The following is a 65,375-nucleotide window of genomic DNA, read 5'->3' as shown; positions in this document are numbered from 1 at the left end:
ACAGCGGGGTATGGCCCTAAAATACATAATAACAGTAATAATGATAATAATGGGGTCGGAGCAGTGGCACAGGGCGAAAGGCATCTGCCTTGCACGCACTAGCCTAAGACGGACCGGGCCCGGAGAGATAGCACAGCGGTGTTTGCCTTGCAAGCAGCCAATCCAGGACCAAAGGTAGTTGGTTCGAATCCTGGTGTCCCATAGGGTCCCCTGTGCCTGCCAGGAGCTATTTCTGAGCAGACAGCCAGGAGTAACCCCTGAGCACCGCCAGGTGTGGCCCAAAAACAAAAACAAAAAGACGGACCACAGTTTGATTCCCCCAGTGTCTCATATGGTCCCCAAGCCAAGAGCGATTCTGGTGGTGGTGGTGGGGGTTTTGGGCCACTCCCAGCGGCTCTCAAGGATTACTCCTGGCTCTGTGCTCAGAATTCACTCCTGGCTGGCACGGGGGCACTATATGGGATTCCGGGATTCAAACCAGCGCCAGTCCTGGGCTGGCCGCTTGCAAGGCAAACGCCCTACCCGTGTGCTATCTGTCCGGCCCCAACCAGGAACAATTCCTGAACGTATAGCCAGGAGTGATCCCTGAGCGTCACTGGGTGCAGCCTAAAAACCAAAAACAAGATGATAATAACAATAAAGGGGGTGAGGCAGAGCCTCTGTGAGGCACTGTGTGGTCAGTTGCTGAGAAAAAGGTGATGGCCAGTTCCTGAGGAAAAGTGGGGTGTGGGCTGCCTGGGGGAAGGGGAGAGGATGAGCTGGGTTTCTCACATAGGCAGTTTTGCAAGATAAGTAAGTTGTGGAATGAATTGCACAACAGATGCACTGAATTGTCAAACAATCGGGGACTCAGAAACGGGTGAGAAAGGGGCTGGAAACAGGACAGCAGGGAGGGTGTCTGCATTGCACAGGCAGATCTGGTTTTGATATCCCCCACCCCCAGCCCCTCGAGCACCGCCAGGAGTGGTTCTCAAGTGCAGAGCCAGGAATAACTCCTGAGCACTGCCCCAGGTGTGGTGCAAATACCAAAGGAAAAAGAAAAGAAAGAAATGGTGGGGCCGGGCGGTGGCGCTAAAGGTAAGGTGCCTGCCTTGCCTGCGCTAGCCTTGGATGGACCGCGGTTCGATCCCCCGGTGTCCTATATGGTCCCCCAAGCCAGGAGCAACTTCTGAGCACATAGCCAGGAGTAACCCCTGAGCGTTACCGGGTGTGGCCCAAAAACCAAAAAAAAAAAAAAAAAAAGAAAGAAATGGTGAGAAGCGTTAGATCAGGGGCAGAATGAGGACTAGAGCATGTGCCTTACCAGCCCCCCCCAAAATAAGACTGGCACATTAGTGCCAGGGAGATTTCAGGGAGCCTGAAAGAACTAGAGCACAATGTCCCTGAATATCACCCGCGGCTATCCCCGCAGAACTAAGCTGGGATGTCACCCCACCACCACCACCACCACCTGCTGGTGTGGACCAAATAAAGGAAGGGAGGGGAATAAACTCCCAAAAGATAGTTAACTTGATGTTGTGAGTATAGTACCTCAAAGTCAAGAACATGGAGTCATCAAAGCAACAAGAAAGCCTGGGAGCAGTGTCTTCCCCCAGGCTGACAAGTTTCCTCCTCCGCATGAGCCGTGGTGTCCTGAGGAGATAAAGAAACTGGCACAGGGCTCAGTATCCTCTAAGTTCCTTTTTTTTGGGGGGGGTTGTCACACCCGGCAGCACTCTGGGGTTCCTCCTGGCTCTGCGCTCAGAAATCGCTCCTGGCAGGCTCGGGGGACCCTATGGGATGCTGGGATTCGAACCACCATCCTGCATGCAAGGCAAACGCCTTACCACTATACTATCTCTCCGGCCCCAAAGTTCCTTTTTATTAATTCTTTGTTGGACGGGGGATGTGTATGTGTGTTCAAAGCAGATAGTTTATTCAGCCTCTTCCTTCACCCAGTGAAGATTCCAATGCTTCTGGACCCAGAGATGACTTTGATTCGATTATGCTTCAGGCTTTTAAAATCAAAAAGCAGTTCGAGTGGGATCCATAATGCCATGCACAATTATCAACTGATGACCATTTCTCTACTGACCAGCTTTTTCAGAGCTGTACCAACCCCCGCCGCCTAAGCCGCTCCACTCCGGGACGTCCCCAGCCTAGGGAAGGGGTCCAAAGGTCAAGCAACAGAGAGAAAGAGAGAGACAGGGCTTCAGTTGCAAAGCCCCTAAACCCGAGGAGGTGTGTTGCAAGACTGTCTCGGATCGGATCAGGAGGATCAAGGGTCCCATTCCTCCCCGGCTACGTTAGCAATTCAGCGCGCTGGGCAAACGGCAGGCAATCCGCAGGCTTCCCACGTCCTGCAGGGACCCCAAGCGAAGATACTCCCCAAAACGCCTGGGTTGCAGAATTATAAATACCTCCCCGCACATGCGCACTGCGATCGACCCCTGGCCAGACGCACACGGGCGCGCCCACTGCGCATGCGCGCTCGCTCGCCTCGCGCTCCGGGACAGTGGATGAGACAGCGGGCGGGGAGTCAGTCCCGGGGTCCAGCGAGAGAACTAAAACTGGGTTTTTTTTTTTTAATTATTTTTTTAGGGGTTTTCCCCCCATTTCTTCGTTCCTTACCTCATAGTGCTTCATGGTTCCCTCAGCAGGCGATGGGCTACGATGCTGACTGACCCCGATGCTGCCCGCGATCGACTCCCCACAGGCTCGCCGCCGCCGCCGCGCGAGACTATCCCGGGCCCCGCGTCGGCTCCGCCCCCCCGGGGCGCGCGCTCTACCAACCAATCAGATTCCTGGACACCCACTCGCCCCCGCCCTGCCCAACCGGTCTGAGCGAGGACTAGCCAGTCTCGCCACGAGGTCAGCCAATCAGTTCTCGAGGCCAACCGAGGGGGTGGGTCTGAAGGGCGGGGAAATTAGAATAAAGGGGTGGGGCGGTCCGGACTTTTCCACTAATCAAAAAGAGGCACAGAGTCACGTGACTCCCTCTGGACACGCCCCTTAGCGTCGCTATGGAAACCGAGGGAAGCAAAGGAAACCGCGACACGGAGGCGGGGGCAAGAAGTTGAATGACAGGGAGAGCCGCCAGAGTAGGACTGATGGCATGCTGCGGTGAATTCCATAGTGGGCAGCCCTGAGGTTACCCAACAAGGTAACCTGGATGGAAAGACCTCGCGGGCGAGGGGTCCCCACTACTGTATGGAATGGAGGGAAGGAAAAAGTTTGAAACAGGAACTCCCCTGAGTCTGCACCCCATCTCAGACCAGGTGTCATGGTCCTCCATTGGGACCAACGCTCGCCTCTTGCAGTGGGCCGAGTTGGGGACCCCATTCGCCTCCACCTGCGTGGTCCAATAGAACCGTCCACTGTGCAAAGCAGCTGTTGGTCCCTTGGGATGTTTCAGGTCCAAGTTGAGATGGATGCGTGTGACCCACAAATGTGCACGCCCCCACACATTCGCACAGAGGGCAAAGACACCGTTGGAGCCTCAGGACATAGTGGTGGAGAAAGGAAGGGGGAAAGGAAATAAAACTAAATAAGGTTTTCTAAGTTACAGACACAGTTTGGATAGCTGATATTTTAAGTTTTTCTTTTTTCTTTTACATGTGCCTATTGGAACTTTCGAGGGCCAGAGAGATGGTACAGGGGTGAAGGCACCTGCTTTGCATGCTGCTTACCCTGTTTTCATCCCCAGCATTGTACAGGATTTGAGCTGGGAGTGAGGGATTCCTGAGCACCACCAGGTGTGGCCCCAAAACCAACATAAATAAATAAATGAATAAATGAATAAATGAATAAATAATAAACTGCACAGAGTGACAGTACCAAAGGAAGGGCTCTTTTTTTTTTTTTTTTTTTTTTTTTTTTGGTTTTTGGGTCACACCTGGCAGTGCTCAGGGGTTATTCCTGGCTCCAGGCTCAGAAATTGCTCCTGGCAGGCACAGGGGACCATATGGGGCGCCGGGATTCGAACCGATGACCTCCTGCATGAAAGGCAAACGCCTTACCTCCATGCTATCTCTCCGGCCCCAAAGGAAGGGCTCTTGCCTTGGAAACGGTTGGCCCAGATTCAACTGAGTCACCATGTAGGGTTCCCCAAGACTCATGAGGAGGGATCCCTGAGCACAGTAAAGAGTAAAACCCTGTGCACTGCTGGGTGTGGTTCTAAAACAAACCAGAAAAACTATATTATTAGAAAAACCTGTATAGTCAGAATTTGTGGTCACAGTTTGGCCCCCCCCACCATGGCTCACTTCATTACTTGTGATGGACCCTGGGGGGACAGCCTTGATACCCAGAAGTATCTGTAAATTCTTGAGGTGTCAGGCTGGGGCAGGGGTGGCCCTGGCAGCCTCCCTCACCTCCTCTCCTTTCTTTTTCCAGGTCTGGCCCCAGCCCAGTCCTGAGCCTCTTTAATGCTCTTTTGGCATCTCAGAGGCAGATCTTTGGGGAGCAGCAACAGACCCACCAAGGTTCAATCCTGATCCACAACACAGTGGGGCAGCGCCCAGCTGAGTCAGTGCTTGGCACCAAGTTGTTGAATTCTGGAAACTTATCAAGTTGCTGCTCCAGGGGAGTCCCAGTCTCCCAGGAAGGGGGCCCAAAGCAGCTGTGTCAGGGCTGGCTTCTGGGTCTGTGTTTGGGGACCACTCCTGGTAGGGCTTGGGAGACCCTATGCAGGGCTGGGACCGAACCCCAGCATGCAGCCTGCCCACTGAATGTATTATCTCTTCAGCCTGGCAAAACCACTTTTATGATTATTATTTTGATTTTGTTATATGAACCATACTCAGCAATGCTCAGGGTTTACTTTTTCTTGTTTTTGGTTTTTGGGTCACACCCGGCAGCGCTTAGGGGTTACTCCTGGTTCTATGCTCAGAAATCGCTCCTGGCAGGCTCAGGGGACCATATGGGACGCCGGATTCAAACCACTGACCTTCTGCATGCAAGGCAAACACCTTACCTCCCTGCTATCTCTCTGGCCGGGGTTTACTTCTGGTTCTACTCTCATGGATCACTCCTGACTGGCTAGGGGGCTCATATGGGGTGCTGGGGATCAAACTCAGGTTGACCTCATGGAAGGCAAATACCTGAACTTCACTATACTCCCAAACTGCATTTTTGAGATTCACACTCCAGCTCCTATTGTTGTCTGTGAGCTCACAGTATTAGGGGCCGTGGCATCTTCTGGGGGTGCCTGGGGAGACTGGAGCTCTGTCTTAGCATGGCTGAGGCTCACCAGGGCTACAGTGGATAGTGTCAGGAGGGATCAGGCAGCACTGACTTTCGAACTCTGGACCCTGAATGTGCCAGGCATGTTCTTGCACCCCTGAGTTGTGCCTCTGGCCCCAGACCTGTAGCAATCATGTCTCACTTCCTGGCTCTGCTGAGCAAGAGGAGGCGGACATCCCCCTATGCTGAATCCCCCTGAGGGCCCCCCCTGCCCGTGATGGGACAAGACCCAAGGCCGGACCGTGACCAAGTGTCATTGCATCTGTCCGTTTCCACCTCCTCACTTGATTTGCTACTAGTCCGTGCATGTTCCTTCTGCTTTGGAACCTTCTGGAATTCTACTTGGAAGGCTGCTTTCTTGTCACAGCTCCACATTTCCATAGTACCCCATCCTGCATTGAGCTGTTTCTGTATGCAGTCTGGAGACCCCAGAGCACAAAGGCCCCACTTGACCATATAGGACATTCATCTTGGGGTGCCATGGTGCACAATCCGGCAGGCCACCAACTTGATCACGGGTTGGCGATGGTGGAGGGGGGCAACTGGGCTCACGCTCTGTCCTTGTGTCCCTGTGCATTGACTGACCAGTGACTGTCACCAGCTGTGGCCTAAGAGATAAACAAACCATTTCTGGCCATGCCAGAGGGAAAATTCCATAAAGGCCTTGAAGGACAGAGGGAATAACCCTACACAGGGGCTCAGATTGAGAAGGTGGTTATATGCCGTTGGAACTGGCAAGAAATGGGATGTCAGTGTCCATTTCAACACGCCCCCAGCTCTCCCACAGATGGTGAGGTAAGAGCTAACCCCCCCCCACAGAATCTGGCTCTGCTGGTTTTGGGGTGTGGGTGGAGCTGTCAGGGGTGTGAGGCTGGGAAAGGCAGAGCCCAGACAAGCCAGAGCTGGTTTGCAGGCTCTGCTCAGTCACAGGCCTCTCTCGAAAAGAAGATTCCCAACCTGATTTGCCTTTTTTAGTGGATGGGTTAGGTCTTTTTCCTTTTTCATCATTATCATTTATTCAGTAAAAGTGACTTTTCGGTGTCCACAGTGATATAAACCACATGACTCCAAGGAAGCCCAGTCCCCGCCAACCCCTGCCCAACAACCCTCTGCCCTTTGTAGCCAATGCAAGTTGCTGGTGCCCTTCGAACTTCTGTGCCTGCCTGTGTGCCCTTTCCAGAATGTCCTGTAAAGTGGAACATCATGGTACCAGCTCATACAGCCTCAGGACTTTGCCTCCAGCTGTTAATAATGATGCATTTGATTTGTAGGGGGTGGCATGAGTGGGTGGGGCTGTGCAGTGCCGGGATCAAAGTCAGATCATTGCATGAGAAAGTTAAGCGCATGGGCCGTTGGGCTGCCTTTTCCAGCCTTGCGCCTGGTGTCTGTCCATCTGTCAGTCCATCTGTGCTTCCTTGCTGTGAGAGACTCTGGTCTGAATGGCTGCTGGCGATTGTGATAAACTTCCGCTCACAGGCGTTTTTGTGGACGCAGGTTTCCTGCACTCATGGTGGTACTGGATGCGGAGTCCTTGACTCAGGAGAGTTTGGTGCCTGCCTTGCTGGTTGGTGTGCTGCACCCCAAAACATGCTCTGCTCAGAGCTTTTCCCACATCCTGCACACAGGTTTGTTGTGCTTCTGAAGATCTTATTGGTGTCACACACACACACACACACACACACACACACACATACACACACACACACACACACACGCTAGAGGGAGCAGAAATACAGTTGTCTTATTGTTGCTGCTGTTTTGGGGACACATCCAACTTTGTGCTCAGGAATCTCTTTTTTTGTTTTTGTTTTTGTTTTTGGGCCACACCCGGCGGTGCTTCAGGGGTTACTCCTGGCTGTCTGCTCAGAAATAGCTCCTGGCAGGCACGGGGGACCATATGGGACACCGGGATTTGAACCAACCACATTTTGGTCCTGGATTGGCTGCTTGCAAGGCAAACACCGCTGTGCTATCTCTCCGGGCCCAGGAATCTCATTTTTTGAAGTTGTTGTTTTTGGGGCCATACCCGACGGTGCTCAGGGGTTACTCCTGGCTCTGTGCTCAGAAATTGCTCCTGGCAGGCACGGGGTGGGGGGACCATATGGGATGCTGGGATTCGAACCACTGTCTGTCCTGGATTGATTGCATGCAAGGCAAATGCCCTACCACTGTGCTATCTCTCTGGCCCCATCAGGGATCACTCTTACTGGGGCTCAGAGGATAAAATCCAACTCAGCTGCAAGCAAGGTAAGTGCCTTCCCCTCTTATCTCCCAGCCATTAAAAAAATTTTATGAGTACTTTATCGTCCTAAGTTATCTGTTATGCAGCCAAGTACTTGCCCGAAATGCTCAGGGAAACAAAACACACATTTCTCCTAGGCGAACTCCAGCAAAGGGCCTCAGTTTCCCGTCCTGTGAAAGGTTTCTCTGTCTGCAATTCAGACATTGAGTGCCCGGGAGTTGCTGGCGCCTGGCAGAGCCCTGGCACCCACTTAGCTGCTGTCCATTCATGGCATTACATTCATTTCAAGAAAAGGGTCATTTCCAGTTTGAGTGGCAGGTGGGCAGAAGGCAATGAAGGGGGTGCAGAGAGGCGGGCAATGGGAGCCGGGGTTGAGGGCCCCCAAACTGCATTCTCCTCACAGCCCAGAAAAGGGGGCACCTGAGTATACATTTATTCCAGTTACCAAAGGAAAACCTGAATTGGGACAGAGACTGCATGACGGTCCCCGAGTCTCCAGCCAGGGGAGCTCTACTGCAGGAGGACCACGTCGCGCCTGCAGCGAGCCAGCCTAGATCCCCTAGAAAGGGGGCGTGGCCTAGAGAAACGGGGCGTGTCTATTTGAGATCCCGCCCCGCAGACCTTGTTGCCCTTATGGAGGGGCGGGGCGTCACTAGATCCGCCCCCGAGCGACCTATTGCCCCCTGGGAAGGAGCGTGGCTCTCCGGGCGGAAGCCTTTCGCGATTGGCTCTCCGTCGACGAGAGGCGTTTGCCGAAGTTTCCGGGGCGGGCGGAAAGGGGCGTGGCCACGCGGGCGGCCGTTGGCGGGCAGGCCCCGCCCCGGACGTTGTAGTCACGGGCCTAGAAGGCAGTGATTGGCCAGCGCGGTGCCGGGGGCGGGGCGGAAGGTTCTGGAGGGGGCTGGCGGGCTCTGGAAGCTTCCGCCGGGCGGGTATATAGAGGCCCCGAGCGGGCGGCGGCGGCGAAGGAGCCGGGCGGGGACGGGACGGGGGTGCACGGGCGCGATGGGGAAAGACTACTACCAGACGCTGGGCCTGGCCCGCGGCGCGTCGGACGAGGAGATCAAGCGGGCGTACCGGCGCCAGGCGCTGCGCTACCACCCGGACAAGAACAAGGAGCCGGGCGCGGAGGAGAAGTTCAAGGAGATCGCCGAGGCCTACGACGTGCTCAGCGACCCCCGCAAGCGCGAGATCTTCGACCGCTACGGCGAGGAAGGTCCGACGCGAGGTCGCCCCGGGCCGGGGGGAACTGAGGCCGGGCCCCAAAAAGCCCCTTGGGGTGCGCGCGGCCTCCGATTGGCAGCCGGCCCCGACCCAAGGGAGGAGGCGCAGAAGCTTCTAGCATAGCGCGGCGGCAGCGGCGGCGGGAATTGGGGTGGGGTGAGGTGGCCCGGAGAAAGCGCTGAGCCAGCCGGGCCTCCTCCCCCTCACCACCGCCACCCGGCACGTCCTCGGGGCGCCCAGTTTTTTGGGGCGCAGGGAGGAGGCGTGGAGGTGGGGGACCCCGCCCCGGGAATGACTCAGGCCCGCCGCGCCCCTGCAGCCAGTCCCCGCCGCACCCGGCCCTCGGGGGCGCCCCGAATTCCTCCCCTCCTTCCCTCCCCGTGCAATGTGCAATGTGCAATGAATGGAGGCCCAGTGGGGTTGCCAGGCTGGGGGTCTGGCCGCCAGCACCCCCAGATCGACCCCCCTTGGGGGAGCCCCGAGGTCCTCGGGAAGGTGCAGCCTCCCCTTCTGACCGCGCCCCATTTCTTCTTCTTCTCCCCTTTGCAGGCCTCAAGGGCGGCGGCCCCAGCGGTGGCGCCGGCGCCGGCCCCAACGGCACCTCCTTCAGCTACACCTTCCACGGGGACCCCCACGCCATGTTCGCCGAGTTCTTCGGGGGCCGCAACCCCTTCGACACGTTCTTCGGGCAGCGCAACGGCGAGGAGGGCATGGACGTGGACGACCCCTTCCCCGGCTTCCCGCTGGGCATGGGCGGCTTCACGTCCAACATGAACTTCGTCGGGGGCCGCGGCCGGCCGGCCCAGGAGCCGGCGCGCAGGAAGCAGGACCCGCCGGTCACCCACGACCTCCGGGTGTCGCTGGAAGAGGTGTACAAGGGCTGCACCAAGAAGATGAAGATCTCCCACAAGCGCCTCAACCCCGACGGCAAGAGCACCCGCAACGAGGACAAGATCCTCACCATCGAGGTGAAGCGCGGCTGGAAGGAAGGCACCAAGATCACCTTCCCCAAGGAGGGCGACCAGACCTCCAGCAACATTCCCGCGGACATCGTCTTCGTCCTCAAGGACAAGCCCCACAGCGTCTTCAAGAGAGACGGCTCCGATGTTATCTACCCGGCCCGGATCAGCCTTCGGGAGGTGAGGTGGGGCGGGGTGTTGATGGGGACGGGGACTAGGGAGACCGGACCCCGGGGTGGTCCCTCTGGGCCCTGTGCGCTTTCCTCACTGCACCCCTTCTCTCCCAAGGCTCTCTGTGGTTGCAACGTGAACACTCCCACCCTGGACGGCAGGACCATCACCGTCAAGTTGCAAGAGGTAATCAGGCCAGGCTTTCGCCACAGGATTCCCGGAGAAGGCCTGCCCCTGCCCAAGACACCAGAGAAGCGCGGCGACCTGGTCATTGAGTTCGAAGTGATCTTCCCCGACAGGATCTCGTCCGCATCCAGGACTGTCCTGGAGCAGGTGCTCCCCAAATAGCCACAGTCTTCCCAGCACATAGCACAAGGACTTCTGGAACGTTCCATAGCGGGAGGGCCCAGGGCGGGCGTCAGTCACACTGCTGAGTGTTTTCCAGAGAATATATTACAATCTCTCGAAGCCGTGCCCTCCACTGCAGTGATTTGTCGAGCGCTGGGGCATGTGGTGGGCACTACAGAGAGGGCACGGCCGCCTGGAGACCCCTTGCTGGCCGTGCCACGTTCCTGAGCATCACTGTGTCTCCACAAAGACCCCGTTTCTCTTTGCTGTCTTGAACCGAGAACAGAGCACTGCCGGCTGGCCGGCGCCACAGCAATACCTCCTGTCCCGACCTGGGAAGAGAACAGGGCTGGGCCCTTCACCTCCCGGCCTGGAGCCCTTTGTGCCCGCCCGAGTCCCTCCCCGGAGACGATGTTTTGGGCACCCAGAGGCCCGCCAGTGGCCCTCATTCCATTTCCTGGACTCTGGACTCTTCAAAAGGATGTGATCCTTTTGAATTTGCAAATGCAGTTTTACTCCCTTTTGATAAAAGGGTCTTTGCTTCTGATTTCAGGGGCACTGTGGGACGCTGTAAATGCTTTCTAAGGAGGCGATATGTGGGTCCAGTTCATGGCAAAGTAGCCAGGGTGGACTCACAAGGACCCTTGGATGTGGGCCGTGCCGAGTCTGCTCGCACAGGCCAGTCGGGTGCGAGACCTTTAGACTTGATGTCAGGGGCCACTGCCAACCCGGGACCAAAGCCTGTGACTTGTCTGTGCAGCACGAGGCATTAAAGACTCAAATGAAACTTCGGAGCAATTATTGACTCTGTTCGGGGTGCGGGCTGGTGTTGAGGGAGAGCTGGGGCTCTGAGAGCAGTGTCCCCCCTAGCATCCCCATTGCTTTCCAGGGGGGGAAGCTTGGTCATGTCCCTTCTAAGGTTCCCGAGTCCTTGAGCTGCTTCATCTCTAGGAACGGCCAAGGGGACAGTTAGAGGGATGGGAAGTGTCGCTGCTCCTTTCTATGACTTCCAGGAAACCCTACACCTACTCCAGCCACTCTAGGTGCAGTTTCCCAGCTTCAAACAGCCCAATCTGCAGCTGCCAGGACCTGTAGATTCTCGAACTTTCAGCAGGCAAGGGAGTGAGTGCTCCTCCGCACAGTGTGCAATCCCCTAAGGCTCTGAAACCTCAGACTCGATCTCTGACACCAGAAGTGGGTCACTTGCTCAGACCAGTAGCACCTGATGGGCCCAACGAAGCAGAGGACCCCCTTTTCCGGGACAGGAACAGTGGCCAATAGGGGCCAACAATATTCAGAGCTTGGCCCTTTTTAACCAGCGCCCTCCCCAAAGAGTCTGCTTCTACAAGCAGAATTCCTAAATTGTCCCCGCTTAGTTTCCAGCTCCCAGGTTGGAGGGGTGACTCCCCCTCCCATCCACAGCCAACCCTCCCTGACTCGACCCTTCCTGAAAGTAGCACTCACAGAATACCTTGTGGTCTGCCTCACCTCACCTGTGTCAGCTCCGTGAAACAGCACTAAAGCCTTGGGCCCGGCCTCTCCATTTGGGGCGCAGAGCTTGGGCAGTGGTTTCCCTTCCTCTGCCAGGACTAAGTCCCACCCAGACCACCTGTGCAGTGTTTGGCCTTGGCCTAGTGATGTGACATCTCACCAATAGCTGGGCCTGGCAGCTCCTGCTGGAACTCTGGGCTCTGTCCCTGGTGCCTCCTGGTCCCTCCCCCCAATCACTGAGCTGGCAGCAGCTCCTGAGAGTCCAAGCAGATGTCCTGCACCGCAGAGCCCAAGCACCACCATCTCCTCAGGCCTTGCACTGCATTGCCTGGCCAGGTTAGCTGAGAATTTCCCAGAGGGATTCCTGGGCCTCTGGAGCAAACTTGAGAGCACCCCCAGCTCCCCTTCCAAAGAAATACCCACCTTTTGTCCCCCACTCCCTTGCCTGCTGAAAGTTTGGAAACCTACAGGCCCTTTGACAGTGTGATTCTGAGCATAGGAGCAGCAGAGACTGGGAGAAGGGAAAAGCAACCAAAACGAATGAGCAACCCCAGCACCCCAATCTCAGCACGAAGGAGGAGAGACACAAGCCAGGCAGGGAGGCATGCAGCAGGCTAGGCTCTGGGGAGGTGCTTGAGAAAAGGTCAGTCTGGGGCTCCCTATCATTAAGGCTGTTTTATAGGGGGAGGGAGGAGTGAGAGGACCCCTAGCTGTGTCTCACCTTCATTCCCTCCCTTACAGGAAGAAACCTGTTTCCTGGTTGCCCTTTGCCTTATCATTTGCCCGCAATGATGACTACACACCAAGGAGGCAGCTTGGCTGGCAGTTCCCTCGCGTCTGTATTTTGCAGGAAAATCCAGGTGTTTTCCCAGCCACACCCACTCCACGCTCTCTGGGGCCCACACTCAGGGCCCCAGAAGACCCCCTGAAGATGCCACCCATCTTTTTCGACTCTACCTCTCTATCCAGCACCAGCAAGGTCTGGTGCTCAGCAGTGACAAAGTAAGTGTGAGGACTAGCTGCGGCCACCTAGAAATCAGTCCCCAGTGAGAGTCCCAGAAGGGCTCCTGGCCCCCAGCTCCAGACAGTCACCCCCATTTGGAGGAGCAGCTTTAAGGGTGAGTTAGGGCACACAGAATCCCACCAATTGGGTAGCCTTGGGGGTGGAAACGGTCTCCCAGGAAACAGACCTACTAGAGAGGGTTCCTGGGCCCCACCCTGATGCCTACAGCACCAACAACATGGAACACCTATATTTTCACCTGCAGAGCCCTAGGCTCTTGGCTACCTGGCTCCGGGCCTGGCTGTATCCTGACCTGTCCCAGCCCTTAGCTACCTCTGTGGCTGCTTCTTCCCTTCCTTCTTTTATCTGATTGTGTCTATTCCTTCTTGTTGTGATATTAGGGGTCATACTAATTGCTGAGAACAGTATACACACACACACACACACACACACACACACACACTCACATACACACACTCACACACACCTCCATCATTTGGTTAGAGTTCACAAAGGGCTTTGGGGGTTACATTTAGCAACATGAGCTTTGCCAGGCACCAAATTCTTGGTCTCAGATGTGCCAGGAGATGCTTTAGGGCAAGAGTGTCCAGGCCTAAGAGCATTAGCATGTCTTGTTGGTTGTTTTTGTTTGTTTGTTTGTTTGTTTTGAGGATCAGGTTGACTAACTATCCTTAGAGCTTACTCCCTACTCTAGTCTTGATTTTTGTTTTGTTTTTGGGCTACACCCGTCAGTGCTCAGGGGTTATTTCTGGCTCTGCACTCTGAATCAGTCCATATGGGATGCTGGGGACCGAACCTGGATCCATCCCGGGTTGATAGCATGCAAGGCAAACACTCCACCACTGTGCTATCTCTCCAGCCCACCCAGCTCTATTCTTAGGGAGCACTCTTGTCGAGGCTTGGAGGACCCTACAGTTTCAGGGCTGTGCTGAGCGAGGTGCAAGGCAAGCATGTCACAGGCAGTTGGCCCAAGGCACTTCCCCTTAACCCAGGGCCTGTCCTGACCTAGGCTGGGTTGGGCTTCAAATCCAAACATGTCAATGGAGACTCAGCCCAAGGAATTGCACATGGGACAGAGCTATGTAAGGCGCTTCCCTTCCATGCAGCCCACCCCAGTTTGGTCCCCAGCACCTCGCATATGGTTTCCAAAACCCACCAGGAGGGATTCCCTCAGTGCAGAGCCAGAAGTCAGCCCTACTGATCCAGTACTGCTGGGTGTGGCCCCAGAACAAAGCAAAACAAAAAACACCAAAAAGTCAAAGAAGGGCACATTTGGGACCGGGCGGTGGCACTGGAGGTAAGGTGCCTGCCTTGCCTGCGCTAACCTAGGACGGACCGCGGTTCGATCCCCCGGCGTCCCATATGGTCCCCCAAGAAGCCAGGAGCAACTTCTGAGCGCATAGCCAGGAGTAACCCCTGAGAGTCACAGGGTGTGGCCCAAAAAACAAAAAAACAAAAAAAAAAAAAAAAAGAAGGGCACATTCACAAATTTAGGGTCTTTTTGTCGTTGGTTTTCTTCCCCTTATTTCTGTTTCACTTCTTTTTTTTGTTTGTTTGTTTTTTGGGTCACACCTGGCATCGCTCAGGGGTTACTCCTGGCTCTACGCTCAGAAATCACTCCTGGCAAGTGCCAGGATTCTAACCACCGTCCTTTTGCATGCAAGGCAAGTGCCCTACCTCCATGCTATCTCTCTGGCCCTCTTTCATTTCTTTATGTTCTTTTTTGTTTTAGGGCCACACCCAGCAGTGCTCAGGGGTTACTCCTGGTTCTGCACTCAGAAATTAGTTCTGGGGACCTGAGTAATAGCATAGAGGTAGGGTGTTTGCTTTGCATGTGGCCCACAGGACGAACTGGGTTCGATTCGTGACATCCCATATGGTACCCCGAGCCTACCAGGAGCAATTTCTGAGAGCAGAGCCAGGAGTAATCCCTGAGTACTGCCGGGTGTGGCCCAAACACAAAAATAAAACAAGCCTGTGCACTAGGTCTGTGGGCCTCTCCCCAAACTTTCATCTGAAATTTGGGTTCGCCGCACTGGGTGGGGTGGGGGCGGGCGGTGACCAGCCCTTCGGACATCTGGAACGTCTGCAAGTCTAGCTTGAAGCAGGTCACTCATCTCAAGGGCGGCTGCGGGGAGATCAGGCGGGACCCTAGAGCGTTGGGCCAGGCCAGTGGCACAAGGGAATAGTGTGGGGGAAGGGTATTGGCAGGCACAGAGCCAACAGGCTGAGGGCGGGGTTGCCAGGGCCGGGCTCTTGGGCGCCCTCTGGTTGCCATCCTGGAAATAATTTGGGGGAGAGGCTTAGAACTGAAGAGGAGGGCGGATCGGAGCGCTAGGACAGTGGGGAGGGCGTTTGCCTTGCTCTTAGCTGACAGAGGTTCGATTCCCGGAACCCCATCATGCCGGGAACCCCTTAAGCATTGCCAAAAATGAATACTGAGCTCAGAGCCAGAGCCAGGAGTTACCCCTGTGCATCGCTGGGTGTGGCACCCATAAAAGAAACCAAGAGATGAGGAAGAAACTAAGCCCAATTGGCCAGAGGAAGAGGCGGACACCTGGGAGACTGAAAGAAAGTTGATCCTAGAGCAAAGTTAGGAATCAGCCCTCAGCACCGTCGGGAGTGGCCTCACCGTCACACACACGCACACCCCAAATGTGTCAGTTATAGATATCCCGAATTTACAAATGAACAATTTTGGGTGTATCTCCTAAGACAAGAATCTTCTCTTGGGGCCGGAGAGATAGCATGGTGGTAGGGCATTTGCCTTGCATGCAGAAGGTCGGTGGTTCGAATCCTGGCACCCCATACGGTCCCCCGAGCCTGCCAAGAGCGATTTCTGAGCGTAGAGCCAGGAGGAACTCCTGAGCGCTGCCGGGTGTGACAAACCCTCCAAATAAAAACCTTATCTTATTGAATTTGCTTTGCCTGTGTGGGAGTGGGGGAAGGCTCTGGATTCTATTTTCTGGCAGCACCAGAAGTAGGAGTGAGAACAGAGCCAGGATTTGCCCCTGAGCACCAGCAGGTGTCACGAAAAGGATTTTTTTCTCATGGTCACACTGAGGGACTTTATACCCATTTAGCATTCACTTCTTCAGAGAGAGGTTGGGGGCCAGGATTGATACTATAGCGAGGAGGACGCTTGCCTTGCACAGGGCCAACCTGAGTTCAGTCCCTGGTATCCCACAGAGTCCCTAGAGCCCTCCAGGAGTGGTTCCTGAGCGCAGGGTCAGGAGCAACCCCTGGGTGCTGTTGGGTGCGGCCCCAAAACAAAAAACCAAAGAGAGGGGCCTGAGTGATAGCACAGCAGAAAGGCGTTTGCCTTGCACACGACCAACACAAGACGGACCCCGTTTTGAATCCCAGCATCCCATATGGTCCCCCGAGCCTGCCAGGAACGACTTTTGAGTGCAGAGCTAGGAGTAACTCCTGAGCGACACCGGTGTGACCCGAAAACCAAATAAACAAACAAAAACAAAGAAAGGATTGAGAGAGGTCAAAGGGCTAGAACATCACTTTGCATGCTGTGGGCCCTGATTTGATCATTGGAGCCAGAGGATCCCCCAAATCACCCCCACGTGCGGTCCCCAAACCAAAAACCACCTAGAAGGTTTTTCACCCTCCACTGACATCCTTGATGCGCCAATGATTTCTCAGAAATCCCTTCCTTGTCTTCTGTTCCTGGTGCCTCTATTAGTGGGCATCCATGGCTTTTGGACCTGGGCCTGCCTTTGATTGAGCTACACAACTGGGGGCTGGGTTTGCTTGGGTGTTGCTCTTGTCACCTTGGGTAATCCCCTGGGCACCTCCTCATCTGTCACATGGACGCAGCTCAGGGTTTGGTTGTCCCACCCTTCCACCCGCTTCTCCCCCCTCATTAGCCAGCTGACTTCAGGACACAGCTAGGAAGCAGGGGCAAGCCCAAAAGTGCGCAGAGCCCCAAGGAGGTCAGCGGCCCCGCCGGCAGAGGTCAGCAGAACAGGAAAAGCCGGACAATGGTAGTGCCCATTGCTATAGCAACCGGGATGCCAGCCAGCTGGGCTGGGTGGTGCCAGCCAGGCGGTGCTCAAGTGCAAGTGCCCTCCCCTTCCACTGTCCCCCTTCACTTGGTCCCTCTGCGGGGACGCCTCTTCGGGGCAGATCACAACCCCTGGGGTGGAGGGTGGCGGGAGGGACACACTGCAAAAACAAAACAAAACAAAACAAAACAAAACAAAAAAAACAAACAAACCAAAAAAAACAACCCTCACTGTATACTCAGTGTGGTTCCTGGTTAGGGCCTTAGAGACTCCATGGAACTACTACAACTCCCAGAATGCACAGCGAACTCCAAGCCCCGCTTCTTCTACGGCGGCCAGTGGGGTCCAATCCAACTCTCTCGTCCGCCCCCGAGGACCCGGGGACCCGATGCCTGGCTCCGATCCGGCTCGAAGACCTCCGAGGAAAGCACCGCCTGCAAAAGGTGAGGCTGCCCCGGGCCCTTTGTGCCACACCAGGAAACTGATCCCGGTGTTGGCAAAGAGAAAGGACAGTCCGATGGAGGAGACTTTCCTCCCCGGCCGGGCTTCCCCACCCTGAAGCCCCTGCGATCCCTTCTCAAACATGTCAACGAACATGTCGGGCTATTTTCATAATGTGATTGCAGAGACAGGACCACGCCTGGCACGGGGCGGGAAGACTTTCCATATCCGATGGGGTGGGGGTGTGTATGAATGAATGAATGAATGAACGAACGAATGAGTGAATGAATGACTCTTCTGCACTGTGCATCCCGGGAATCCGGGCCACCCTCTCTAGTGTGACATCTAGGACATCTAGTACCCCTCGTCGCACGCCTGAAACTTTTCTTTTGTCTTTCTTTAACTTAAAAATATTTTTTGGGGGGTGGATGCTGAGCACCCCCGGCGGTGCTCAGGTCTTTCTTGCTCTCGGGGGTGCTCAGGGAGCCCGAGGGGGATGCCTAGGATGGAACCCCTGGTTCAGGTGGGCCTGAGAGAGCAAAGCAAAGGCAGTGCCTGTGGACACTGCACTTTTCTTTTGCTTTTTTTGCATTTTGGGTCGCACCCGGCCATGCTCAGGGGGACTCCTCGGGGATGGAACTCAGGTCGGGTGCGCGTGCAAGGCATCCCGGGGCAGCGCCTTCGGTGTCTCTCCGGGTGGTCCCCTGAACGCACCTTCCCAGCAGGGTTCGGGCCGGGCCGGGTGCGCCCCAAAGGGCTTCCTTCCAGGATGCCGGGCCTGGCGCATCATCTGTCCTCTTCCTGAACCTCAGCCTGGCTCCCCTGACTCGCACCCAGCTGGCCCTGCGTGTCCCCGCCGAGGGACACGAGGACTACACGCCTCCTTTCTCTCCAGCGGGGGCCCCCGGAGCCTCCCCGCGATGGTTCAGCCCGCGGGAGGGTCCCCGGCGCCGGGCCGGACGAGGAGGAGAGATCCCTTTGGAATGTGGCCGTGACTCCGCCCCCTCCGGGCGCTTCGCGGCGCTGATTGGTCGAACGCGCGGGGAGCTCGTCTCTGATTGGCGGGGCGTGGGCGCAGGCCCCGCCCTCCGGCAGCCGCCGCCGGAGAGGCCCCGGCTCGAGTTTGCCCAGGGCCGAGCTGGGCGCGGGGCGCGGGGCGCAGGGCGCGGCGGGGCTGGTGAGTTTGTCGGGCGAGGCTGGGCGCGGCTGCGGCATTAGGGGGCCACTCCTGGGCGGCTGGGGGACCCCCGATGAGCCCTCCTGGCTATATGTGGGGGTCCCGACCCCCTGGGATCCCCCTGGGCAGGGTGGGGCCGGGGATGCCCCAGGCCCTTTGCACGGGATCGCCACCCTTCCCACGGGCCGGCATCGCGCCTCTGCTGCCCTGCACCCCTCTGGACGGCTCCTGGCACTTGGAGCTCGGTTTGGGGGTCCGTGTCCCGGAGCCCGGCTCAGGGCACCCCCAGGAGCTGGCCTAGTCTCATCTTTCAGGATGGGCATTTGGGGAAGGATCTGGGGGCGCGCGCGTGGGGAGCCTCCCGGGCTCCCCTCCCCAGAGTGCAAATGGGAGCCAGCCCTGGGCCTCATGGTTCCGTGTCCAGGGCCTGCCGTGGGGATCATGGAGAATCCCGGCTCCTCCTGGAAGGTGTTCTTGCTTCTTTGCCACCTCCAGAGCGGGAGCGATGGGCACATCGCATTATGGGGAAGTGGCAGGTGTAGGGGACACGGAGCCCACGGAGTCTGGGAAGGGGTTCCAGGGCTAGATTCTCTGGTTGGGTTTCCCCACCCGGATTAGGGGGTGTTGCTGCTTGCTGACCAGAAGCGCCTGGTGTGGGAGGGGACCTCACCCCGAATTCCTCCCTTCCCTCCACCCTTCATCTTATCTGAGTAATGCTGGAGGCTTCCCACTCCACGCCTGGCCCCACTCCCCACCCATCTCTACCAAGCCCCCCCCAGATCATCTCAGGAAGTTGCCCTCACCCTCTTGGAGTCTTGTCCCCCCCCTGAAAGGTGAGGGCTGGCTCTGGAGGGGAGAGGGGCGTTTGCAGAAGAGCGGCCCCTCCGAGCCAGGCCACCTGGGAGTAAGTAGGTGGTTCTCCCCGGAAACCAGGAGCCGGTTTTTCAAGACTGAATCAGAGGCTCCCGCCCTCCTTCCGTCTTCTCCCCCTTCTCCCCCGAGTCCTGCGAGGCTGGAGAGGTGGGTGTGGTGTGGCTGTGGCGTGGTGTGGCACACCCCCAGCCTGCCCTGGAACCCCTTTCCACTCTCCATTCATCTGCACCTTGCCACTCTGCCTGGCTGTGGGGTTGCAGAACATTTGGGGGCCACCAGACGGAAATGCCTTTTCTCCCTCTGCCCCTCCATCCACATTGTCCGTCGGACAACCACCCAGGCGTTTTCTGTACAGGTGGCCCTTCTTTCTGCGCCTTGCTTGGGTGCCCGCCTTGTTCCAGGCACGGTGCTCTGTGCCAAGAGAACAGAGGCAGGAACAGAATGAGGCACCAGTCCTGTGCTTGGGGAGCTGCCTTTATCCTGGGGTACAGGATGGGATCCGAAGAGGCAGGGGTGGCAGCAATACAGGAGCCTGGGCCAGGGGATCTGGCAGGAGGCAGAGGTTCAAGGCCTTGGTGGTGGGGTTCCTACTTTTGGGCTCCACCTGCCTCCCTCCCCTCCCCAAGTGGGAAACAGTTGTGATTGATGAAGCAGCAGAATGATGACAGGCTACAGTTTAGGTTTGAAAATTCAGACACAGAGTTAAACAGTTTCTGAGGCTGTGAGTCAAGCCTGCTAGCAGGGACACTGGAATTGAAGTACACAGGCCGCCTTAGCAGGTCAACCGCAGGGGGCAGTTACAGCAGGCTGGGGCAAGCCCGGGAAACTGCCTGAAGAAGGTGACCTGCCACAGGCCTAGGTCAGTCAGTGGAGAGGACTGTGGTATTCCTGGGCAGGAGGGGTGGGGTGAAGCATTATGCAGTGCTGATGACCATAATAACTTCTTCCTTGAACTCACTGCCAGGCGAGTCTGTGCTTGGCTTCTCTGGCTTTCTGCAAACATTCTGCCCATTTTTCAGATGAGGAGGCTGAGGGTCTGGCCAGTGAAGTGACTTGCCCAGGACCACTCAGCTGGTAAGTGGCAGAGGTGGAGTTTTAGCTCCTGCATCCCTGCACCTTCTGGTGGGGGCAATCCTGGCTTTCACCATTGGGGATTTGGAGCCTGAGCCAGGCCAGGGGCCCGGCATGGTGATCTGACAGTTTCCTGGGGCAGGAGCCATAGCACCGTGGGGAGGGCACTGGCCTTGCATGTGGGTGACCCATATTTGATCTCTGGCATCCCATATGGTCCCTTGAACATCTCCAAGAGTGGTCCCTGAGCACAGCCGCAGAGTAAGCCCTGAGCTCTTCCGATTGTGGTCCCCAAGCAAAGAATAAACAGTGAATTTCTGGGGTGAACAGAAGCTTGGTCATGTGCTCCAAGAATATTGGGGAGGTCAGGGCCAGGATCCCTCGTCTCTGGAAAGGGAGTGAAGGAACAGCGGATATGGTAGTGTGAGTGTTTTGCTGGTGCAGGGCCTCTTACACCTCAGCATAGCATGGCTCCAGCGAAGGGGAGGCAAGCAAAAGTCAGGCACTGAGTGGGGCAGATAGAATCCCTGAATGTGAGGGACTCTTCTTTCACAGGCTCACTCTGGCTGCGGGCTTGACTAGCGACCTGGGGGCCAAGGGCTGCAGTGGGGAGAGGCGGCGGCCACGCTGGTCCTGGTGAGTGACACAGGGCTAGGCTAGTCCTCTCAGAGGGCAGGGGAGGGGAGAGGAGGGCAGGTGGAGCACAAGGGCATCGAATGGTCCTGTGAGCATTGTTGGGGCAACCCCTCAAACCAACAGACAAGAGGAAGAAACCATTTAGTCTGGGAGTTAGGGTGCTGCTTTTGCATGCAGCCATCCCTGGTTCCATCTCTGGCACAATGTAAGGATCTTCCAATCAGGAGTGATCCCTGAGCACTGTCGGGTGTGACTCAAGTGAAATAGCCCCCCAGCTTTTCCGAGTAGCAGCTTAGCTTCTTTATGTTGTTGTCATTGTTTTGGTTTTGGGGTCACACCCAAAAAACTCCTGGAGGGTTCAGGGCACCCTGAGTGTGTGCCGGGGATTGAACTCAAGTTGGCTGGATGCAAGGCAAGCGCCCTTTCCGCTCTCATTGTTTGAGCCCAGTGTATACTTCTTTTTTTGTTTTGTTTTTGGGCCACACCTGGCGGCGCTCAGTGGTTCCTCCTGGCTCTGTACTCAGAAATTGCTGACAGATTCAGGGGATCATATGGGGTGCCGGGATCAAACCCGGGTCTGTCCAGAGTCAGCAGTGTGCAAGGCAAACGCTCTACTGCTGTGCTATCACTCTGGCTTCCGCTCCCACTTCTTTAGCGTTTACACTCCAGAGTTGCTCTTATGTAAGCACTGGGCTTCCAGCAGTTTTGGTGTGTGTGTGTGTGTGTGTGTGTGTGTGTGTGTTGCCACGATGGGGCCCGGTGCCTCCTGGATCGCCCTTGTGCAGGTGAGGTAGTAGGGCGAAGCCCCGGGTGGTGTCGCTTCAGTTCACAGACAGCCCCCGAAGCCCATACCCCAGCACCTGCACCCCGTTTCCCCACATCCCACATCCTCACCCACAGCTCTGTGCCCTCTGATCTTAGATTTGGTCACCTGGGGGAGGCAGGCAGCGACCCTGTGGTGGTTTGGAACCGCTCCTGGAGGGCAGTGCCCCCAGCGCCTTCTTGTAGTCTAGCCAACGTCTTTCGTCTTTCGTGGTTGACTTATCTAAACTTTTTGTACATTGAGTTCTTTGGTTGTTTCTTTTTTTCTCTAGTGCCAGGACAGCCCCGCCAGCCCAGCGCCCTCTCCTCTGCCTTTTGGGTCTCACCTTCCTGTTGGACAGCCGATATTCAAGGATCTTTTCCCCGGCAAGCAGCAAGCTGCCTTTTTGTTTCAGTGGCAGCTGCTTGGGTTGTATCCAACCAAGCCTTTGTCTAATGTGCCGCTGCTCAGGGGCTGTTCCTGGCTCAGGGCTTAGGAGTGACCCCTGGGGAGGCCCAGGGGCCCGTCTAGGGTGCCAGGGATCCAATCCAGGCCTGCGGGCAAGGCAGGCACCCTCCCTGCTGTCCTGTCTCTACCATTCCAACCCCAACTGTTTCGACTGTATTTCTGACTGCATTTTCCCGACCTAGTCTGGGACAGCGCTGAGAATCTCGGGGTCGTCCCTCCTTCCCTTGACAATCTCCCGGCTGTACACCACCCTGGCCAGCTTGTGTAGTTCAGCCAATTGCAGCCTCGCCTCTTTCGTGTTTGCTTCCTTTTATTTCGCCTCTCTCCTTTCTCAGGTGCTTTGCCGAGCAACGAGCTTATCAATGTCGCTTCTCCTTTCAAAGAACCAGTTCTTTGGTTGTGTTGATCTTTCGCTCTAGCAAGTCAATGCTTCAGCTGAAAAGGGTCACTGGTCACTTCTCCTCGGCGCAGAAGCCTGGCCAAGTTCTCAGCAGGCCAGCAGTTCACTCTATGACAGCTGCCTGTGTACTTGAAGGGGGCCACATGGTTTTCAAGCAATGTTACCGATGTCTCAACGGCTAGAAAACCAGAATTAACCTCTCGGAATCTCCCACTATCTCACAGCCGGAGGCGTGACCATATAAGAAAGGACCCAATAGGGCCAGAGGAGCAGGGAGGGCACTTAACCTGGGTTCTATCCCCAGTATCCTATAAAGTCCTCTGAACCCCAATAGGAGTGAGCCCTGAGCACTGCCAGGCATAGCCCAGAAACTAACAACAAAATAGCCCCAGAGGAGCTAATGGCATGATGCCGAGCAAGACCAGAGTCATTATCTGGGGCCATAGTGGGCATTGGTCGCTCTTGTCGCCCGTGTCTAAGAGCCTTGACCTGGACTGAAGCCCGGGCCTGCCCGTGTCCTACACCGTTCAGCGGGTGGAAGGGTGCAACCGTGGGGAAAGGGCGCCCCCCGCTGCTGGCACCCCTGAGCCCGCCCTTCGACCCCGCAGATCTCCTGGGAGCACCCCTCTCTCCGCACATGCCGCTGGGTCTGGGCCGGAGGAAAAAGGCGCCTCCGCTGGTGGAGAATGAAGAGGCCGAGCCCAGCCGGGGCGGGCTGGGCGTGGGTGAGCCTGGGCCCCTGGGCGGAGGTGGGGCTGGGGGACCCCACATGGGCCTGCCACCCCCGCCCCCAGCTCTGCGGCCCCGCCTCGTGTTCCACACCCAGCTGGCCCACGGCAGCCCAACGGGCCGCATCGAGGGCTTCACCAACGTCAAGGAGCTGTATGGCAAGATCGCCGAGGCCTTCCGCCTGCCGCCGGCCGAGGTACGCGGGGATGCGGCGCTGCATCCCTCTCCGGGGAGGGAGACCGCCGCAGTGCGTTGTGGGAAAGGAGACCAGGGTCACGTGTGGTATCCCATCATGCTTCAGGAGCTCATGCCCCAGTGGGTTGTTGGAAAGGAGACCAGGACCCGGTTGGATTTCCCTTGGGGCTTCGCGAGTATACACCTTGATGGATTGTGGGAAAGGAGACCAGGGTCATGTGTGATATCCCATCATGCTTTAGGAGCTCATGGGTTGTGGGAAAGGAGACCAGGACCTGGTGTGATTTCCCGTTGGGCTTCACGAGTATACGCCCTGGTGGATTGTGGGAAAGGCGACCAGGGTCATGTGTAATATCCCATCATGCTTCAGGAGCTCATGCCCCAGTGGGTTGTGGGAAAGGATACCAGGACCCTATGTGATTTCTCGAAGCATCTCACGAGCTCACGTCCCGGTGGGCTCTGAGAAAGGAGACCAGGGCTGGGTTTGACTTCCCATCATCATTCCTCGCCAGCTCACCCTGGTGGGTTTTGGGAAAGGAGGCCAGGGCCAAGGCCGAATTCCCGAAGGGTCTCATGTGTCTATGCCCCGGTGGATTGTGGGAATAGGAGACCAGGGCCGGGAGTGATTTTATGTCAGGTCTCATGAACTCACACTCCAGTGGATGGTGCAAAAGGAGACCGAGGCCGGGGCCCATTTCCCACCGGCCTAGCTAGATGATCCTGGAAAGGAGACCAGGGCCAGGTGTGATATCCCATCAGGCCTCGGGCTTCACGTCCAGTGGGTTGTGGGAAAGGAGACCAAGGCTGAATTCCCGAAGGGTCTTGGGAGTCTAAGCCCCCTGGGTTGTGGAAGGCGACCAAGGATGGGTCCGATTTCCGGGCGGGCCTAGTGGGTTGTGGGAAAGGAGATCAGGCTCTTGGCTGAATTCCCGAAGGGTCGCCCCGGTGGGCTGTGGGAAAGGAAACCAAGGCTGCGCCCGATTTCCCTAAGTGTCTTGCGAGCTCACACCCCGTTGGGTTGTGGGAAAGGAGCCAGGGCCGGTTCCGATTTCCGCAGTGCTATAAGCACTGCATGGTTTCCCTTCGGGGTGTCGGTGGCCAGAGGTTACTGTTAAGGGTCTCTTTTCGGGGATGCTTGAGGGGCTTGGCCTGAGTCTTGGGGACGGCTTTGTGGCCGAGCCGATGCAGATGAGTGCCTGCGCCATGCATGCCAGGTTGCCCTCTGGGAATAGCGGGGGTGGCAGGGACAGCAGCCAATGGCCTCCGAGGGAGAGGAGCAGGCTAAGCGTACCTACCCCCAGGTGATGTTCTGCACTCTCAACACCCACAAAGTGGACATGGACAAACTGCTAGGGGGCCAGATCGGGCTAGAGGATTTTATCTTCGCCCACGTCAAAGGGCAGCGGAAGGAGGTGGAGGTGTTCAAGTCTGAGGACGCTCTGGGGCTTACCATCACCGACAACGGGGCCGGCTACGCTTTCATCAAGGTGCCTGGGGTGGATGGGTGCCCGAGGCCTTGGCTGGAGGGGAGCGCAACTGGATCTGACCCCGCTGTGCACCCCCCTGCAGCGCATCAAGGAGGGCAGCGTGATCGACCACATGCAGCTCATCAGTGTGGGCGACATGATCGAGGCCATCAATGGGCAGAGCCTACTCGGCTGCCGTCACTACGAGGTGGCCCGGCTGCTCAAGGAGCTGCCTCGGGGCCGCACCTTCACGCTGAAGCTCACGGAGCCCCGCAAGGCCTTTGGTGAGGGGCTGCCATCACCACCAAACACACACACACACACACACACACACACACACACACACACACACACACACGTGTGCCATGGGACCCAAACTGCAGGACCAGGAGCCCCAGCAGGCAGGCAGGCAGACACACACACACACACACACACACACACACACACACACACACACACACACACCTTGCTTCCTGGCACCCAGATAGCACATGCCAGGAGCTGCCAGCGGACAGATAGACAAACACATACACACAGACACTACTTCCTGAGGCCCAGACATTAGAGCCAGGAGCCGCCAGCACACACACACACACACACACACACACACACACACACACACACACACACACACACACTGCTTCCTGTCCCCAAGGCTCAGGCCAAGGTACTGAAAAGGTCCCCTTAACAGTGACCTCTGACCTTCAGGACCTGCAGGGGAAACATGCAATGCATAGAGTGCTGTAGAAATTGGAGCCTTCTCTTGTCTCCTTTCCTACAACCCACTGGGGCCCAGACTGCAGGGCCAAGAACTGCCAGCAGACAGACAGCGTTTCCTGTAAAAAAACAAACAAACACACACACACACACACACACACACAGCCCTGCCAGCAGATAGACAGCCCTTCCTGTAAATAAACAAACAAACACACAAACACATTCTCTCTCCCTTTCTCACCTCCTCCCCTCCCTCTCTCTCTCCTGGGACGCAGACTGCAGGGCCAGGAGCCACCAGCAGGTGGTGCCTTGACGCAGCCTGTCAGGTTGAGGGGGGCGGGCACAGCTCCTCCCTGTTCTGGGGAAGGGGAGCTGGCCTGAGCCCAGGCTAAGGGTGGAAACAAGGCGGAAATAGCCCCCACACCCAGCTTCTCAGAGCCATTAGCCCAGCCAAGCGCCCCCAACCCTAGCCAGCCCCCACACACTGGTGACTGGCTTCACTGACTCTCAGGAATGGGCCTGCGGCTGTTAGGCCAGGGGTGGGGGCCCCATGAATACTTCCCCCAGGCCATGGGTCCTTAGCGAAAACAAGGCCCCTGGGCCCTGACGCCCCACCTGCCACATGATCGAGTAGGGGTCTCCAGTTGGGGTCTGCTAGGAGCTCCTCCCGTGGGACCCCTGCACCTCATCCCTGACCTCCTGTCTTCCAACCCCTTGCAGACATGATCGGGGTGCGCTCAGCAGGCGGACGCCCAGGTTCCGGCTCTGGATCTCAGCTGGGCACTGGCCGGGGGACCCTGCGGCTCCGATCCCGGGGCCCTGCCACTGTGGAGGACCTGGTGAGCCAACACAGGGCCAGCGTGTCCCTCCTGCTACTTCCAGGCACTTCTCTGGACACTTGGGCTCTGGTTCCCTGGGTGGGAGGTGAGGGGTTGTGTGGCTGCCCTTGGTTCTGAGCAGCCCCGCTGTGCCCCCAGCCCTCGGCCTTTGAGGAGAAGGCCGTGGAGAAAGTGGACGACCTGCTGGAGAGCTACATGGGCATCAGGGACACGGAGCTAGGTGAGTGGTGAGGGGCGGCAGGGGGGGTGCAAGGCAGGCCTGGATCCTCCACCATCAGACTAGACCTTAGTGCTACCCCCACGCTATGTCCCCTGCAGCGGCCACAATGGTGGAACTGGGAAAGGACAAAAGGAACCCGGACGAGCTGGCCGAAGCCCTGGACGAGCGGCTGGGTGACTTCGCTTTCCCCGATGAGTTTGTCTTCGACGTGTGGGGTGCCATCGGGGACGCCAAGGTCGGCCGCTACTAGGCCTCCAGCCGGATCCTGGCGGTCTCACCCCCGCAGCCTGGAGCGGGGCGGCTGGGCCCCCACGTCTCCCAATCGGTACCACCCCTCCCTGGTGCCCGGCCTGCCTGGGGTGCCCCCCTGTTCCCCACCTACCTCAGCCAGGTCAGGCACCCCCGGAGAGGCTCTGTAGAAGGGGCGCCCTCCCACACACACCTACACACACACACACACACACACATTTTTATCCTCGGTGTCCTCTGGCCACGAGCTGTTTGGGTAGGTCATGACCACACTCGTTTCCTGGCACTGGGACTGCAGGAGATGGGTGCACCCTCAAAATGCAATAATATCCGCACCCATGGCCCTGGCCCAAGACACCCCCATTGCAAGGACCTTCCTCCTCCCCTCCTCAGGAGTCTGCACCTGAGTCTGCTGTGAACCCCACTTCCCTGAGGGCTGCCCCTCCCCCAGCCAGGCGGGTGGGGGGATGGGGGCCGGTTCTGGGGTGTTTTTTGTATCTGAATTTGCTTCTTGGATATAAACGATACTCAGCCCTGAGATGGACGTGTGTGCAGGCCTCGGGGCTGGGAAAGAATGCAGAAGGCGCAGCCGAAACCTTCCAGGGCTCCAAACTCCAAACTCAATTAGTCCGCGCCCGCCCCTTCCCACCCGTTCCACCCGCTGGCTCCTGGACTGGTGCCACCACCCCACCCTACCCGCTTCAGGCAAGGCCTAGGCAAGAGGCCCGCCTGGGTTCCCATGCCGCCAGCCATGCTGCCCCCAGCCCCTTCCATTCTGGGAGCTCCAGCCAGCAGGCCTGGAAACAGGTTGGGGGGGTCCCCAAAGGCGGCTGGGCTGCATCCCCCAACCAAGCTTGACCCCCAGAGGGATCAGGCGGGGTGTGAGGCATAGAGCTTGTTTTGACAGCTCACTTTATCCCGAGGATTGAGGGGATCAGGGAATGGGGGGGGGCAGGCCTGAGATCCTCGCAGGAATGTTTGGGTCTGAGATGCTTCCCTGAGGAAGCCAGCCCAGCCCCTTCCTGGGGACGGCAGCAGGTTGAGTGGGCCTTTCGGGGTTTGCCCAGGTGACACCGGGGTGAGAGCTACAGGTATTCGTGGTCCCGCCTTTTTCTCGCTAGAACTTGGGGTGTTCCACGGGGCCCGGGAGGGAAACTGACCATGCTTCCCGGCACTAACTGGGGTGACCGCGGTGTTCTTGGGGGGCTGAATCACGAACTTCTGGGTTGTTTGGTTAGGGTGCAGGCATGTGATGTGATGCTGAGGTGTCCTGCTGGGGTGTGTGGTTTGTCCGGTGATGGGAACAGGCAGCGTCACCTCTGGACTTAGAGGTGTGGGCCGGGGTTTCATCCCCCATGAGCACCCCGTGCCCCTCTTTGAGGTCGCTGGCCTCAGTGGCCCCTTGTCTGGGCTCTAGGCTCACCCCCACCTCCGGCCCGCGGGGGCTGCTCGAGTTTTCCAGTGTTTAGATTTTATCCGCTTTATTAATGAGGCAGGAGGCAGGCCAGGGGCCAGCGCCTGGGGGAAGAGGGGACCCATGGGGAGCCCCCCCTCTGCGGAGGGAAGTTGGAGGGAGAGGGGTCCGCCCCCTGCCCTGTGGGAGCGAAGAGGGAGGAGCCCTGAGAGAGGAGGCGCCCTTAGAACTCAGAGTATTGGGCACTGCGGGACAGCTGGGCCGCGGCTTCATGGGGGACCCCACGTTTTGGTCAGCAGCTCGGGTAAGAAGCTGGGGCGCAGGAGTCTGGTGGAAGGAGAGAGGAGGGAAAGGGAAGGCCTGGCCCACTGCCTCATAACTGCACTCCGCCAGCAGCAGCGACTCTGGCTACAGGAAGGGTGTCGGGCGCCAGCCCAAGGCCCAGGGGACATCAAAGTTACAGCTGGGGTGGTTGGGGGGCTCAGACAGGTGGGGACACATGTCACAGTGAAGTCCACTGCGATCAGATGCCCGCAGTGGCAGAGACGGGGTGCTGGTCCAGAAAAGGGGGTGATGGGGGGCCAGAGCGATAGCACAGCGGCACTACGTTTGCCCTTGCACGCGGCCTACCCGGGTTCCATCCTCCAGGATCCCATATGGTCCCCGAGCTTGCCAGGAGCGATTTCTTTTTGTTTGTTTGTTTTTGGGTCACACCCGGCAGCGCTCAGGGGTTCCTCCTGGCTCTACACTCAGAAATCGCTCCTGGCAGGCTCAGGGAAACATATGGGATGCCTAGATTCGAACCACCGTCCTTATGCATGCAAGGCAAATGCGCTACCTCCATGCTATCTCTCCGGCCCCAGGAGCGATTTTTGAGCCCAGAGACAGGAGTGACCCAAGAGCGCCGCCGGGTGTGGCCCCAAAACCAAAAGAAAAGGGGGTGATGGTCGAGTGGGGTGTGGACAGAGTGGGCAGCCGGTCAGGGAGGGGCTGGAAGGGATCAGTCACCCAGAGCCCCACGGACCCCAGGGCCACCCTGCTGGGCCTGTGCAGATGGGGTGCGCCTCGCCTCCGGGCTGGCCTCACCGGCCTCCCTGGTCTCTCCCCAGCGCCCCCCGGCCGCCCCGCGTGTGACATGAGCGCCTGCGGGCCCCTGAACCGGAGCCTGGAGGCCGAGGCCGAGGCCGGCCCATGCGCGCCCGCCAACGCGTCGGCCGGGCCGTCGGGGGGCGCGTCGCCGGCGCTGCCCATCCTCTCCATGACGCTGGGCGCCGCGTCCAACGTGCTGGCGCTGGCGCTGCTGGCCCAGGCGGCCGGCCGGAGGCGCCGGCGCCGCTCGGCCGCCACCTTCGTGCTGTTCGCCGCCAGCCTGCTGGCCACCGACCTGGCGGGCCACGTCGTCCCGGGTGCGCTGGTGCTGCGCCTGTACGCGGCGGGCCAGGCGCCGGCCGGGGCCGCTTGCCACTTCCTGGGCGGCTGCATGGTGTTCTTCGGCCTGTGCCCGCTGCTGCTGGGCTGCGGCATGGCCGTGGAGCGCTGCGTCGGGCTCACGCGGCCGCTGCTGCACGCGGCGCACGTCTCGGCGGCCCGCGCGCGCCTGGCCCTGGCCGGCCTGGCCGCGCTGGCCCTGGGCGTGGCGCTGCTGCCCGCGGCGCGCGTGGGCCGCTACGAGCCGCAGTACCCGGGCACCTGGTGCTTCGTCGGCCTGGACCCCGCGGCCGGCTGGGGCCACGCGCTGCCCGCCGGCCTCTTCGCGGGCCTCGGCCTGGCCGCGCTGCTGCTGGCGCTCGCCTGCAACTCGCTCAGCGGCCTGGCCCTGCTGCGCGCCCGCTGGCGCCGCCGCCCCCGGACCCAGCCCGGCCCGGGCCCCGACCGCCGCCCCCGCCGCCGCCGCCGAAGGGGAGGCCCGGCCCGCCGCCTCCGCTCCGCCTCCGCCTCCTCGACCGCCTCGTCGTCTGTGCTGGCGGCCTCCGTCGCCGGCTCGGGCCGCGCCCCCGGCCGGGGCTCCACGCGCCGGGCCCGCGCGCACGACGTGGAGATGGTGGGCCAGCTCGTGGGCATCATGCTGGTGTCCTGCATCTGCTGGAGCCCCTTGCTGGTGAGGGCGCGGCGCGCACGGCCAGGGCCCCAGGCTTCCCGCGACGCGCCTCCCCAAGGCCCCTGGCAGGTCGAGTCCCGGGGAGACGTTGTGGGCCTAGTTGCGCCTCCAGGGAGCCGAGCCGACCCCGCCCTCCCCAGCCGCTTTTTGCTGGGACAGCCCCGCCCCTTGGGAATCCACCTATCAGGAGCCGCTCTTTGCCAGGAAAGCCCCGCCCCTGGGGATCCACCTATCAGAGGCCACTCTGATAGGCTAGCCCCACCTAGTGGGGAATCCACCTATCAGGAGCTGCCCTTTCCCAGAACAACCCCACCTCCTGGGTGATCCACCTATCAGAAGCCACTCTGCTATGCCAGCCCCGCCTAGTGGGGAATCCACCTATCAGGAGCCGCTCTTTGCCAGGACAACCCCACCTCCTGGGGGATCCACCTATCAGCAGCCACTCTTAGCTAGGAAAGCCCCGCCCCCGGGAAATCCACCTATCAAGAACCTCTCTTTGCAGGACAGCCCTGCAAAATCCACCTATCAGGAACCACTCTTGGCCCTATGGTCACACCCCTGGGGAATCCACCTTCTGGGAGCCACTTTTTGCCCTATGGTCACGCCCCCATGGGAATCCACTTAAAAGGAGCCGCTCTTTGCCAGGAAAGCCCCGCCCCCTGGGGATCCACCTATCAGAAGCCACTCTGCTAGGCTAACCCCGCCTAGTGGGGAATCCACCTATCAGGAGCCACCTTAGCTGGGAAAGCCCCGCCCCCGGGAAATCCACCTATCAAGAGCCTCTTTGCAGGACAGCCCTGCAAAATCCACCTACCAGGAACCACTCTTGACCCTATGGTCACGCCCCCATGGGAATCCACTTAAAAGGAGCCACTCGTTGCCCTACAGTCTAGCTCACATGGGGAATCTACCGATCAGGAGCCGCTCTGATTCCCATGGGGAATCCTATCAGAAGCTGTTCTTTGCCCCACGGTCACGCCCCTGGGGAATCCACCTACCAGAAGCCGGTCTTTGCTTGGATGACCCCATCCCCTCGGGGAATCCACCTACCAAGAGCCAACCACTCTTTGCCCGTTCGGTCACGCCCCCTACGTTCCTTGCCAGGATGGCCCCGCCCCCAGGGAATTCACCTATTAGGAGCCGTCCTTGGCTACGATGGCCCCGCCCTCCAAGGGAACCCACCTATCAGAAGACGTCCTTGGCTAAGCCAGCGCCGCCCTCTAGCAATCCACTTATCGGAGCCGTCCTTAGCTAAGTGACCCCGCCCTCCAAGGAATCCACCTATCGGGAGCCGGCCTTGGCCAAGTGGCCCCGCCCACGGGCCCCACCCACCAGGGTCCTTCCCCCAGGGAGTTAGTTCATTCTTCTCCGGATCACGATCCGCTGCGCAGACCTTATTTGACTCTGTCTCAGGGACTCAAGCGGGTCTCAGGCCGCCCGCCCGCCCGCCCTGCCCCGCCCCGCCCGGTCCATGACGCTTCCAGATTCTTCACGCTTCGTGCCTCTCGCTCCCTCCACCTCCGCCCGCCTCCTCGTTCCTTCCTCCTTCCCCGCCGCTTCCCGCCCGTTGCTCACCGGGGGAGACGCTTGGCTCCTGCAAAGCGCCACCCCACCCGCTTTGCCGGCTTCCCGTTTGTGGGGGCTTCCCTCGCCCCCACTCCCCTCCCTCCGCACCCCGGGCCCCCCTTGGCTGCCACCGCGCCGCGCCTCAAGGCCGCCCGCCTCTCCCGCAGGTGCTGGTGGCGCTCGCCGTCGGGGGCTGGGCCTCCAGCAGCTCCCTCTCCCTGCAGCGGCAGCTGTTCTTGGCCGTGCGCCTCGCCTCTTGGAACCAGATCCTGGACCCCTGGGTGTACATCCTGCTGCGCCAGGCCGTGCTGCGCCAACTGTGTCGCCTGCTGCCCTCCAGGGCCAGCGCCCAGGACAGACCCGCGGGGCTGTACCTGTCCAGGAGGAGCACCTGGGAGGCCAGCTCCCTGCGCAGCTCAGGGCAAAGTGCTGTCAGCCACTTCTAGACGCGTCCCGGACACGCCGGGGCAGAGGCAGACCAGCCCGGGCCAGGCTCAAGTCTGCAGCGTGGAGCCTTCGGGGCAATAAAAAATATTCTTTGGTTGGGGCCGGAGAGATAGCATGGAGGCAGGGCGTTTGCCTTGCATGCAGGACTGTGGTTCGAATCTCGGCGTCCCATAGGGTCCCCTGAGCCTGCCAGGGGCGATTTCTGAGCGTAGAGCCAGGAGGAACCCTGAGCGCTGCCGGGTGGGACCCAAACACAACAACAACAAAAGCAAAAATTGTTCTGTGCTGCAGGGCCAAGCGCCCGTGGGTCCCGCCGGGGTGCAGGTGACCGCACGGGGGCGGCAGAGCTCCCATACCCCACGCGTAATTCCAGGATTGGACGCGCCGGGGCGCCCGAGAGCGAGTGGGGCAGCAGAAACTGGGCCCGGTCCCGGGATCAGTTTTGAAGCCAGGATCAAGGACTCCTGCAACCACTCGGGGTGCCCCCATCATGGCCCCAGGGGCGCCTCAAACAAAACCCTGCCAAATCTTGCATCCTTGGAACTCTGTTTCTTGCACGCCCACCCCAACTCGTGTCGGCACCCAGTCCCACCCCTTGTGGCCCGGACCCCCACCTCTGCAGCCCACCCTCCCGTTTCTGCACAGAAGCGAAGTGCCAGGAGCACACAGGAATGGGGTGCAAAGCCCAAAGTTTGCATTTTTAAAAACTACTAAGAGCTCTGTGGGGATGGGGTGGAGGGTGGGGAGTGGGGCGCGGGGACGTTGGGAAGGGCTAGCAGCCCCCCGCCACGAAGTCGAAGTCCCGAAAGGCATCCTGCTCGGCGGCAGTGAGTGGTCGCGCGTCCCGGGGCGGCGTGAGCGTCGGGGCCTCCCCGGTAAACTCCTCGTCGAAGTTGCTGACGTCTGTGCGGCCGGCCAGGGTGGGTACAAAAGGCGGTGGCAGGCGGCGAGCCAGCAGGGCGTCCCAGCCCAGGCTCTGCGGGGAGACAGCGGGGCTCAGGGACAGCGGGGTGGGGAGGGGTCCCTCCCTGGTAGGGGTCTTTTTATTTTATTGGGTTTTGGGGCCACACTGGCAGTGCTCAGGAGTTATTCTTGGCTCTGCGCTCAGAAGTTACTCCTGGCAGGCTCAGAGGACCGTATGGGATGCCAGGGATCGAATCCAAGTCATTCTTGCATGCAAGGCAAACAAGGCTGTTCCCACTGTGCTACCACTCTGTCTCTATTTTTTTGTTTTGTTTTTGTTTTTGTTTTTGGGCCACACCCGGAAGTGCTCAGGGGTTACTCCTGGCTGTCTGCTCAGAAATAGCTCCTGGCAGGCACGGGGGACCATATGGGACACCGGGATTCAAACCAACCACCTTTGGTCCTGGATCGGCTGCTTGCAAGGCAAACGCCGCTGTGCTATCTCTCCGGGCCCTCTGTCTCTATTTTATGTCTGTTTATTATCATTATTATTTTTACTTTGGAGCCACTCCTGGGGTGCTCAGGGTTTACACCTGGCTCTGCACGTAGGAATCAATCTTGTTGGAGCTTTGGGGGACCGTCTGGGATGCTGGGGATGGAACTCGGGTTGGCAGCATGCAAGACAAACGCCCTCCCTGCTGTGCTATGGCTCCATCCCAGAAGCGGGTATAAAGGGAAGGTGACCAGTTGCAGGAGGACGTGGGGACGAGGTAGCCAGACACTATTCTGGGGATAGGATCTGGGGGGGGGAGTGGCTTACCCTGAAGAAGGGCTGCTTCTTCACATCTTCCGCATCCCGCTCACTGGACCCCAACCTGCGTTCGGGGTTCCTACGCAGCAACTGGGGAAGGGGAAGACGGCCCGTTAGAGTGTCCAGGGGGTTACCAGCACACACCCCCCTAACCCCAAACCCCTGGGGCAGGAGTCTCACCCTGCGCATGACGCCGATGGCCTCTCCCGACAGGAAGCGAGGGTAGCGCACCTCGTCGTTCACGATGCTGTCGAACACCTCCTCCTCGTCATCCCCTGGGAAGGGGGACTGGGTGGGCGAGACGGGGATGGGGTGTAAGCCCCCCCCCCCCGCTCTGGCCACTGAGCGGGGGCGCTGCCCTGTGTGTTAGTGGGGCCGGGAGGGCGGGCGCACCCCAGGGCCTCACCTCGCCCACCAGCATCTCGTAGAGCAGCACGCCCAGGCCCCACCAGTCCACCGCACGCGTGTACGACGTGTCGGTCAGCACCTCGGGGGCCAGGAACTCGGGGGTCCCGCAGAAAGTGCTGGTCCGGTCTCCATAGCCCATTCCTGGGGAGGCAGGGCAGGGCAGGGAAGAGGGGCAGAGGTTTCCTCCCTCTCCTACGCAGCTCTAACCCTGTCCAGCACGACCCACCTTCTCCAGCCTCATTTCGGGGGTCAGGGCATAGGGACCCCAGGTTTTCTCAACCCAGGCCTGGGCCCTCCAGCCTGGACTCAACCCATCCAACTCAGGCTCCGCCCCTTATCGTTCCTGTCCAATCCAGACTCTGAGACACCAGCCCAGGCCACGCCCCTCTAGCCAAGACCCACCCTCCACCAGGCCACGCCCCACATGCAAATATCTGGTACAGACTCCACCCCTCTGTCTCAAGCTCCTCCTTATGCTCTGCCCCCTATCACAGGCCCCGCCCCATATCAAGACTCCACCCACCAGCCTAGATCATGTTTAGACAAGACCCCGCCCCCTCCAGCCGAGGCTCCACCCTTTTCCCATATCCAATCCAGGCTCTGCTCCAGGAGCATAGGCCCCGCCCACCTGGCCCGGACCCCACCCCCTGGTCCAGATTCCACCCTCACCCTCCTTGCAGAGGCCAAAGTCTGTGATCTTGACATATCCCTCGGTGTCCAGGAGCAAATTGTCCAACTTCAGGTCCCTGCCAGGGGGTGCAGGAGGCACAGGGAGAGATGAGTGACCCCGGGGCCCTGCCTGAAGCCGGGGTGACCCCTCCACGGGGGAGCAGAAGCTGTCCGAGCTGTGCCGGCTGCCCACCTGTAGACGATCTTGTGCTCGTGCAGGAATTGCAGGCCCAGCACCACGCAGGCGGAGTAGAAGCTGCAGAGAGACGCGGGTGTGAGCGAGACGTCCCCCGGACGCGGGGTTCTGGGGTGCGGGGCGGGCGGGCGAGGCTCACACAGCACGTGGCTCCGAGAACACGTCGCTGTGGATATGCAGCATGAGGTCCCCGCCGGCCGAGTATTCCATCACGAAGCAGACGTGCTCGGGCGTCTGGAAACAGCCAAACAGGTTCACCAGGAAGGGGTGTCCCGCGCTGGTCACCGCCGCCAGGATCCGCTTCTCACACATCAGGCTGGCGGGGAGGCGGGCAGGAGTGAGGGGTCACTGCACATCCCGAAGGACGCGGCTTCTCCTCACCACCACGCCACCCCCTTGGCAATTTGCTGGGAACCTGGCATGGCTGGGCATCCTTGGGCAACTTGCTGACCGTCTCTGGCCTGTCTGTTCAACATGCAGCAGTCATCAATTCATCACCCTATCAACAGCCGCCCCCCAACTTCCAGGGGTGGTGATCACTAGGGTATCTCATTTTCCTGGCCAGGAGCAGCCAAGTCAAGCCAGAAGGGCTCAAGATTTCTGCTAGGGGTGGAGGGGGTGGAGATATTTCTGCACAAGTTAGCAAGAAGGTGAGAGAGGGTTGGACAAGCCTTTCCTGGTTGAGAGGGGAGAACCTTTGTTTCCTGGATGAGGGCAATTGTAGAAAAGTTGCAGCAAAGCCCAAAAGAAGGCAGAGCTGAGCCCTCGGAGCACACTTTTCTGATCTAGAGCAATAAATGTCTCCTTTTGCTCCTTTGAGTGTGTGTGTGTGTGTGTGTGTGTGTGTGTGTGAGGGGTCCTCATTAACAAAAGTGTCTTTTGTGTTGCTTCCCATGGTGCATGTGGGGCTGGGGCCAGAGCTGGGGGTGCCTGCATGTGTTTTAGTCCTGGGTGCCATTTCTCCAGCCCACACTCTCCCTTTTATAGAGGTGATCTAAAGGTTCAGAAAGGCCAAGCGATTTCCCCAGGGAGGAGGCCTTGACTCCAATGCCAGGACCCCAATGAGGAGGCGGGAGAACAGGGTCACCCTAAGCAAAGACTTCCGAGCTCACTGCTGTGTGGCTGTGGGCCACAGGCCGGGCCTCTGTGCTGCCTGAATCTCAGTGCAGGCTCCAGCCTCACAGCCCGGCCCCATCAGAGCAGGAGGCTCCCAACACAGCTGTGAGCATTCCAGAAAAGACAGGTTACGGGGTGCCTGGGTGATTCCCTACCTCTCCACCTCGTCCCGGGCCACAATGTCCCCCTTCTTCAAAGCTTTGATGGCAAACAGCTCCCCGCTGGCTCGGAACTCGGAGAGCAGCACCTGGAATCACAGCGGGCACAGGGGAGGAGGCCTGAGGGATGGACCAGGACTCCCCCCTAAACCCTGCCCCTCCGGGCTGCATCCCTTCTCACCTTCCCAAAGTGACCCCGGCCGAGCACTGCCAGGAACTTGAAATCCTCCAGGGACAGGGGGGAATTCCTCAGGGGACTGCAGAGAGGTGGCGAGGAGTGGGGGAGGAAAGGAGTATCGCAGGTAAGGGTGTGAGCAGGGGTGAGTGCAGCAGGTGGGGGACAAAGGGAGCAGGTGTGCATGGTCTCACCTGCCAAGGACCGTGCCTGGGCTCTGAGGGGCCTCTGAAGGTGGCTCTGGTGCGGGCACAGTTTCCTGTCCTGGGGAACTCTGCAGTGCAGAGGAAGTCGGGGCAGAGGCAGTCACAGGCCACACGTGACCACACTGTCCCTGTAGGTTGCAGTCGCCACCTCCATGTCACGCATTGCTCCATGTCACGCAAGCCCTCCTTCTTGCCCTGCCCGGCCCCCCACTGGCCTCTTTGGCTGGGTTGGTTTCGGGTTGTCAGGCCACGGCCAGCAGTGCTCAGGGCTGACTCCTGGCTCTGTGCTCAGGGAATCCCTCTGGGCGGTGCCTGAAAGACCCTGTGGGGTACAGGGCCTCAAACCCGGGGTGGTCTGCATTCGCAAGGTTGGTGCCTTGTCTCTGACCCCTAAAGGGCAGCTTCCAGAATAGGGGAAGCCCATGTTTAGGGGCCAGGGCCAGAAGGACCCCACGGGAAACACTCACCAGGCTGGAGGAGCTGGAGAGGGAGCTGGGGTCGCCCTTGTGGGGTGCACTGTCTGGGTCAGAGGCCAGGGTCAGCTTCTCCATGGGGATGTCTCTGTGCACGAAGTAGAGGTGCAGGGGAGGATAATCGGGGGCCGGTGCCAAGGAGAGGGGCCCTGAGACCCCTGCCCCAATCCCTCTCCTTACCCAGTGCCTCGGGCCTCGGGGCCGGGGGATGCCCCGGGACTGAAGGTGCCGCCTGGGGCAGGGATGAGCCTCCTAAGCAGCCGTACCCAAGTGGCCACATCGATGTTCATCTGCCTCGCACGCTGGAAGGTCTTTCCTGCAGGGGGTGGGGGGACAGGTCACCCCGGAGGCTCCAGCAGGGCCCCCTTCACCACCGCTGCGCTCCACAATGCACCCCGCTGCCTCCTCACCTTGCTGCTTGGAGAAGATCTTCTTCTGCCGCCGGAGACGGGGAATCCGCTCAATGACGGGGTTTCGGAAGGTGACCTGGCCGGCAGGGGTCAGTAGCAGTTGAGGGGCGCTGACCCCCTCCAGGGAACACCCCACCCCATCAGAAGGCAAAGCAGGCCCTCCTTGGGCTAGGAGAACAGAAGGGAGGTGCTGGGATATACCCCAGGGAACGTGTCACCTGGAAAGTGAACAGATGCCGCCCCCAGCTCGGACCCCGCACCCCATCTGCATGCCGGACCCCATCTTCCCAACCCCACTTCATCTACCAGTGGGGTCTAAGGTAACCAGCTCGCAGTGGTTCGAGCTGGGCAGTTACAGGCAGGAGGGCCCTGTCACCCCCATCTTGCCGGACGTGATGTGATGGTGGCAGGAGGGGACTGTGCTGGGCAGTTCTAGAACATTCCCCCCCTCCCCGGACTGAACTACGGAGAGCAGCACCCAGTTCTAAGTGCGAGGGGCCCCCGGGACAGGGTCTGAGGAAACCCACCTCCACCCCCTGCCAGGAGCTGGACTCCCATGTGGACAGGCCCCAAGGGGCCTGTCCTCCGCTGTGAATCTGGGGACACATTTCCTGGCCCCAGGGCAACTTCATGGCACCCCCCTTTCCCAAGCTCCTTTTCTTCCCCAGATTATGAGCTCACGGGAGAATGTTGGGGAGAAGGAATGGCAGCAAAGGGCCATACATACAAGACCCAACTTGACTACAGTCCCAGCATGGTCCAGGGATGCCCCGAACCCCACCAGGAGCGTGCCTGGAGCCATGGCGGGTAGAGCCCCCTCAGCCCCAGGTACCTCAGCCACCAGGCAACCCTGGGGCTCCATGTCCAGCTGGACCTCATGGCGTGCGTTGTCCAGGAAATCCTCCAGCTTGAGGAACTTGAGGGCGCAGAGGCCGCGCTGGTCCCGCCAGAACACGGCCAGCTCCAGCTCCCGCGCCTACAGGCACAGGCAGTCGATGGGGAGCCTTGGATGGAACCCACCCCTGTCCCCGTGCGCTTACATAGGCAACCACATACCCCACCCTGCTTACCCTCTCTAGCTCCAGGGTGAAGTTCTGGTCCCAGGCACTGGGCCCGCTGGGCTTCCAGGACGTGTGGCCCACCACCGTGTTATCCAGCCTCAGCACCGTGGTCACCTCGCCTGCTTGAGCACACACACACACACACCCCTGTTGAGAGGCTCAACAGAGAGTGCCTTTCCCCCTGCCGTCCCACGGCCCTACAGTCCCAGATGGATGGTCCAAATGCCCAAATGGGCTCAGAGAGCTTGAGAGAACCCAGGTTCTTTTTCCGGGTACCCCAAGAGGTCTCCTCTGTTCCTGTCCTGCCCCAGTCCCCAGCACTCCCCAGGGTCATTCCTGAGCCTATAATCAAGAATGAACACTGATGCTGGAGCGATAGCCCAGCAGGAAGGGTGTTTGCCTTGCACGGTTGACCCAGGGAAACAAAAGCAACAGCAATAAACCTTGAGCATTGGCCGGGTGGGGCCCCAAACCTTTCCCCTTTAAAAAATAAAAATTAGGGGCCGGAGAGATAGCACAGCAGTAAGACGTTTGCCTTGCGTGCAGAAGGACGGTGGTTCGAATCCCGGCATCCCTATGGTCCCCCGAGCCTGCCGGGGGCAATTTCTGAGCGTAGAGCCAGGAGTAGCCCCTGAGCACTGCCGGGTGTGACCCAAAAACCAAAATAAATAAATAAATAAATAAAAATATATATAATGTTTTATATGTGTGTGTATGTGTTTCCAAAAGACAGTTAGCAGAGGAAAGAGCCCCTTGTCTTATAGCACATCCCTCCCCAGGAGTATGGCGGATCCCCCATGTCCACTTACCTGTGACCTCGGCTTCGGCTTTAAGGCTGCTCCGGCCACTCAGGCTACCGCTCCGGCTGTAGAGGCCACGGGCCGGGCGGCCCAGGAAAGGGGTACGGCCATCAGGGGTTCCGGAGCCCCCCACCGAGGGCACAGAGCTCCAGGGCACGGTCTCAGGAAGGTCCCTGCAGCCTATGATACGCACCTCCAAGGTCCCTGGAGTGAAGGGGCCAGTGAAGGATGGGCTGGGGGAGGAGGGCCCTGCATCTCGGGGTTCAGGACAGAAGCGAGTGGGGGTTGGCTCTGGGGCAGGGGAATGACAGGCAGCGGTGGGGTGCGGGAGGCACCTGGAGGAGGGCTCAGGGCTAGGAGCAGGGGGGGCAGAAGGCAAGGGGGGGGTCCAGGCCAGGGTCCGCCCGCACACCTGTGAGGGGAGCTGGTTTGCACAAGGTGCTGTAGTGGGTGGCAGGGAAGGGTCCGGCCAGGCGGGTACTGAAGGCAGGGGATGCGGTGGCGGCCAGCTCCTCACGCAGCAGCCGCCCCTTGGGGTGGTCAGCGGGCAGCTCCCCCAGCCGCCGCTCTAGGGCCTCTCGGAGCAGGCCCAGCTTCTGGTTGGACTCGGCCAGCTTCTCCTGGGCCTGTGGCAGGACAGACCGGTCTTGGTGCCCAGTGCCTCGAGCTGGGGCCGTTACAAGGCGGCCCACAGGGTCCCCAAGGCTCCCCCGAAGCCCCACTGGCGAAGTCCTGGCATGGCACCCAAGCTCCATCCTGGCAGGATCCTGCCCAGGAGCACCTGGAGAACTCGGCCGCTCCCCGTTGTGATGTTTCATGGAAAGCCACGCCCTTCCACGGGGTTTCCTAAACCCTGGACCTGCCCATCAGAGTCACACCCACGCAAGGTCACCCCCCTAGAGGCCCCTCAATAAAGAGACCAGTTCTCCCCCAAACCCCACTTTCAGTCCTGAAAAGTCCAAGCCCCAGGGCCTAGATTGAGTCCACAGCCATGGTTCCGCCTTTTCACTCAAGCCACGCCCCTTCATTAGCAAGACCACGCCCTCTCAACAAGCCCCTTCCGTTTCTGGGTGAAGCCACGCCTTTCCTCTAAACCGCGCCCTTCACTAAGCCCCACTCTCGTGCTAATCACCACCTTCCTTTCACGAGGCCCCGCCCTCCTATTAAGCCCCGCCCACCAGAGCCCAGCTAAGCCCCGCCCGCGCCCCGCCCACCTCGCTGACAGCCTTGCGGTCCGGAGCCTTGGCCGCGCTGAGCAAACGCAGCACATTCTTGGCGCCCTCGGCCACCGCGTGCTCCACTCGGAAGTGGTGGCGCAGCTCCTCGATGCGCAGTTCCACGGCCCCCAGGTCTGGACTCCCTGGGGAAGAGTCCCAGAGACAGACAGATAGACAGACAGACAGACAGAGTCACCACCGTCCCCAAAATGCCCACATATATGTATGTGCCACAGTCGGGGTTCTGGGAGCCGGTGATGCTGGGGATCCCGTGGGGCCTCTACCTCCCGCTGATCCCGCAGGGACCATGCCGGAGGCACAGGGAGTCCCCACAGGCCTGGGTACAGAGCCTCTTGGGAGCCCCGCCTAGCACCGCCTCACCCCACAGTGCTCCAAGAACACTATTGTTTTTGGGGGAGTCACACCCGACATGCTCAGGACGCAGAGAAACAGACTGGGGTTAAGGTTTGACTCGTCTATGGCTGACCTCATTCAACCCCCAGCATTCCCCAAAGACTCCTGGGGGGGGGGTCACCGCTTAGCATAGAGCCACGGAACCTCAAAGCACCACTGGCTGTGGCCCAAACCCCCAAACCCCAACTAAAGAGAGTCAGAATGGAGGGGCCAGAGAGATAGCATGGAGGTAAAGCATTTGTCTTTCATACAGAAGGTTGGTGGTTCGAATGCTGGCATTCCATATGGTCCCCCAAGCCTGCCTGGGGCGACTTCTGAGTGTAGAGCCAGGAGCAAACCCTGAGTGCTGCTGGGTGTGACCCAAAAACCAAAAAAAAAAAAAGAAAAAGAAAAAGAAATGGGGTCCATCCCACAGCAAGTCACAGCACCTACTTCCAGAATTGGAGGCTAAATTGGAAGTGGAGCTATATCCAGTATGATGGATGGGTGCAGATACATCGGTTTCAGGGTACAGTTTGGCGCTCACCTTGTGCGTCCTCGGGGGCCGCCTGGCTCTCTAGTTGCCCAGCCTGTTGCAGTGCCCGGCGGAGCTGCATGCGGATGATGTCGATCTTGGTCTTACTGTCCTGCAGCATCTGCTGGGCCGTGAGCAGCAGCTTCCGGTCCTGCTGGCAGGGATATGGTGAGTGAGGCTGGTGGGGTCAGGCCTCTGTCACCACAGTCCACAGGGCCCTGCTATCAGTGGACTGAGGGGACTCGGGGCAACATGTATGTGAGCACCTGACAGAGCATTCTGTGTGTGTGTGTGTGTGTGTGTGTATGTGTGTGTGTGTGTGTGTGTGTGTGTGTGTGTGTGTGTGTGTGTGTGTGTGTGTGTGTGTGTGTGTGTGAAAAGGAAGCAGAGCCCAAAGGGCCAGAACTGGGGTTCCACCTAAGAGCTGTGTGACTTCCAGAAAGGTGCTCAACCTCTCTGGCCCTGATTTGTCCAGCAGGTGCCATGCTAGTCTGACAAGTGCACAAAAGGGAGCGTGTGAGTGAACCTTGGGGCTGATTCAGGGTATCGGGATAGGAGTTAGCCAGGGGCAGGGGTGCTGGGATCCACATGTCCGCACAATTGCTGGGAACTGGGGGATTGGGAGGAGAGGGATCTCCTGTGTTTGTACTCTGTACATCCATCTTTCGTGAGTCTGGGGTGAGGCTCCAAGGGCACTCCAAGGGCTCCAAGCCCTGGGCACCTTTTCCAGGGTCCCCCCGCACCCCCAGCCCCAGCCCATGCCAGGTCTCCCTGCAGCATAGCATACCTTTGTGCTTCCATTGCTGTAGGTGTGGATCATGTTCTCCGCCCCCTGCTTCACCTTCAGCTCGATGGCCAGTTGCTTCTCCAGCCCGGCCGCTCGGCTCAGGTTGGCGGCCGAGCAGGTGGGGCCTCCTGCCCCGGGGGACAGGGGGGCATCTGGGGGCAGAAGGGGAAACCGTCAGCTATCAGGGCCCGAGCCCCTGGGCCTTCCCCCTGCCCATCCCAGATTCTGCACGAGGGATATGCGGTTCTCAGTGTCCTGCACCCCGAGTACCCCTCACCTATAGCGTGCATCCCAGGCCATGCATGTACCCCAGGCTCCGCGCCCATGCGCCCCTCACCTCCGGTGCCAGCTGCAGGCTCAGGCAGCACCACGTGGGCATGTAGCTCCTGAAGCTGCTGGTGCAGCAGGTCGAGGCGCCGGGTCGAACCCCGCAGCAGCAGCTCCACAGGGCCCAGGCTGCGGCCCAGGTCGGTGGTGGCGCGTCGCAGGTTCTCGGCGCCCTCCTTGAGCTTCAGCTCTTTGCGGATCTCTCGCCGCAGCCGGTCCCGCTCCAGCTCCAGCTGCTGTTGCACTGCTGGGGCTGCCAGATCGGCACCCGCCAGGCCCAACTGCTCCAGCAGGGACCAGCTATGGGGCTCGCTCTGCGGGTGGAGGAAGGGGGTCACAGGCAGCTTTAGGTGGGGGACGCTTCCAACATCCTCCTGGGGAGCAGAGACCTTTCTCCGCACCCCCCAACCACCCAGCGGTTCACCCCAGGACAGGCGACAGCCTTTGCATGCAGCGGATTGAGCAGAAATCCCCCGCAAATCGAAAATCCAGGCACTGCCCAGGGACGATCCCCCCAGCCTCAGCCTCCCCAGGAGCAACCCTGAGCATCGACATATGGGGCCCAACCGTTCCACCTACTCCCAAAATAAAACCGACAACTTCCCCACTCACAATCCAGGCACGCTTTTATTCATCACGAGCGAATCACAGAGGTTTATTTTAAGTTTTACATCATGACAACCCACTTCATCATCAGTCAGTTCAAGAAGCAGGGCTCAGGGCCGGCGAGGTAGCGCTAGAGGTAAGGTGTCTGCCTTGCAAGCACTAGCCAAGGAAGAACCACGGTTCTATCCCCCGGCATCCCATATGGTCCCCCCAAGCCAGGGGCGATTTCTGAACGCTTAGACAGGAGTAACCCCTGAGCATCAAATGGGTGTGGCCCGAAAAACCAAAAAAAAAAAAAAAAAAAAAAAGAAGCAGGGCTCAAGGGCTGGAAGGGACAGTGGGTGGAAGGCACTGGCCCTTGCCCAGGGTTGGTCCGGGTTTGATTCCTGGCACCCGTTGGGTCCCCCCCAAAACACTGCCAAGTGTGATCCCTATGCACAGAGCCAAGAATAAACCCTAAGCACCACTGGGTGTGGCACCCCCAAACAACAAAAACTTAAAAAGCAAAAGAAGGGCTGGAGCAACAGCACAGTGGCAGACCCAGACGGACTTGGGTTCAACCCCTGCAACCCATAACATGGTCCCCTGCGCCTGCCAAGAGCGATTTCTGAGTGCAGAACCAAGAGTAGCCCCTGAGCACTGCTGGGTGTGGCCCAACAAAACAAAACAAAACAAAAAGGCAAAAGAAGCAGGGGGACCCCTTAGCTTGTCCCTACAAGCTGCCACTTTGCTCACACTGCTAGTTTTCCATAAAGTGCATCCCGAGGTCTGGGGCTGGCTCTGGGTCTCAAGAGCAGCTTTTGGCATGAGGGAACCTCAACTTTTCTCCTTGATACTGAACCTTGAGTCTGTGGCCTCCAAACCAACAAAGCAGAGGAGCCTAGAGAGGTAGGACAGCGGGAAGGCACTTGCCCATACGTGGTCCACACCGATTTGATACCTGGTACCACATAGGGTCCCTCTGCCCACCCTGAGCCAGCCAGGAACAATCCCTGAGTCCTCTGGAGTACTTGAGTCTTGCAACAAACTTGGGCTAACTCAGGGGCCAGAGCAATAGCACAGCAGTAGGGTGTTTGTTAGCCTTGCATGCAGCCGACTCAGGACAGACCGGGGTTCGATCCCTGGCACCCCACATGGTCCCCAGAGCCTGCCAGGAATGATTTCTGAGCAGCGCCGGTGTGGCCAAAAAAATACAAAACAACAACAACAACAACAACTGGGGCTAACTTAGCGGAACCAAACTCAGTAACAATGATCCAGTAGAACAACAACAACAACAACAACTGGGGCTAACTTAGTGGAACCAAACTCAGTAACAATGATCCAGTAGAATGAAGGGACCACTTCACAGGGTCCCCTGAGCACTATCAGGAGTGACCCAATGACACCTTCCCAAGGAAAACAAACCCAAGCCAAATGGTTTTTCAGGACCAATGGGCAATGAAGAGACTCAAGGTCAGACGAGACCAAACCCTGCTGCGCCCCAAGAATGTGCCCTCAGGACAAGCCGAGGTTCCTCTGCTCCCCCATAGAGGCCTCATGGATTCCTGACCCCCCCAAACCAGGAGGTTCTCACTGGCTCCCAGGATGCACCCTAATGCCCCAAGGCCCTGGGGCCACTCTGTCTCTCCTTCCCACCCTCTCTCTGGGGTCCCCAATTCTGCCTTCCTCAAGGGCTCAACCCCAGGGGCACCCAGAGGCCACAACAAACACTTTCACCTTTGGTGTCCAGCCCAGGGCCACCCTTCTCCTCCCCTTGAGCCCAAACCAGAAGTCCAGGGGTCAGGGCCTTCCTCTCACCCCCAAGAGACCCCCATGCCCACCTCAAGCTCGGGGTCCAAAGGGAGGTCGGCCTCCGCCATCCTGGCCAGCACCCGCCCTCCACCGCCGCACCCCGCTCACCACTTCCTCTTTCCGGTCCTCCCAGCACCCCCTGCGGCCAGTTGGGGGGTTGGGGGCACCTTCCCCCTTGCATCTGCAAAGCTGAGCCTGCCTTTGGAGGGGATGTGGCCTCACCAGGAGTTAAGGGGGTCTCACACCCAATCCAGGGGTGACCCTGGAGGAGTCAATGTGAGGAGGGTTGATGTGGATTTGGGGGTCATGTGTCCGGCACTGACAGCTCTAGGCACCAGCAGGAGGGGTGCAGACATACTTCCACACAACCCCCAACTCTCCCATGGAGGCTCAGAGCAAAGGCCCGAAGGCACCTCCCCTCCCCTCCAGGCTTCCTCCTTCCTCCCTTGAACCCCACTGCTGACCACAGGTCTAGCAGGCCCTGGGGCACCTTCTGGACACCCCACATCAAAGCCTCAGCGTGGACGACTTGGGGGGGAAACGACTTGTCCCGTCCCTCCCCTTACGCCAGTGGCCCATGCAAGGCAGAGCTTGGGGACCATTACTCTGAGGCAACACAGGGTGCCAGACCTCCCAGTCTGACTCCTGGAACCCAGCTGCCAGCTCAGAAAGGCCGGATTGGCCCTGGGAGGAAATGAGCCCCCCAAAATGACCTGCAGGTAGGACAAGCCCCAAGGGGCCAGCTCAGGCATGGCCAGGAGGTGTGTGCTATGAAGATACTCCATGGTTTGGTTTTTTTTTTTTGTATTATTTGGTGGGTAGGACTCCACCCCCATCGGTGCTCGGGGTTCGCTCCTGGTGGAAACTGGGGGACTGTGTGAGGTGCTGGGGACACCACCCATTCCTGCTGTCTTCTGCTGGGGCTCTCCAGCGGGGCCACTGGGGTGAGATAGGGGAGGGGCTCCTGGCAGGGGGGGCAGGGCCAGGTACACTATACCTCAGTGCATGGCAGCCCCCCCAACATCAGTAATGCCCAGTGCAGAGGGGGACAGTCAGGGGGTACTCATCTCAGGAGCCCCGTCCCACAACTACCACCTGTAGATTTCCAGTCCCCGAGGACCCCCCCTCAAAAGCCCCAACGCCATGATTGTTTATTTTTTCCACGGTATAAGCAAGGGTAAGAGAGGTCAGGTCACAGGGCTCAGGACACACAGCACAGGGCAGCTCAGTGGCCGCCTGCCGCGTTGGACAGGAGGTCAGCTGGAAGGGAGCAGGCAGCAGGGGCGGCCCCTCCCCGTGACTCACTCCTGCCCAGAGGGCAGGGGTCACCCCGGGACCAGGCGGCGCGTAGCCCCTCCCCTCTGCCTGCTGCCCAGCAATCACAGGCCCAGACCCCCCACGTCCGTCCGACCAGGGGAGATTTCAATGGCCGGGTGTTTCCGGAATCTCAACAGGACATCCGTTTGCCGGACACAGGACAGACAGAGGGACCACAGCCAGCAGAGAGGCAGGGGACAGGGGACAGGGAGGAGGGGGCCGCAGGCCAGAGGAGGGTCAGGGAGAGAGGGCAGGGGCAGGGTCCAGCCTCGGTCCTGGGGGACCGGTCAGCCCATCATGCGGGAGGGGGTTCCTGTGCAGGACTGGGGAGAAGTAGGGGTCGGCCTCCTGCGCGCCCCAAGGTCTGACCTTGTGTGTTCGGCAACACCAGATACGCCCAGCTCCGCGGCAAGGCTGGCAGGCCATCAGCAGGGCTGGGGAGGGGGACGGGGCGGACAGGGGGGTCGGGGCGGGGGCAAAGAGGGGGCGGAGGTGCACAGGAGATAGAACCTGGTTATCCAGCACAGAAGAAACATAGGGGGGGAATGGGGAGACATGGGGTCACTGGCCCAAGGGGGCCCTGATGGTTCCGCGCTTGGTCCCAGGAGGAGGTGGCCCATAGGTGGGCCAAAGGGGCAGCCAGAGCGGGAACCCCAGATCCCAGGTCCCGGGGCTCGCAGCTGTCACCTGGCTGGCGCGGTGGGTGTCAGGTGTGCAGCGGGGCTGGCTGGCCCGGGCACCCCCGCCCCCGGGATAAGGTTCCAGCCAGCCGGGCAGCCCGGCCTGTCCCCGCCTCTCCCCTCTCCTCCGGAGCCACCTAATGAGCGACTCTCGGCTTCCGCCAACAGGTGCCAATCTGGGTGGCGTGGGGACCGTCGTAAAGCGATCCGGGGGCGCCGAGCGGCGGGCAGGGGGGCCGGGCACGAGCTGGAGGCGGGCGGTGTTCCCTGCCCTCCCCGGGCACCGCGCCACGCACCTGCCCGGTGCAGACACCTGCAGGCCCAGAGGCACCGGCCGGCCCGGGCCTGCCTGGGAGTGGGTGGGGGGCGGGCGGGGGGCGACAGGCACCGGGACAGGCAGCAGGCCCCCGGCACCCCCGAGCCCAGGCTGCAGCCCGCCCCCAACAGGCTTCCAGGGAGTGGCCGCGGGCAGGGGCGCGGCTGATGAGTGGGGGGCCCGCAGGATCCCCCAGGCCGGGCTCCCCTCCCCGCCACCTGCCCAGAGGGCACCCCGGGCGGGGTGGGCCTGGCCTGTAGGGGTTGGGGGGATGCTGCGCCCCGGGGGCCCCAGGAGGGCCTCCAGGCGCGCCCGGGGAGCGGAGCAAGGGCGCCCCGCGGGTCTGGGGGTGCCCACGCTGTCCCGGCCGGCCAAGCTGGCCTGCCCCGCGTACCTGCACCGCGTCGCTGGCCATGTCCTCGCGCCGCCCGCCGGGGGGCACCCCGCGCCGAGGGAGGGGCGGCGGGAAGGGGGCGCGCGGCCCGCACCGGCCTGCTCCGCTCCGGCCCCGCCTGGCCCGGCCGCCGCGTCCCCCGCGCCGCGCCCTCCGGCCCCAGCGGCCGCCGGGCCCGGTCACGTGAGCAGAGGTCGGCGCCCGGGGAGGGGCGTGGCCTGGGCGCGGGGCGGGTAGAGGGCGTGGTCCTGCGCACAGGGGCGTGGTTGTGTCAGTCAGGGGGCGTGTCTTTGTGGGTGGGCGTGGTTATATTGCCCCGCCTCCGCCGCCCCTTCCCCGCGCGCCTCGCTCTCGCGTCGCCCGCACTGCAGCGCGCAAGATCCCCAGGGTCCGGCCCGGAGAGATAGCACAGCGGCGTTTGCCTTGCGAGCAGCCGGTCCAGGACCTAAGGTGGTCGGTTCGAATCCCGGCGTCCCATACGGTCCCCCGTGCCAGCCAGGAGCTAGTTCTGAGCAGATCTCTCCTGCGGGATCCTGCCCAGCCTCGGTGCCAGGGCAGGGTTGCGTTCCCCGGGCGGAGGCTCTCGGGGAGCCCAGGCCTCTCTCTCTCTCCTGGGGATCCTCCCCCGAGACTCCGCCGTCCTGTGCCGCTCTGGCTCCCGGCCGGCTCCCGTGGAAACCCGAGCCCGCGCCAAGCTGCGCTCCCTGGGGTGCCCGGTGAGGCGCGCCCCCTGGTGGTTATGGGTTCCCTGGGAGAGCAGAGGGGAATGAAAGGTGGGACCGCGGACCGAGGAGTAGGAAGGATGCTCCATCCACAGTGCTCCTTCCTCCCCCTCCCCACACAGCCTTTTTTGGGGAGTCACACCCGGCAACACTCAGGGGTCCCTCCTGGCCTTACGCTCAGACATCGCTCCTGGTAGGCGCGGGGGACCCCATGGGATGTCGGATTTGAACCACCGACCTTCTGCATGCCAGGCAAACGCTTTACCTCCATGCTATCCCTCCGGCCCCCCCACAGCCTTATTCACCTTCTCCCGAGTTGGCACCTCGCCCAAAGGGCTGGCACCGCCCGTGGGGCTCAGAGTGTCTGTTTTCCCTGCCACAGCCCAAGGGCACCCGTGTCCCTCCTTGGCCTAGAACTTTCTACAGCTCCCACCTTGCCCTGCATAAGGACACAGACCCACACTTTTCTCTCCAGCTTCTTTCTTCTGTCTTCTTCCTGACCTCTTCCCTGTCTCCCCCAGTCCCGCAAAATCTCCTGGTGTACCCCCACTGAATTAAAGGGACCCAGAGAGACAAGGCAGCAAGGAGCTTACAGGGGTTTGCAACCCTTCATATGGCAAGAGGTCCCCTGGGCATCTCCAAGGGAGAGCCCTGAGCACTGCTGGGTGTAAAATTGGGTTTGATTGTCAGTACTGCAGGGACCCCTAAACTAAGTCAAGAGAAACCCCTGACCCCCTCTTCTGGTGTGGTGGAGGAGGGAAACAAACAGGGGCTAGGCTGGAGCTGGTACTACAGCGGGAAGGCATTTGCCTTGCACGTGGCTGACCCGTATTGGATCTCTGGCACCCCATTGGGTTCCCCAAACACCGCCAGGAATAATTCTTTTTTTTTGTTTTTGTTTTGTTTTGTTTTGTTTTTGTTTTTTGTTTTTTTGGGGTCACACCCTGTGGTGCTCAGGAGTTACTCCTGGCTGTCTGCTCAGAAATAGTTCCTGGGCCCGGAGAGATAGCAAAGCGGCGTTTGCCTTGCAAGCAGCCGATCCAGGACCAAAGGTGGTTGATTCGAATCCCGGTGTCCCATATGGTCCCCCGTGCCTGCCAGGAGCTATTTCTGAGCAGACAGCCAGGATTAACTCCTGAGCAACGCCCCCAAAAAAAACAAAGAAAAAAAGAAAAAAGAAATAGCTCCTGGCAGACACAGGGACACCCAGATTCGAACCAACCACCTTTGGTTCTGAATCGGCTGCTTGCAAGGCAAATACCATTGTGCTATCTCTCCGGGCCCAGGACTAATTCTTTTTTTTTTTTTTTTTTTTTTTTTTGGTTTTTGGGCCACACCCTGTGCCGCTCAGGGGTTACTCCTGGCTATGCGCTCAGAAGTTGCTCCTGGCTTCTTGGGGGACCATATGGGACACCGGGGGATCGAACCTCGGTCCGTCCTAGGCTAGCGCAGGCAAGGCAGGCACCTTACCTCCAGCGCCACCGCCCGGCCCACCAGGACTAATTCTTGAGTGCAGAGCCAGGAGTCAGCCCTGAGCACTGCTGGGTGTGGCCCCAAACCAAAATAAACAAAACCAGGCATGAAATCTGTGCCCAAATCTTACTGTCCTCCCTGGGAATGAAGAAGCTTGGAGAACTTGTCCAGCAAACCCCCCCCCCCCCCCCCCGTTAAATGGCCCTGGTCCGAGGGACAATATTGGGGTCTAATGGCTGGAGAGATAGCATGGAGGTAGGGCATTTTCTTGCATGCAAAAGGACGGTGGTTCGAATCCCAGCATCCCATATGGTCCCCCAAGCCTGCCAGGAGTGATTTCTGAGCGTGGAGCCAGAAGTAACCCCTGAGCACTGCCAGGTGTGACCCAAAAAAACAAAACAAAATAAATTGGGGTCGAACTTAGTGGGGACACACTGTTGTCCTGGTTCTGTGGGCCCTGGGGCTGGGCCTGAGCTCTGAGCCAGGCTCCAGGCTTGCTGCCCAGATGGAGTCGGGGAACTGGGCCAGATTCCCTGCAACCTTCCGGCACTGCTTAACTTAGTGAGTATTTATTGGTGCCCACTGGGGCCTTTGCTATCAGCGTTGGGAACTGGAACTCACAGCCTTGGAACTAGAACAGGAAAGCCTTGGAACCTTCCCTAACAAGGGCCTGTCCCCACTGCTGAAGGGGACAGTACAGTGGATAGTCCACTGTTCCAGTGTGGTGTGGGGCCCTAGAAACCCTCATCTCTCCCCTACCTGCAGGAGCTCAGACCCGGGCTTTCAGGGCCTCCGGAGCACTGTCTGTGCCTCACCTGTGCACTCTCTGCCTTCCCCCTGGCCCTGCCCTCTCTTCAGCCCTCCAGCCATCATGCACCAGCTCATCTGCCTTTTTTTTTTTTTTTTTGACCACACCCGGTGATGCTTAGGGGTTACTCCTGGCTATGCCCTCAGAATTGCTCCTGATTTGGGGGTACCATATGGGACGCCAGAAGATCGAATGACCATCTGTCCTAGGTAAGGCAGATGCTTTACGGCTTGCACCACCGCTACGGCCCCTCATCTGCCTATTTTTTTTTTTTTTTTGGTTTTTGGGTCACACCCAGCAGTGCTCAGGGGTTACTCCAGGCTCTACACTCAGAAATCGCCCCTGGAAGGCTCGGGGGACCATATGGGATGCCGGGATTAGAACCACCGTCCTTCTGCATGCAAGGCAAACGCCCTACCTCCATGCTATCTCTCTGGCTCCCTCATCTGCCTTTTGACCACGGGGCTTTTGCATAGTATCTCTCCCCCTTCATCACTCCAAACCCCAATGGGAAAGGTGTTAGGGAAGGAGCCCAGGGTAAAGGCCTGGACAGGTGAGGGTGGGCAGGGTAAAGTAAGCCTCAGTTTCCCTCCTGCTCAGTCAGTTTCCTTTCATCCCTGCAGCTTAGCATTGATGTCCTGGAGCCTTTGTGATGCTAGGGACTGAGCTTGAGGATCCTGCATGCAAGTCCCAAGTACCAGCTCTGCCCCATAGATACTTCTTGGCCTCATCCCTGCCCTTTTTTCTGTCATTTTCATCTTTGCTCTAATTCACTTTCTTTTTTAAAGTTTTTATTTTGCTGTTGTTTTTTTTGGGTTACACCCGGCATCTCTCAGGGGTTACTCCTGGCTCTGCAATCAGAAGTTGTTCCTGGTAGGCACGGGGGACCATATAGGATGCCGGGATTCAAACCACTGTCTGATTGAATCAGCTGCATTCAAGGCAAATGCCCTACCATTGTGCTATCTCCCCATCCCCTTCATTTTGCTTTTTATTTATTTTTGTTTTGGGGTCATACCTGGCTGCACTCAGGGGCTACTCCTGGCTCTACACTCAGAAATTGCTCCTGGCGGGCCCAGAGAGATAGGTGTTTGCCTTGCAAGCAGCCGATCCAGGACCAAAGGTGGTTGGTTCGAATCCCGGTGTCCCATATGGTCCCCCGTGCCTGCCAGGAGCTATTTCTGAGCAGACAGCCAGGAGTAACCCCTGAGCACCGCCGGGTGTGGCCCAAAAAAGAAAAGAAATTGCTCCTGGCAGTCTCAGGAGACTATATGGGATGCCAGGACTTGAACCACCTTCCTTCTGCATGCAAGGCAAACGCCCCACCTTCATGCCATCTCTCCAGCCCCATTTTATTTTATTTATGTATTTATGTATTTATTTATTTGGTTTTTGGGCCACACCTGGCAGTGCTCAGGGGTTTCTCTTGGCTATCTGCTCAGAAATAGCTCCTGGCAAGCACGGGGGACCATATGGGATGCTGGGATTTGAACCAACCACCTTTGGTCCTGGGACAGCTGCTTGCAAGGCAAACGCCGCTGTGCTATCTCTCCAGCCCACCAGTTTATTTTTTATTTAAAAAAAATATTTGGGCCACACCCAGCTGCACTCAGCGCAGTCCTGCCTCTGAGCTCAGGAATCACTCCTGGAGTTTATGGGATGTGGGGGGATCCAACCCTGGACATCTATGTGCTAGGCAAATGCCCTCTTAGCTGCACTATCTTACTAGCCCTTCCTACCAAGTTTAGGGAGACCTGAAGGGACTTTATAGTTCTTATCTGTGTGAGGCAGAAGGGGGAAGTACCTCATTAGGGCCCATCTATTCTCTGCTGGGTTCCATCCCCAGACATTGAAAAGGTGCAAACATAGAGTCTTTTTAGTGCTTATGAATACTGTGGCAGAGGCATTATTTGGAGGAGAAACCTGCAAAGAGCCCCAGATGTAAACTTTCCTGAGCAGGAACCTCCAGAGACTGCCTTCTCCGCAGAGATACTGCTCTGTTCTGCCAGAGATAAGGGAAAAGCAAACACAAACAAATAAACAAAAGAGCCTGGGGAGGTCACTAAGCTCCTCCCCAATTTCTTTGGGTATCAGAATGCAAGAAAGAGAAAGTATCCAAAGCTACAGTAGCCAAGGCCTTAACTTTAGGACCCTTCCTTCCAGGAAGCTGAAATAGGGTGTCAGTTTGTCCCTATTTGAAGCCTGCTGCCTGCCTTGGACCCCCTGCGCTCCAGGCCCCTGAATTCCAGCTCTGACGCTGCCATGGCCTGCAGGCTCAAAGAAAAGTTCTTCGGTGCTAAGTGCCGCCCTGTCTTCAGCATGTGGTCCTCCAAACATCATCAGGAATGATCCCTGGGCTCAGAGCCAAGAGCGAGTCTTGAGCACCACGGTGTGGCTGAAGGAGGAAGAGGAGGAAGAAGAAGAAAAGGAGGAGAGGGGTGCTGAGAAATCTGCTTTTTATTTTATTTTATTTTATTTATTTATTTTTGGTTTTTGGGTCACACCCGGCAGCGCTCAGGGGTTACTCCTGGATCTATGCTCAGAGATGGCATGGAGGTAAGGCGTTTACCTTTCATGCAGAAGGTCATCGGTTCGAATCCCGGCGTCCCATATGGTCCCCCGTGCCTGCCAGGAGCAGTTTCTGAGCACAGAGCCAGGAAAAACCCCTGAGCACAGCCGGGTGTGACCCAAAAATCACAAAAAAAAAAAAAAAGAAAGAAAAAGAAATCGGCCCTGGCAAATGCCTTACCTCCATGCTATCTCTCCGGCCCCTTTATTTATTTTTTTAATTAATTAATTAATTTACTTTTTTTGGTGGGGGGGCCACACCCGCAGACGCTCAGGGGTTCCTCCTGGCTCTGCACTCAGGAATTGCTCCTGGCAGACTTGGTGGGCCATATGGGATGCTGGATATCGAACCCAGGTCCACCACTTGCAAGGCAAGTACAGCCTTCTTCCTGTACTATGACTGTGGCCCCTTTATTATATATTTTAAGTTTTCTGGAATAAGTTTTTCCCTGAGAATTATAGATTTTTGGAGGGGCCAAACCCAGCAGTGCTCAGGGGTTACTCCAGGTTCTACGCTCAGAAATCGCCCCTGGCAGACACAGGGGACCATATGGGATGCCAGGATTCGAACCACCATATTTCTATATGCAAGGCAAATGCCTTACCTCCATGCTATTTCTCCGGCCCCGAGTTTTGTGTTTTTTTTGTTTTTTTTTTTGTTTGTTTTGTTTGGGGGCCACAGCCGGCGGTGCTCAGGGGTTACTCCTGGCTATCTGCTCAGAAATAGTTCCTGGCAGGCATGGGGGACCATATGGGACACCGGGATTCGAACCAATCACCTTTGGTCCTGGATCAGCTGCTTGCAAGGCAAACGCCGCTTTGCTATCTCTCCGGGCCCATGGCCCTGAGTTTTGTATTTGTTTTGCGGTGAGGGTTACTCCTGGCTCTCCACTCAAGGTCATCACTTCTGGTGGCACTCAGGGGACCCTATTAGATGCCGGGAATCACACCAGGGTTGGCTGCCTGTAGGACAAGGAAATATAGCACAGTGGTAGGGCATTTGCCTTGCACGCAGGCAACTCTGGAGGGACTCTGGTTCGATTCCAGGCATCCCATATGGTCCCAGAGCCTGCCAGGGGCAATTTCTGAGAGCAGAGCCAGGAGTAACCACTGAGCACCTCCAGGTGTGACCAAAAACCAAAACAAACCCAAAAAAATGCTTTGGATTTGTTTTGTGGTTTGTTTGAGGCCACACCCAGTAGTGCTCCAGCCTGGCCTTCCTGCTCTGCTCTCTGTATTGCTCAAGGGAACCGATTTGGTTCTGTGTTTTTGTCTTCCAAGCTGTGAATCTCTCCAGACCCTCTTTGATCCGTTTTTGAATGGGGGAACAAATAGGGCACAAAGACTGTATTATACAGTGAAATATATATGTGTGTGTATAATATATATGTATTATACGGTGAAATACAGCAGAGCTGTGGCATCTCAGATAATCAGATAGAGCCTGGGTCCTTTTGGGTGTGGCCCTGGCCTCAGGAGCAAAAAAAAATTTTTTTATTTTGGGGCCACACCCAGAGGTGCCCAGGAGCTGTCTCTGAGCTGGGTGGAGTAACTCCTGGTAGTGCTGGGTGGGGTGGTCCTCAGGGTGCCAGGGACTGAACTGGAGACTTCCTTGTACAAAAGTTACTATTTCTTCGGCTTTGTCATTGATTTTTGGGGAAGGGTTTGGGGGCCACACCTGTCGGTGCTCAGGGCTTTGCACTCTGGGGACCCTAATGGATGCTGGAGATCGAACCGTGTCAACTGTGTACACAGAAGCACCTTCCTTGCCCATTCATCCTAGATCTTTGTTTTGTTTTGTTTTGTTTTGTTTTGGGGCTACACACAAAGCGCTCAGGGGTTACTTCTGGCAGGTTTAGGGAACCATTTTGTTTTATTTTGTTTTGTTTCTTTTTTTTTTTTTTTGGTTTTGGAGCCACGCCCAGCTGTGCTCAGGGGTTTCTCCTGTCTGCTCAGAAATAGCTCCTGGCAGGCACGGGGGACCATATGGGACACCGGGATTCAAGCAAACCACCTTAGGTCCTGCATTGCTTGCAGGACAAACACCACTGTGCTATATCTCCGGCCCCATAGGGAACCATTTTGGATGCCAAGGATCAAACCTGGGTCCATCCTGGTTTGGATGGCATCATGCAAGGCAAATACCCTACTGCTGTGCTATCACTCTGGTCTCATCCTAATTTTGGGGGGGATGGTCCACATCTAGAGGCGCTCAGGGGTTACTCCTGACTCAAAAATAGCTCCTGGCAGGCTCAGGGGATCTTATGGGATGCTGGAATTCAAACCACCTTCCGTCCTGAATCAACTGTGTGTAAGGCAAGCGCCCTACCGCTGATTTATCGCTCCAGCCCCCCATCCTAAATTTTTAAAAATAATTCTGGCTTTCATCAAGGTCTAAAACCTACAATTTGCTCATATTTGGGCAATTATGAGGCCAGTTTTGCTACTGGCACTGGACCGAGCTTGTGGGTATTTCTGGAGAGATTTTCAACATGCAGGGAGTTTACAGCTGAGGAAAATTAATCTCTGGACTACAGAACTCTCCTGCTTTCTTGGGTGTTTGTAGTATTACTCCTTTTTGGTTTTTTGGGCCACACCCGGTGACACTTTAGGGGTTACTCCCGGCTATTACCTCAGAAATTGCTCTTAGCTTGGAGAACCGAATGGGATGCCAAGGGATTGAACCATGGTCTGTCCTAGGTTAGCATCGGCAAGGCAGACACCTTACAGCTCTGCGCCACCGCTCCAGCCCCTGTAGGATTACAATGGCAAACACTTCCAGAGAGTTAAAAACCTCAAGGAATTAAATGCAAGAAACCACTTAGTGAATAGATCCATCTGCACACTAATTGTGTTATTGTTTTGTTTTCTTTTTGTTTTTGTTTTGCCTCTGTGCCATCATTTGAGTTACTCCTGGCTCTGTTATCAGAAATTGCTATAGGCAGACTTGGGGGACAGGATGAAATCCTGGTCTGTCCCAGGTTGACTACATGCAAGGCATGCAATCACTCCAGCCCCTAACTGTGTTATTGTTGTTACTTGTTTTGGGGCCACACCTGGTGGTGTCAGGTTTTACTCCCGGCTCTGCACTTAGGGCTCGCTCCTGGCGGTACTTGGTGGGCCAGATGAAATGCTGGGGATTGAGCCCATGTTTGTTGCATGCAAGGCAAATACCCTCCCCTCTTTGCTAGTAACTGGCCCCTGCACAATATCCTCATGTCCCCTAGTACTGTAGAAATAGTACATTAATTAAGGTATGGGCCAGATAGATAGCATAGAGGTAAGGCATTTGCCTTTCATGCAGAAGGTCATTGGTTCAAATCCCGGCATCTCATATGGTCCCCGAGCCTGCCAGGAGTAATTTCTGAGCATTGAGCCAGGAGTAACCCCTGAGCACTGCCAGGTGTGACCCCCCAAAACAAAACAAAACAAAACAAAACAAAACAAAACAAAACAAAAATTAAGGTATTTGCCTTACATGGGGTCCTGAGTTTGATTCTTGCCTTCCAATATGGTCTTCTGAGCCCTGCCAGTAATGATCCCTGAGCACTGCTGGTTGTAATCCAACAATAGAGGGGGTGGGAGACCCCTACACACAAACCATAGCATATTCCAGTAACAGTGGAGAACTAGCCATAATCTCAAAGAACCCAATTCTGGGTAAGCGGGGGCAACTTTGACCAAAACTCAGACACTGACACCAGAGACACTTTGTAACAAAACTCCTTTTAGAGCCCAAATTCACACAGGGTTGCCCTGGTGGCGTGTGGATTCAAATGTGTATGTGAAATGTGGTGTGGGTTATATACCTTAATATATAAAGTCGGGGTGGGGGGAAGTTTAGCAGGAAAACATAGAAAAAATGTGTGTGTGATGCTTGGGGATCAAACTCAGAGCCTCACATGCAAAGCAAGAGAAGGAATAAAACTTTGTTTTTTTGTTGTTTTTTTTTTTTAAGTGCAGCTTTGAAAACATCCTGGTTTTGTGGTCAGAGCTTTGCATTGCTACCAGCATAGGGTGTGACCAGGCCATGACCCTCAGCAAAGGGGAAATGTGGCTTGTGACCGGGCCTCACTCCCACGCCTTAGGGGACCTCTTCCTCCGCCACCTGCGGGTGCAAACGGTGCTTTCTACATAGGACGGCAAGTTCCCCACGGCGTCTACCCGGGCACCAGCCTGGATTGAAAACGAAGCCCGGTTCTGCCAAGCAGCCGCCACACTTCTTAAGGGCACGCCGCGTGTTCCTGGGCCGGCTTCAGGCGCCAGCACTAAAGATGGCGGCACCCAATTAGCGTTAAAAGACCTGTCACGTGCGCTTCCGTAGGTGGGCTCTACGTTAACCACGCCTACGTTTAAGCTAAATTTGACCAATGAGATAGAGGCGGTAGTCTCGCCTCTTTATCTTCCATCAATAGCCTCGCGGCGTCTCCTTCCAAGCCCAATCACGTCGCACGTCTCTCTTGATTGACAGGCAAGAGGTCCAATGAGCGCCGGGCCCGTGGGACTCGGAGTCAAAAGAGGAGCCGGCGCAGAGCCTGGGCGCGCGGAGCGGCATCCTGAGTCGACGGCTGCGCGTGGTGGCGAACGGGGACCAGGTGAGCGACGGGGCCGCGCTGCGGAGCTTCTGCCTGCGGGGAATCGTCCGAGGGCCGGCGCCACGGCCTGGGGGGCGCCTGGGGAGGAGGAGGCGCGAGCCCCGCGGCGCTGGGAGCCGGTTGGGGTGTAGGGGCGGCGGCCGTTGGGGGCGCTGGGCGCATGCGCGAGCTACCTGGCGGGCCGTTGGCCCGTGGGACCCACCCAGGAGTGGGGCGCCTGTCATGGAGACCCCCGGGTCCCCGGGTGGACTCCGGCGCCCTGGGAGGGGTCACATCTTGCAGGCATCTCTTGGGGTTCAAGGGGGCTTGACCCCGCCCCCATCTAGGCCGTGCTTTCACTTTTGGGGTTCAATGCCAAGGAAACCCACATTTGGGATGAGCAGCACCCCCTTCTGCCCATTTGCACCCCGTGTCTGCAGGTGTCACTTCGGCCCGACTCCCTTGCAGGCCTGGAGGCGTTTAACCCTCCCTGTGACACCCCCAAATCTAGAAAGCAGACCTCCCCCCCCCCCCCCCCGCCTGCAATCCACTCCTGGTCTGCTCAGTTTCTGCCACTTTCCGGGCTCACAGAGACACAGCCTGTCTCCCACCCATTCACCCAACTGCCTTCTTCCTAGAAACACCCCACCAGGGCGAAGCCCTGAGCCCCCAGGTGACCCAGACACTGGTTCCACCCTAGGTGACGAATCGAATCATCTCTGAGCTGGCGATGGTGCTCCCCGTGCTGCTCTCCTCCCCGAAGTGTCACCCCAGCCAGCCAGGATGGCCCTGTCCCCCAGCGGCGGGGACTGGCTCTGGGGCCACCTGCCCTTGGGCCCAGTCCAGCCACGCCCATGCCTGGGCCCCCTGCTCCTCTTGTGCCTGGACTCTTTTACCTGTGCTCCATGCGTGTCGTATGTGGGCCCAGCATGATCACTGAGACGGCATAAGTGGCTCTTCAGAGCCATTGACCCCTTTGGGGGCAGCAGGGGTGGAGGTGGCGGGGCCTGGGGAGAGGGGACCTTGAGCTAGGTTTAGAGGCCCTTATGATGGCTGTGGGAGGATGGGGCCCACGATAAGCAGGGGTCAGCTTAGAGGGGTGTAAAGGCACTCTTGGCCTCAGTCGGGCAGGCAACCCAGTGCCCAGGGCCTGTCAACGTGCCCCACTGGCATCCTTTGAGACCCTCTTTGGGTGCTAAGTTAGAACCAGCTGCCCTGGGGGCTGGAGGCCAGTGCAGAGACCCTTTTGGGTTTGATTTGATCCCCTGAGCTCTGACTCAGGAAATGCCTAAAAGAAAATGTACTCTCTGTGCCCTGCATCTATGAATCTGCTGTGTCCTGCCAGGAGAGCAGATCCCAGGGTGCCTGTGGGTAGATGTGGGTCCCAAAGGCCTGAAACCAGTTGTTGGCTTGAAGTATCCGGAAGTGTCTCAAAGGGGCACAAGCCAGAAAGTAGGGGTGAGGCCTAAGACCTGGGAGGGGTTGAGGCCCCCTGTGCTGTGAGCCCTGTGGGAAGAAAGAGGCTCAGTTCTGGGCTTCTGGGCATCAGCTAGAGGGTAGCTAGCTGGACTGGTTGGGGTTCCCTGAACATCAGGTATAGCAGTGGGGAAGCGCCCCCTAGTGTGTGATGCCTTGACACTCTGAAACCACCTGCTGGCCCCCCTCACCCGGGTGAAGAGCAACTGTGGGGGGGGGTCACCTGCCCCTGTGAGTGCCCCTGACCAGCCCTGCCCTGTCTCAGCACCATGGCGGAACAGGACGTGGAGAACGAGCTTCTGGACTATGAAGAGGATGAGGAGCCACAGGCCCCTACCGAGAGCAGCACCCCGGCACCCCCCAAGAAAGACGTCAAGGGCTCCTACGTGTCTATCCACAGCTCCGGCTTCCGGGACTTTCTGCTCAAGCCGGAGCTGCTGCGGGCCATTGTGGATTGCGGTTTCGAGCACCCATCTGAGGGTGGGTCTTGGGGTATACGTCCCCCTCCCTCCACAGCTCTGAGCGCCTGCCCCTGGCCCCCACCAGCAGGGCCACCGCTCCTGATGCCTCCCCCTGTCGTCCCCCCCAGTCCAGCACGAGTGCATCCCCCAGGCCATCCTGGGCATGGACATCCTATGCCAAGCCAAGTCCGGGATGGGCAAGACGGCTGTGTTCGTGCTTGCCACCCTGCAGCAGATTGAGCCCGTCAACGGACAGGTGGGGACCCCCTTCCCCCATTACCCTCTTATGCCGGGTTCTTGGTGCTTCCTACAGCCCACAGCCCTCTTTGTGCCTGGGTTCCAGGGGACATGAAGCTGCTGGCCCCAGTTTGCTGCCTCCCTTTCCAGCAGGATTGTGGGGAGTAGGGCCGGGTTCTGGGGATTCTGGGGGTGGCACAGAGAAGCCTGCAGTGGCCGCAGCCTTGATGTGCTCCTTGCCTGTAGGTGACAGCCCTGGCCATGTGCCACACGAGGGAACTGGCCTTCCAGATCAGCAAGGAATACCAGCGCTTCTCCAAGTACATGCCTAGTGTGAAGGTGAGCGTGCCCTGCCCGCCTAGGCTCTGGCCCAGCCAGGATTTACCAGGCTTGGCTGTGGCGCCGGCCTCTGAGGTCTGCGGTGGTTTCGGCTCCTTAAAAGCCTGATGAATTATGCAGGGCCCTGGAGACCGCCCAGCCCGCCCAGGGCGCCTCTCCCTGGACCCTGGCCAGTGTGCAGGGCTGGGAGCTGGCTGGGTGCTGGAGACGCTGCCAGGCCCTGAGCTCCTTGCCACCCCCCCCCCCCCGTAGGTATCTGTGTTCTTCGGGGGTCTCTCCATCAAGAAGGACGAGGAAGTGCTGAAGAAGAACTGCCCCCACGTGGTGGTAGGGACCCCTGGGCGCATCCTGGCACTGGCACGGAACCGGAGCCTCAACCTGAGGAACGTGAAGCACTTTGTGCTGGATGAGTGCGACAAGATGCTGGAGCAGCTGGGTGAGTGGCCGCCGGGGTCTCCCCATCCCAGACCTGAGACCCCCCGGGGCTGGGCCGGGCTGGGCCGGGCCGGTGGGCACTGGGCGGCTGCGCCCATCACCGCAGCGGCTGTCTCTGCCCCAGGCTGCTCTCCCTGATACGCGGCTCCCTGGGGTGCCCCGGCCTGGCCGCTCGGCTCTGGCAGTGTGTAAGTGACCGCAGCCCCGTGGTGGCCTCGGCTCCCTGGCAGAGGTGGGGCAGGGCGGCTCCCGGTATGGGTCCTCACAACTCGGCCCTGCCACCCTCCCTCCCCAGACATGCGACGCGACGTGCAAGAGATCTTCCGGCTGACGCCCCACGAGAAACAGTGCATGATGTTCAGCGCCACCTTGAGCCGGGACATCCGGCCCGTGTGCCGCAAGTTCATGCAGGATGTGAGTGCCAGGGGGTGCCCTGGCCGCCCCTCAGGGTGTGTGCTCCCTGGAGGGGGCCCGGATGGGGCGCCCCGACGTGACCCCCGCCTGCCGCATCCGTCCAGCCCATGGAGGTGTTCGTGGACGACGAGACCAAGCTGACCCTGCACGGCCTGCAGCAGTACTACGTGAAGCTCAAGGACAGCGAGAAGAACCGCAAACTCTTCGACCTGCTGGACGTGCTGGAGTTCAACCAGGTGGGGCCCAGGCTAGGACCCGGAGGCAACGGGCGGGTCCTGCCTGGCTCCAGTGCTGACCCTGCGCCCTCACCCCCGCCCCCCATGCCCCCCAGGTGGTCATCTTCGTGAAGTCTGTGCAGCGCTGCATGGCCCTGGCGCAGCTCCTGGTGGAGCAGAACTTTCCGGCCATCGCCATCCACCGGGGCATGGCGCAGGAGGAGCGGTGAGTGCTTGTGTGGGGGCCTGGCTGTCCCTGCCCAGGTCCCCCCTCCCCGACTCCACCCATTGTCCAGCCTCATACTTCCTGGCTCTGCCTCTGATGGACTCCTCTGACCTGCTACTCAGACACTCTGCCTCCCATGGGTGAATGACTCCAGCTCTGGCCCTGGCTCCGCCCCTGATTCCACTGTTATGTTGACTCTGCCCTCCATGACCCCACCCCATTGCTCTGGCTCCGCCCTAGCCACGCCCCTCTCCCTCCTCCCAGCCTGTCCCGCTACCAGCAGTTCAAGGACTTCCAGCGCCGCATTTTGGTGGCCACCAACCTCTTTGGCCGAGGGATGGACATCGAGCGGGTCAACATTGTCTTCAACTACGACATGCCCGAGGACTCGGATACTTACCTCCACCGGGTGAGCCTCCCCCACGGGCCCTTCTTTCCCCCACTCCCGCAGGTGGTGCCTGGTCTGACCCAAACCCCCTCCCGCAGGTGGCCCGCGCCGGCCGCTTCGGCACCAAGGGTCTGGCCATCACGTTCGTGTCGGACGAGAATGATGCCAAGATCCTCAACGATGTCCAGGACCGGTTTGAGGTGAACGTGGCCGAACTGCCTGAGGAGATCGACATCTCCACCTATAGTAAGGGCTGCCATGGGATTTCCCGGGTTGGAGGAGGCACCCACAGCCTTCCTGGTCCTCACTGCGCCTCTCCCCGTGCCTTACAGTTGAGCAGAGCCGGTAACCATAGCCCCAGCTACCCCTGCCTCCCAAGCCTCGCCCCCGGTGCTGCCACGACCCTGCAGGCTTTCAGGGCCTTCATTTCACAACGCTGAGAAGCTCAAGTTTGTGCTTGTGTGAGAATAAATTTTTATTACGAAGCTCGTTCCTGGTGTCCATGGGCCCGGGCGCTGGCCAGGGGGGCTGACCGAAACCTCTATCCAGGAGGACTGAATTGATTGTGCCAACAGCAACAGAATAAGAAACACACACTGGCCCGGAGAGATAGCACAGCGGCGTTTGCCTTGCAAGCAGCCGATCCAGGACCAAAGGTGGTTGGTTCGAATCCCGGTGTCCCATATGGTCCCCCGTGCCTGCCAGGAGCTATTTCTGAGCAGACAGCCAGGAGTAACCCCTGAGCACCGCCGGGTGTGGCCCAAAAACAAAAAACAAAAAAGAAACACACACTTCTGGGGCCGGAGCGATAGCACAGCGGGGAGGGCGTTGCACGCAGCCTACCCGGGTTCGATCCCCGGCACCCCAGAGGGTCCCCCAGGGCTCTGCCAAGACTGATTCCTGAGGCAAGAGCCAGGAATGTGGCATCCCTGAGCATCACTGGGTGTGACTCAAAGTAAGAAACATTTCACCATATCCACAGTCTCAGAGCAGAGAAGGGTCTGCGGGGGTCCCACTGGGACCCTGTACCGTGAGCTTGGTCCCAGCTCTACCAGACTGCACCCAGCCTTGGGCTCTGCGGCGGCAGCTGGAGGAAAAGGGCCTGTCTGTACCAGAGGCAGGGGCTGCCTGCCTCAGCTTCCACTTGGGGTGCGCTGCAGCTCAGGGCGGACCCTTCCATGCTGTGCAGGGGGACAGCAGCGCAGGGAAGCAAAAGAAGGGGTCTCAGGTGTGCAGGAGGGGCCGTCACATGCCGGATTCAGAGGGCCTGAGCGCCTAGAGAAGGGAGGTGTGTGAAGACAGGAACCAGCCAGGGACACCCTCTGTCCCCGCATCCCAAGCAACCTCTTACCCGAGTCTGGTTTTGGCTGGAGCCGGTGGTGGTGGTGGCAAACTCCGAGTACTTGTTTCCGGTCACCAAGCCAGCCCACTTGCGGTACTCCTCACGCACCTGGGGGCCACAGGATGGTCAGAGCCAGAGCCAGAGCCAGAGCCGAGGGCTTCCCCTCCCAGCACTGCCCGCACCCACCTTCTTATTGAGCACGCAGTGCAGCAAGAAGAGGAACATGCCTTGCAGGCAGTTGAGGATGGTGAAGGTGTAAGACAGGAGCCAGTTGTGTGGGTCAAAGAGGAACAAGCCAAAGACCCACGTGCAGCCCAGCACGAAGAGCTGCGCCATGGCCGTGATGGTCAGCACCCTGTGGGCCAGGGGGCGCGATGAAGGCCTGGCCTCCCACCCTGGGCGCCCTCCACCTGTCCCCAACCCCGCTCTGCACCCACCTGGCCTTTTTCAGCTTCTTCATGTCGGGGTTGATTTCGGAGAACTTCTGGGTGAGTCTCCAGACGGTCGTGATGAAGATGACAGCGTTGCACTGGGGTGGGGGACACGGGGGGTGGGGTGGGCATTAGACTTTGTTCAGGAACTAGGCTGAGCAATGGTGCCTCCCCAGGGCTCAGGGGGCGCTTACCAGGACGATGAAGGTCACAGGCCCCAGGAAGCTCCAGAGGAAGCCTTTTTCGGGGTTCAGCCAGCAGCTGGGGAGAGGGGAGGGGAAGAAGGGCCAGGTCAGCCAGAGCATCCCCCAGTCCCCAAGCACACGCTGCAGGGAGCCGGCACACTCACTAGATGGTGCGGCCGTAGCCCTCGCTGTTGACGGCGGCCGAGACGCCCACGATGAGCAGCGGGACCCCGTAGCCCACCAGGTAGAGCCAGCGCCGGGCCGGGCCCTGGCCCTGGAACACGCGCACGACCAGGAAGTAGAGCTCGACGCCCTCCAGGCTCATCCAGCAGAAGGCGGCCAGGAAGCAGTAGTGCAGCAGCCCGGCCACCAGGCGGCAGCGCAGCCCGATCTGCGGGACGGGTGGGACGGGGCGGGAGGCTTAAGTCAGCGGGCGGAGGGCGGAGCGAGCCGCAGCCAATCAATCTTCACGCCGAGCCTTAGTGGGCGGGACTCCGGTATGGGGCGGAGCGCGCTAGAGCAGTCCGCAGGCCGGAGACCGGGATGGGGGGGACGACGGGGCGAGACAACCAATCAGCCACCAGGCCCAGTCTCTAGTGGTAGGAACCTCAGCCAGAAGTGGGCGGGGCACAGCGCACTGAGCCAGTCCCCGTCTCGGAGAACTAGGAGGTGGGCGGGGCGAGCACACCACAGTCACGCCCACACTGGCGACCTTGGGGCGGGGTCTAAGGAGGCGGTGGGCGGGGCGACGAAGCGCTACGGCCAATCCGTATTCCCGCTGGGGATGTGGGCGGGGCTTCTCTAGCAAAAGGGGCGGCGC

The 65,375-nt window shown here is 58.9% G+C and overlaps 7 protein-coding genes across 11 annotated transcripts in view; 4 read left to right on the top strand and 3 right to left on the bottom strand.

Moving 5' to 3' along the window:
* The window catches only part of TECR (trans-2,3-enoyl-CoA reductase), a 9,643-nt gene extending 6,893 nt beyond the window's left edge, over window positions 1–2,750 (bottom strand). The window contains exon 1 of the mRNA XM_049788525.1: window positions 2,611–2,750. Within this exon, the coding sequence (XP_049644482.1) occupies window positions 2,611–2,625 (15 nt within the window). The 5' untranslated portion in view covers window positions 2,626–2,750. The remainder of the gene's footprint in view (window positions 1–2,610) is intronic.
* Window positions 2,751–8,443: 5,693 nt separating this feature from the next.
* DNAJB1 (DnaJ heat shock protein family (Hsp40) member B1) lies at window positions 8,444–10,292 on the top strand. Its single transcript, XM_049788526.1, has 3 exons — window positions 8,444–8,681; window positions 9,239–9,828; window positions 9,937–10,292. The coding sequence occupies exons 1-3, from the start codon at window positions 8,471–8,473 to the stop codon at window positions 10,165–10,167; spliced, it is 1,032 nt and encodes a 343-aa protein (XP_049644483.1). The 5' UTR covers window positions 8,444–8,470; the 3' UTR covers window positions 10,168–10,292.
* Window positions 10,293–17,106: 6,814 nt separating this feature from the next.
* Window positions 17,107–27,522, top strand: GIPC1 (GIPC PDZ domain containing family member 1). Of its 3 annotated transcripts, none has more exons than XM_049788528.1 (9): window positions 17,107–17,144; window positions 20,212–20,266; window positions 20,819–20,899; window positions 23,178–23,494; window positions 24,795–24,980; window positions 25,063–25,243; window positions 26,397–26,515; window positions 26,654–26,735; window positions 26,834–27,522. In XM_049788528.1, exons 4-9 carry the CDS (start codon window positions 23,207–23,209, stop codon window positions 26,983–26,985), a joined length of 1,008 nt encoding a protein of 335 aa, XP_049644485.1. In that variant the 5' UTR covers window positions 17,107–17,144; window positions 20,212–20,266; window positions 20,819–20,899; window positions 23,178–23,206; the 3' UTR covers window positions 26,986–27,522. The 3 variants fall into 3 exon arrangements, with proteins under 3 accessions (XP_049644485.1, XP_049644486.1, XP_049644487.1); XM_049788529.1 differs by lacking the exon at window positions 17,107–17,144 and adding an exon at window positions 18,254–18,319; XM_049788530.1 differs by lacking the exon at window positions 17,107–17,144 and having other exon boundaries at window positions 20,819–20,897; window positions 23,185–23,494.
* A 2,011-nt stretch (window positions 27,523–29,533) lies between these two features.
* On the top strand, window positions 29,534–32,541 carry PTGER1 (prostaglandin E receptor 1). The gene is made up of 2 exons (XM_049788521.1): window positions 29,534–30,496; window positions 32,230–32,541. The coding sequence occupies exons 1-2, from the start codon at window positions 29,534–29,536 to the stop codon at window positions 32,506–32,508; spliced, it is 1,242 nt and encodes a 413-aa protein (XP_049644478.1). The 3' UTR covers window positions 32,509–32,541.
* A 640-nt stretch (window positions 32,542–33,181) lies between these two features.
* Window positions 33,182–48,349, bottom strand: PKN1 (protein kinase N1). 2 transcript variants are annotated; one of them, XM_049788512.1, is made up of 22 exons: window positions 48,262–48,349; window positions 43,165–43,468; window positions 42,828–42,979; window positions 42,053–42,191; window positions 41,110–41,255; window positions 40,308–40,521; window positions 39,905–40,099; window positions 39,105–39,214; window positions 38,867–39,010; window positions 38,035–38,110; window positions 37,805–37,940; window positions 37,619–37,712; window positions 37,140–37,219; window positions 36,952–37,027; window positions 36,768–36,859; window positions 35,636–35,812; window positions 35,494–35,556; window positions 35,301–35,377; window positions 34,630–34,772; window positions 34,404–34,511; window positions 34,233–34,313; window positions 33,182–33,485 (listed from the first exon to the last, which is right to left on the bottom strand). In XM_049788512.1, exons 1-22 carry the CDS (start codon window positions 48,280–48,282, stop codon window positions 33,282–33,284), a joined length of 2,832 nt encoding a protein of 943 aa, XP_049644469.1. In that variant the 5' UTR covers window positions 48,283–48,349; the 3' UTR covers window positions 33,182–33,281. The 2 variants fall into 2 exon arrangements, with proteins under 2 accessions (XP_049644469.1, XP_049644468.1); XM_049788511.1 differs by lacking the exon at window positions 48,262–48,349 and adding an exon at window positions 47,241–47,311.
* Window positions 48,350–58,357: 10,008 nt separating this feature from the next.
* Window positions 58,358–63,082, top strand: DDX39A (DExD-box helicase 39A). Of its 2 annotated transcripts, XM_049788519.1 has the most exons (12): window positions 58,361–58,427; window positions 59,107–59,320; window positions 60,148–60,362; window positions 60,472–60,599; window positions 60,827–60,919; window positions 61,172–61,355; window positions 61,650–61,768; window positions 61,873–62,004; window positions 62,100–62,209; window positions 62,474–62,618; window positions 62,696–62,843; window positions 62,930–63,082. In XM_049788519.1, exons 2-12 carry the CDS (start codon window positions 59,190–59,192, stop codon window positions 62,944–62,946), a joined length of 1,422 nt encoding a protein of 473 aa, XP_049644476.1. In that variant the 5' UTR covers window positions 58,361–58,427; window positions 59,107–59,189; the 3' UTR covers window positions 62,947–63,082. The 2 variants fall into 2 exon arrangements, with proteins under 2 accessions (XP_049644477.1, XP_049644476.1); XM_049788520.1 differs by lacking the exon at window positions 59,107–59,320 and having other exon boundaries at window positions 58,358–58,427.
* A 293-nt stretch (window positions 63,083–63,375) lies between these two features.
* The window catches only part of ADGRE5 (adhesion G protein-coupled receptor E5), a 13,284-nt gene continuing 11,284 nt past the window's right edge, over window positions 63,376–65,375 (bottom strand). The window contains exons 16-21 of the mRNA XM_049788363.1: window positions 64,720–64,946; window positions 64,565–64,631; window positions 64,377–64,468; window positions 64,126–64,294; window positions 63,949–64,047; window positions 63,376–63,872 (exon numbers count right to left, since the gene is read on the bottom strand). Of these exons, the coding sequence (XP_049644320.1) occupies window positions 63,843–63,872; window positions 63,949–64,047; window positions 64,126–64,294; window positions 64,377–64,468; window positions 64,565–64,631; window positions 64,720–64,946 (684 nt within the window). The 3' untranslated portion in view covers window positions 63,376–63,842. The remainder of the gene's footprint in view (window positions 63,873–63,948; window positions 64,048–64,125; window positions 64,295–64,376; window positions 64,469–64,564; window positions 64,632–64,719; window positions 64,947–65,375) is intronic.

This window comes from Suncus etruscus, chromosome 15 (assembly GCF_024139225.1).
Source record: "Suncus etruscus isolate mSunEtr1 chromosome 15, mSunEtr1.pri.cur, whole genome shotgun sequence".
Taxonomy (NCBI): Eukaryota; Metazoa; Chordata; class Mammalia; order Eulipotyphla; family Soricidae; genus Suncus; species Suncus etruscus.
This window is presented reverse-complemented; position numbering and strand designations above follow the sequence as displayed.

Excerpts from the sequence above, each read along its gene's own strand:
- PKN1 (XM_049788511.1), bottom strand. The coding sequence starts at position 47,297 with ATGGCCTGCCAGCCTTGCCGCGGAGCTGGGCGTATCTGGTGTTGCCGA. Across the intron at positions 41,256-42,052 it reads GGCCCCCGAGGACGCACAAG|GGAGTCCAGACCTGGGGGCC; the intron begins GTGAGCGCCAAA and ends ACTCTTCCCCAG. Across the intron at positions 35,557-35,635 it reads TTCTCGGAGCCACGTGCTGT|CTTCTACTCCGCCTGCGTGG; the intron begins GTGAGCCTCGCC and ends GTCTCTCTGCAG.
- DDX39A (XM_049788519.1), top strand. The coding sequence starts at position 59,190 with ATGGCCCTGTCCCCCAGCGGCGGGGACTGGCTCTGGGGCCACCTGCCC. Across the intron at positions 60,600-60,826 it reads TTGAGCCCGTCAACGGACAG|GTGACAGCCCTGGCCATGTG; the intron begins GTGGGGACCCCC and ends CCTTGCCTGTAG. Across the intron at positions 62,005-62,099 it reads ACGTGCTGGAGTTCAACCAG|GTGGTCATCTTCGTGAAGTC; the intron begins GTGGGGCCCAGG and ends CATGCCCCCCAG.
- GIPC1 (XM_049788528.1), top strand. The coding sequence starts at position 23,207 with ATGCCGCTGGGTCTGGGCCGGAGGAAAAAGGCGCCTCCGCTGGTGGAG. Across the intron at positions 23,495-24,794 it reads TCCGCCTGCCGCCGGCCGAG|GTGATGTTCTGCACTCTCAA; the intron begins GTACGCGGGGAT and ends ACCTACCCCCAG. Across the intron at positions 25,244-26,396 it reads GGAGCCCCGCAAGGCCTTTG|ACATGATCGGGGTGCGCTCA; the intron begins GTGAGGGGCTGC and ends AACCCCTTGCAG.
- DNAJB1 (XM_049788526.1), top strand. The coding sequence starts at position 8,471 with ATGGGGAAAGACTACTACCAGACGCTGGGCCTGGCCCGCGGCGCGTCG. Across the intron at positions 8,682-9,238 it reads CGACCGCTACGGCGAGGAAG|GCCTCAAGGGCGGCGGCCCC; the intron begins GTCCGACGCGAG and ends TCCCCTTTGCAG. Across the intron at positions 9,829-9,936 it reads CCCGGATCAGCCTTCGGGAG|GCTCTCTGTGGTTGCAACGT; the intron begins GTGAGGTGGGGC and ends TTCTCTCCCAAG.
- PTGER1 (XM_049788521.1), top strand. The coding sequence starts at position 29,534 with ATGAGCGCCTGCGGGCCCCTGAACCGGAGCCTGGAGGCCGAGGCCGAG. Across the intron at positions 30,497-32,229 it reads TCTGCTGGAGCCCCTTGCTG|GTGCTGGTGGCGCTCGCCGT; the intron begins GTGAGGGCGCGG and ends CCTCTCCCGCAG.